Genomic DNA, 72089 nt, shown 5'->3' with positions numbered 1-72089 from the left:
CAATAAACATAATCCATCACATAAACAGAACCAATGACAAAAACCATATGATTATCTGAATAGATGCAGAAAAAGCCTTTGATGAAATTCAACAGCCCTTCTCAATAAACTAGGTATTGATGGAATGTATCTCAAATTCATAAGAGCTATTTATGACAAACCCACAGCCAATATCATACTGAATGGGCAAAAACTGGAAGCATTTCCTTTGAAAACTGGCACAAGATAAGGATTCCCTCTCCCACCACTCCTATTCAACATAGTATTGAAAGTTCTGGCCAGGACAATCAGGCAACAGAGAAATAAAGGGTATTCAAATAGGAAGAGAGAAAGTCAAATTGTCTCTGTTTGCAGATGACATGACTGTGTGTTTAGAAAACCCCATTGTCTCAGCCCTAAATCTCCTTTAGCTGATAAGCAACTTCAGCAAAGTCTCAGGATAAAAAAAATCAATGTGCAAAAATCACAAGCATTCCCATACACCAATAATAGACAGAGTGCCAAATCATGAGTGAATTCCCATTCACAATTGCAACTAAGAAAATAAAATACCTAGGAATACAACTCACAAGAGATATGAAGAACCTCTTTAAGCAGTACTACAAACCACTGCTCAAGGAAATAAGAGAAGACACAAACAAATGGAAAAACACTCCAGGCTCATGGATAGGAAGAATCAATATCATGAAAATGGCCATACTGCCCAAAGTAAGTTATAGATTCAATGCTATCCCCATCAAGCTAACATTGACTTACTTCACAGAATTAGAAAAATCTACTTTAAATTTCATATGAAACCAAGAAAGAGCCCACATAGCAAAGACAATCCTAAGCAAAAAGAACAAAGCTGGAGGCATCACATTAGCTGATTTCAAACTACACTACAAGGCTACAGTAACCAAAACAGCAGGGTACTTGTACCAAAACAAATATATAAACCAATGGAACAGAACAGGGGCCTCAGAAATAACATCACTCATCTACAACCATCTGATCTTTGACAAATCTGGCAAAAACAAGCAATGGGAAAGAATTCCTTATTTAATAAATGGTGTTGGGAAAACTGGCTAGCCATATGCAGAAAACGGAAACTGAACCCCTTCCTTACACCTTATACAAAAATTAACTCACGATGGATTAAAGACTTAAATGTAAGACCGAAAACCATAAAAACCCTAGAAGTAAACCTAGGCAATACCATTCAGAACATAGGCATGGGCAAAGACTTCATGACTACAACATCAAAAGCAATGGCAACAAAAGCCAAAATTGACAAATGGGATCTAATTAAATTAAAGAGCTTCTGCAGCGAAAAAAAGAAACTATTATCAGAGTGAACAGGTAACCTAGAGAATGGGAGAAAATTTTTGCAATCTATCCATCTGACAAACGGCTAATATCCAGAATCTACAAAGAATTTAAACAAATTTACAACAACAACAACAACAACAACAAAAACCCATCAAAAACTGGGAGAAAAATATGAACAGATACTTCTCAAAAAAAGACAGTTTTGCAGCCAACAAGCATATGAAATAAATCATGACCGGTCATTAGAGAAATGCAAATCAAAACCACAATGAGATACCATCTCACATCAGTTAGAATGGCGATTATTAAAAACTCAGGAAACAGCAGATGCTGGAGAGAATGTGAAGAAATAGGAATGCTTTTACACTGCTAGTGGGAATGTAAATTAGTTCAACCATTGTGGAAGACGGTGTGGTGATTCCTCAAGGATCTAGAACCAGAAGTACCATTTGACCCAGCAATTCCATTACTGGCTATATATCCAAAGATTAGAAATCATTCTACTATAAAGACACATGAACAGGTATGTTTATTGTGGCACTGTTCACAATAGCAAAGACTTGGCACCAACCCAAATGCCCATCAATGATAGACTGGATAAAGAAAATGTGGCACATATACACCATGGAATACTATGCAGCCATAAAAAAGGATGAGTTCATGTCCTTTTCAGGGACATGGATGAAGCTGGAAACCATCATTCTCAGGAAACTAATACAAGAGCAGAAAACCAAACACCACATGTTCTCACTCATAAGTGGGAGTTGAACAATAAGAACGCATAGACACATGGAGGGGAACATCACACACTGGGGCCTGTCAGGGGGTGGAGGGCTAGGGAAGGGATAGCATTAGGAGAAATAGTTAATATAGATGACAGGGTGACGGGTGCAGCAAACCACCATGGCACTTGTATACGTATGTAACCAACCTGCACGTTCTGTACATGTAACCCAGAACTTAAAGTATAAAAAAAAAAAAACCCTAATTTTAACACTAAAAAGAAAAAAAAATAGAATCAAGCAAAAATCTTGAAGCTGAGCAATACAATAACTGATTTTTTTTATAATTTCGACTTTTATCTTTGATTCAGTAGTACATGGCAGATTTATTACATGGGTATATTGCATGATGCTGAGGTTTGGGGTATGATTGATCCCATCACCCAGGTAGTAAGCATAAAACCCAAGAGGTAGTTTTTCAACCCTTCCCCCCTCCCTCCTACCTCCCTTTACAAGTCCCCAGTTTCTATTGTTGTCATCTTTGTGTCAATTACCCAATGTTTAACTTCCAATTAGAGAGGACATGTAGTGTTTGGTGTTCTGTTTCTGCATGAACTCACTTAGGATTATGGCTTCCAGGTGCCTCCATGTTGCTGCAAAAGACATGATTTCATCTTTTTATGGCTGCATAGTATTCTGTGGTGAATATGTATCTTTTTTACTCAATATTCCATGTCTTTGCTGTTTTGAATAGTGCTATTAATATCATGAACGTACAAGTGCATGTGTCTTTCTGGTAGAATAATTTATTTTTTGGATATATACCCAGCAATAAGAATACTGGCCTAAATGGAAGTTCTATTTTAAATACTTTGAGAAATATCCAAACTGTTTTCTACAGTGGCTTAACTGATTTTCATTCACTACAAGAGTGTACAAGTGTTCCCTTTTCTTCACAGCCTTGCAAGCATCTGCTATTTTTTGTTTTTGGTGATAGTCATTCTGACCGGTGGGAGATGGTATCTCATTGCTGTTTTAGTTTACATTTCTCTAATGATTCGTGATGCTGAGCATTTTTTCATATGTTTATTGGCCACTTATATGTCTTCTTTTGAAAAGTGTCTGTTCATGTCTTTCGTCCACTTTTTAATGGGGTTGTTTTTTGCTTGTAAATTTAAGTTCCTTATATAGTCTGTATATTAGACCTTTGTCAGATGCATAATTTCCAAATATGCTCTCCCATTACATGAGATTTCATTTTACTCTGTTGATAGTTTCTCTTGCTGTGCAGAAGCTCTTTAGTTTAATTAGCTTCCACTTGTAAATTTTTGTTTTTGTCACAATTACTTTGGAGTCTTCATTATGAAATCTTTTCTAGGGCCCATGTCCAGAATAGTATTTTCTAGGTTTTCTGCTAGAATTCTTACAGTTTCCAGTCTTATATTTAAGTCTTGTATCCATCTTGAGTTAATTTTTGTATACGGTAAAAGGTAGGGGGTTCAGTTTCATTCTTCTAGATATGACTAGCCAGCTATCTCAGCACTGTTAATTGATTAGGTAATCCATTCGCCCTTTCTTTTCTTTGTCAACTTGGTCAAAGATTAAATGGCTATAGGTGTGAGACTTTATTTTGGGGTTCTCTATTCTGTTCCATTGGTGTATGTATCTCTTTTTGTGTCAGTACCATGTTGTTTTGTTTACTGTAGCCTTATAGTATATTTTAAAGATGGGTGAAGTGATTTCATTTATTTCTCTTTCCTGATTGGTCTGGCTAGGACTTCCAGTACTCTGTTGAACAGGAGTTCTTTGACCACAATGGAATCAACCTAGAAATCAACAGAAAGATATCAGGAAAATCTTCATGTATTTAAAAACTAAATAACATTCTTCAAAATGATCTATGAGTAAAAAATGAAGTCTCAAGAAAAAAAATCAAAATATACATTCAGTTGATTTAAACTTAAACATATCAAAATTGGTGGTACACAGCTAAGGCAGTGCTGAAAAGAAAATGTGTACCATTACATTCTTACATCAACCAAAAGGTAAAGTCTCAAATCAAAAATCCACTCTCTCACATTAAGAAGTTATTAAAAGAAGACCAAAATAAATTCTAAGCAAGCAGAAAAATGAAACAATAGAGAAAATAACAGAAACTAAATTGAAACAATGTAATCAACAGAGCAAATTAATGAAACAAAAAGCGATTTCTCACCAAATTTAATACAATTTACAAATGTCAAGAGAGGCCAAAGGGGAAAAGAAAAAGACTAACAAACAAGAACACAGAAATCACCAATATCTGGAATGAAACACTAACTGTAGTTTGAGTACAATTGACATTCAATGACAATAAACTACATGTTTTACTTTTTAAATTTTTATTTTATTCTAGATTCAGTAGATATATGTGCATGTTTGTTATATTGGTATATCATGTATTGGTGGGGATTGGGATTCTAGTGTACCCATTACCCAAATAGTGAATATTTTACCTGATAAATTGTTTTTCAACACTTAGCCCCTCCCATTATTCTTTCATTTTGGAGTCTCTAGTGACTATTATTTTCATCTTAATGTCCATGTGTATCCATTGTTTAGCTCCCATTTATAAGTGAGAACATGCAGTATTTAATTTTCAGTGTCCGGATTAGTCCAGTCAATATTGATGAACAGTTAAATTGATTCCATGTATTTGCTATTGAGAATAGTGCTGTGATTAACATATGAGTGTGGGTGTCTTTTTGGTAGAACAATTTATTTTCCTGTGGGTATAAACCCAGTAATTAGATTGTTGGGTTAAATGGCAATTCTGTCTTTAGTCTTTGAGCAATCAACATACTGTTTTCTATGGACTTTGAACTAATTTACAATCCCACCAACAATGTATAAGTATTCTTTTTTTCTCCGCAGCTTTGCCAGTCTCTGTTGTTTTTTGCTTTTTAACAGTAGTCATTCTAACTAGTGTAAGATATCTCACTGTGTTTTTAATTTCAATTTATCTGATGATTAGCAATGTTAAGCATTTTTTCATGTGTTTCTCAGATGCTTGTATGTCTTCTTTTGAAAAAAAAAGTCGGTTCATGTCCTTTTCCTAGTTTTGAATGGGCTTTCTTTTTTTGTTGTTGTTGAGGTGTTTGCGTTTCTTGTAGATCTTGGATATTAGTCTTTAGCCATGGGCATAATTTGCATACATTTTCTGCTATTCTGTATGTTGTCCTTTTACTCTGTTGACTATTTATTTTGGTATGCAGCTTTTTAGTTTAATTAAGTTCAATTTGTCTATTTTTCTTTGTTGTTGCATTTGCTTTTAGTAGGGTCTTTATCACCAATTATTTGCCTAGATCAATGCCCAGAAGTGTTTTTCCTAGATATTCTCATAAAATTTTATATTTTCAGGTCATACATTTAAGCATTTAGTTGATCTTGAGTTACTTTTTGAATATGGTGAGAGATAGGGGTCTGGTTTAATTCTGCTGCATATGGTTAATTTTCTCAGCACCATTTACTGAATAGGCTGTCTTTTCCCTATTGCTTATTTGTGTGAAATTTGTCAAGGATCACTTGGTTGTAGGCGTATGGCTTTATTTAGGCATTCTTCATTCTGTACCATTCATCTATGTGTCTGTTTTTTTTTTCCAGTACTATGCTGTTTTAGTTACTATAGTATTGTAGTATAATTTGAGGTCAGGCAGTGTCCTGTCTCCATATTTGTTCTTTTTGCTTGGGATTGTTTTGGCTATTAAAGTTTTTTTTTGGTTTTATATGAACTTAAGAACTTTTCCAATCCTGTGAAAAATAAAAATGGTAATTGGTAATTTGATTGAGAATGTGTTGAATATATAGATTTTTTTGGGCAGTGAAGTCATTTCTATTATATTTATTTTTTTCAATCCATGAGGATGAAATGTTTCTTCCCTTAGTTTCTGTCATCTATAATTTCTTTCAGCATTGTTTTGTAGTTGTCCTTGTAGAGATCTTTCACCTCATTGGTTACATGTATTCCTAGCAATTTGATTTTTTGTGTGTGCCAGTTGTAAATAGTATTGAGTTCTTAATTTGGTTTTCAGCTTGAAGATTATCGGTGTACAGAAAAGCACATTGATTTTGTATCCTGAAACTTTACTAAAATATTTTATATGTTCCAGGAGTCTTCTGGAGGAGTCTTCAGAGTTGTCTAAGTATATTATTATGTCATCAATGGACAGAGATAATTTGACTTTCTCTTTTCTAATTTGAATGCCTTTTATTTATTTTCCTTGCCTGACTGCTCTATCTAGGACTTCCAGTATTACGTTGAATAGAATGCATTTTTTTTCAAAATAAGGAGCTAGTTGTATTCCAGAAAACAATATTCTAGAAAACAGTTCCATTTTTATATTTATGGCATTATACCTTGATTTACTTAAGACTAATTTTCTTTCATTTGTTTCAAAGAATAAAAAAGTAATTATTGCTATTTTAATTTTTTAAAGTGCTTTATTTAGGAAAGATTGACATACAAAGAGTTGTATAGATTTAATGCATACCAGTTAATGAGATGGGAGATAAGTATAAACCCATGCAAACATCAATATAATCTATAATATAAACCTATCCATCAACTCCAAAAGTTTTCTCCCATCCCCTTTATTACATTATTATTATTACTATTTTGTGATAAGAATAAATAAGATATATCCTCTTAGCAATTTTTTAAAATATAAAATATATTATTGTAAACTATAGGTACTATGCTGCAGTAGGTCTCTAGGTCTTATTTATCTTGTATAACCAATACTGTGGTACCTTTAGCTTATACCTCTACATTTTCTCATGCCCCCAGCACTTTGCTCTTAAGAGTTTGACTATTTTTGATTTATCATATAAGTGGTATTATTTAGAAGGACATTAGACTAACTTCCTGCAATTTTATCCATGTTGTAACAAATGGCAGGAGTTTCTTATTTTCCAAAACTGAATAATATTCTATTATAGGTATAGGCAGTACCCTATTTTCTTTATATATCACCTCATGAATGGACATTTAGCTTGCTCCTCTGTCTTGGCTATTGTGAATTATGCTGCAATGAACATGGGAATGAAGTTTTCTTTGAGATTTTTATTTAAATTCCTTTAGCTATATACTCAGACTTGGGATTACTGAATCATATTATAGTTCCATTTTAAACTTTTAAAAGGCTCTATTCTGTTTTCTATAGTAGCTGCACAAATTTACTTTTTTTTACCAACAATGTACAAGGGTTCATTTTCTTCACATCATTGCCTACACTTTTTACCTTTTGTATGTTTTTTTTAATACAGCCATCCTAACAGGTGTGAAGTAATAGCTTATTGTGATTTTGATTTGCATTTCCCTGATAATAAGTGATGCTGAGCACCATTTTATATACCCATTGACCATTGATATGTCTTCCTTATATAAATATGTTTTCAAGTCCTTGGCCTATTTCTTTAATCAGTTTTTTTTCTGTTTCTTCTTACTATTAAGATTTAAGAGTCTCTTACACTTTTTTGATATTAATCTCTTGGCAGATAAATGGTTCAAAGTATTTTCTCCCATTCTATGGTTTGTTTTTATATTTTGTTTGTCATCTCATTTGCTGTACAGAAGCTTCTTAGTTTGATGTAATCCTATTTGTATATTTTTTGCTTGTATTGTCTGTGGTTTTAGTTGTACATGCACAAAATCATTGCCAAAGCCAATGTTGAGAAATGTCCCCTATGTTTTTTTTCAAGAGTTTTATAATTTCAGGTCATATGTTTGAGTCTTTAATGTATTTTGAGTTGATTTGTATGCCTGGTGTAATCTAAGAGTACAATTTTATTTCTATTTATTTATTTATTTATTTATTTATTTATTTTACCTCAAGTTCTGGGATACATGTGCAGAATGTTCAGTTTTGTTACATAGGTATACATGTGCCATCATAGTTTGCTGTACCTATCAACCTGTCATCTCAGTTTTAAGCCCCACATGCATTAGCTATTTTTCCTGATGCTCTCCCTCCCATTGAGCCTGCTCCCAACAGGTCTCAGTGTGTGTTGTTTCCCTCCCTGTGTTCATGTGTTCTCATTGTTCAACTCCCTCTTATGAGTGAGAACACGTGGTGTTTGGTTTTCTGTTCTTGTGTTAGTTTGCTGAGGATGATGGTTTCCAGCTTCATCTATGTCCTGGTAGAAGACATAATCCATTTTTTTATGGCTGCATAGTATTCCATGGTGTATATGTACCATGTTTTCTTTATCCAGTCTATCATTGATGGGAATTTGGGTTTATATCATGACTTTGCTATTGTGAATGATGCTGCAATGAACATACTTGTGCATGTCTCTTCATAATATAATTCATATAACTTTGGGTATATACTCAGTAATGGGATTTCTGGGTCAAATGCTGTTTCTGGTCCTAGATCCTTGAAGAATCTCCACACTGTCTTCAGCAAAGGTTGAACTAATGTACATCCTTTCCAACAGTGTAAAAGTGTTCCTCTTTCTCCACAGTCTAGCCAGAATCTGTTGTTTCTTGACTTTTTAATAGTTACCATTCTGCCTGGCATAAGATGGTATCTCATTGTGGTTTTGATTTGCATTTATCTAATGATCAGTGATGCTGAGCTTTATTTCATATATTTGTTGGCTGCATAAATGTCTTTTTTTAGAGAAGTGTCTGTTCATATACCTTGCCCTCTTTTCGATGGAGTTTTTTTGTTGTTGTAAATTTTTTTAAGTTTCTTGTAAATTCTGGATATTAGACCTTTGTCAGATGGGTAGATTGCAAAAATTGTCTCTGATTCTGGAGGTTGCCTGTTTGCTTTGATGATAGTTTCTTTTGTTTTGCAGAAGCTCTTTAGTTTAGTTAGATCCCAATTGTCAATTTTAGCTTTTGTTGTAATTGCTTTTGGCAATTTTATCAAAAAATCTTTGTCCATATCAATATCCTTAATGGTATTGCTTCTGTGATTTTTAGAGTTTTTATAGTTTTGAGTTTTACATTTAAGTATTTAATCCATCTTGAGTTAATTTTTGTATAATGGATGAGGAAGAGGTCCTTTTTCAGTTTTCCGCATATGCCTAGCCAGTTTTCCCAGCATCATTTATCAAATAGGGAATCCTTTCCCCATTGCTTGTTTTTGTCAGGTTTGTCAAAGATCAGGTAGTTGTAAATGTGTGGTCTTATTTTTGAGGTCTCTATTCTGTCTCTTTTGGTACCAGTACCATGCTGTTTTGGTTACTGTAGCCTTGTAGTGTAGTTTGAAGTCAGGAAGCATGATGCCTCCAGCTTTGTTCTTTTTGCTTAGGATTGTCTTGGCTATGCAAGCTTTTTTTTGGTTCCATATAAATTTTAAAGTAGTTTTTTCTAATTTTGTGAAAAATGTCAATGGTGGCTTCATGGGAATAGCATTGAATCTATATATTACTTTGGGCAGTGTAACCATTTTCATAATATTGATTCTTCCTATCCATGAGGATGGAATGCTTTTCCATTTGTTTGTGTCCTCACTGATTTCCTTGAGCAGTGGTTTGTAGTTCTTGTCAAAGAAGTCCTTCACATCCTTTGTTAGCTGTATTCCTAGGTATTTTATTCTCTTTGTAGCAATTGTGAATGGGAGTTCATCCATGATTTGGCTGTCTGTCTATCGTTGGTGTATAAGAATGCTTGTAATTTTTGCACATTGATTTTGTATCCTGAGATTTTGCTGAAGTTGCTTACCAGCTTAAGAAATTTTAGGGATGAGATAATTGGGTTTTCTATATATAGTATCATGTCATCTGCAAACAGTGACAGTTTGACTTCCTCTCTTCCTATTTGAATATAGTTTATTTATTTCTCTTACCTGATCACCCTGGCCAGAACTTCCAATACTATGTTGAATAAAAATGGTGAGAGAGGGCATCCTTGTCTTGTGCCAGTTTTCAGAGAAATGCATCCAGCTTTTGCCCATTCGGTATGATATTGGCTATGGATTTGTCATAAATAGCTTTTATTATTTTGAGATGTGTTTCATCAATGCCTACTTTATTGAGAGTTTTTAACATAAAGCCATATTGAAATTTATCAAAGGCCTTTTCTGCATCTATTGAGATAATCATGTGTTTTTTCTCACTACTTATGTTTATGTGATGGATTACATTTATTTATTTGTGTATGTTGAACCAGGCTTGCATCCCAGGGATAAAGCCGACTTGATCATGGTGGATAAGCTTTTTGATGTGCTGCTGGATTCAGTTTGTCAGTATTTTATTGAGAATATTTACATCAATATTCCTCATGGATATTGGCTTGAATTTTTTGTTGTTGTGTCTCTGTGAGGTTTTGGTATCAAGATGATGCTGGCCTCCAACATCGCACCATTGCACTCCAGCCTGGGTGACAAGAGCAAAACTCCATCTCAAAAAAAGAAAAAAAAAAAGATAATGTTGGCCTCATAAAATGATTTACCTTCTTTGCATTGGGTAATATGCTCCTTTACCTCAGCGAAATTTGTTACTACCCACCTTCCGAAGCCTACTTCTATCAATTTGTCGATCTCATTCTCCATCCTATTCTGCACCCTTGCTGAAGAGCTGTTGCGATTATTGGAGAAGAGACATTTTGGTTTTTTGGGGTTTTCTGCATTTTTTCATTGATTCTTTCTCATCTTGATGAATTTGTCTAGTTTTGATCTTTGAGGTTACTGACCCTTGGATGAGGTTTTTGGGGGGACTGTTTTTGGTCGATGCTCTTGTTGTTTTCTGTTTGTTTTTCTTTTAATAGTCAGGTCCCTCTTCTGTAGGGCTGCTGCAGCATGATGGGTGTTCACTTTAGACCCTCTTCTTCTGGTTCACTCCTGCACCTGGAAATGTCACTCCAGGATGATGGAGAACAGCAAAGATGGGTGCCTGAATCTTCCTGGGATGTCTGACGTTGAGGGGCACCAACATGATGCCAGTAGAGACATTTCTGTATAGGATGTCTGACTACCCCTATTCAGGGGTTCTCATTCAGTTGGGGGCATGGGAAGCAGGACCTGTTTAACAAAGACCTTTGGCTGCCCCTTGGTGGAGGAGGTATGCTGCGCTGGGGGGAAACCCACTCATCTGGGCTGCCCAGATTCCTCAGAGTTAGCAGGTGGAAAGACTAAGTCTGCTGATTCATGGAGACTATGCCACCACCCCCCCCCCCCACCATTAGTGGTTTAGGCCCAGGGAGATTAGAGTTCTGTCCCTGAGCTACTGGCTGCAGTTAAATTTTCTGCAGGAAGGCCCTGCACCTGCAGTGTTGGCTGCCACCCCTCCCCCAAGGAGCTCAGATGGCTTAGATATCAGGCAGCCACAGCAGTGGTGATGGCTGCCCCTCCCCCTGGGAACTCGGCCTGCTTAGGCCAAGTCTAGCTGAGTAAGAATCTGCATGGCTCAGTGTTTGGGACCCAAAGCCCTGGTGACATGGTCACACCTCACAAAAGTAGGATCTTTTGATCCATGGGATACACAGTTCCATGGAAAAAGCATGGATTCCCAGGCTGGGGAGCATGCTCACTTCCACCTCTTTTGGCTGGGGGTGGGGGCTCTCCTGCCCCATGTGACTCTCAGGTGAGCCGCTGCACCACACTGCTCTTCCTTCCTCTCTGTGGGTAACGCCAGCCACCCAGTCAGTCCTAATGACAGAACCTTGATACCTCGGTTGCCAGTGCATGATTCACATGCTGCTTTGGATCTTTTCGGTGGGAGCCTCTGATCACTGTTGTTTGTGGTTGGCCATCTTGGCCCTGACTCTTCTTATTCTTTTTTTTGGCATGTGTATATACAGTTTTCCCAACTGATGTGTATATATCAGTTTTCTGCATCTGATACCATTTATTAAAGATGCAATCCTTTCCCCCATTATATATTTTCAGCATCCTTGTCAAAGCTCAGTTGGCTGTATGCTGTAAATTTATTATTGCCTTTAACAGTTTTTAAATGGGTTATTTATTTCTGTTACTGAGTTGTAAGAATCCTTTATGTGTTCTAGATATAATCCATCATCAGATATTCTTTGCAAATATTTTATCTTATTCTCTGTTATTTTTTGCTTACTCTCTTAATATTGTCCTTTGATGCACAAAATTTTGAAGTTTAATAAAGCCTTATATATATAACTTTAATATATATATTTTCATATGTTAATACACGTGTGTGTGTGTGTATATAAATATATCTTATTTTGTCACTCAGGCTTTTGTAATTATATCTAAGAATTGACTGTGAAATCCAAAATCATGGATATTTCTCCTTATGTTTTCTTCTAAGTGTTTTATAGTTTAAGCTCTTTTATTTAGATATTTATTTTGAGTTAATTTTTGTGAAAAATAAAATTTGTCCCAGCACCCCTTGTTGAAACATCTATTATTTCTATCATTGAATAATCTTAACAGTCTTAACAAAAGTCAGTAGACCATAGACACATGGTTTTATTTTTGCACTCTCAATTCCATTCAGTTGAACTACACATCTATCCTTATGTGGGTACTGCATAGTGGTAATCACTGCAGCTTTGTAATGAGTTTAGAAGTTGGAATGTGTAACTCCTCTAAGTTTGTTCTTCTTTGCCCATCTTTATTTTGGATATTCAGCATCGCTTACAATTACATATGAATTTTAGAATCTGCTTTTTCATTGCTACAAAAGAGGCCATTGAGATTTTGATAGGATGTCCATTGAATCTGCAGATTGCTTTGGGCACATTGCCATATTAACAATATTAGATCTTCGAATCTATGAACATGAGATGCTTTTTATTTGCTTATGTCTTATTGCTGTAATCACTGTTTTACAGCTTTCAATGTACAACTTCCGCACCTCCTTGGTTATGATTATTCCTAAGGATTTTATTCTTTTGTTGTTTTTGTAAATGAAAATTTTAAAATTTCTTTTTTGAATTGTTACTAGTATATAGAAATAAAAGTTACTTTTTGGTTTGATCTTGTATCCTGCAACTTTTCTTAATTCATTTATTAGCTCTAATAGTCGTTTGTAGAATCATCAGAATTTTATATACACAAGATCATGTCATCTGCAAACGGTTATGGTTTCACTTCTTCTTTCCCAATTAATAAGTATTTTATTTACTTTTTTTGCCTAATTGTTCTGGATAGAACTTTTAGTACAATGCTGAATAGAAGTCGGGAGAATAGACATGTTTGTCTTGCTCCTGATCTTGCAGGGGAAACTTTCAGTCTTTCACCATTAAGTATTTGTTAGCTTTGGGTTTATCATAAATGTCCTTTTTCATGTTTTGGAAGTTCCCTCTATTCCTAGTTTCTTGAGTGTTTTTATTATAAAATGATGCTGAATTTTGTGAAATTTGCTTCAACTACTAAGAAATTTATAGTTCTCAAAAATAATATCCAAAATTTTTAAAAAGATTAAAAATATTATTTATTTAAGCAAAATAATTATTTCACCCATAGTTTTTCACTTGGACCAGTACTATAGAAAGCGTACTTGTCTTCATACATGTGACTGTATGTATGTGGAATTAGGACATGATTACTGTGATAGTTAATTTTATGTTTCAACTCCACTAATTTGAATTTTCCAGATAGCTGAGAAAATATTTCTGGGTGTGTCTGTGAGGCTGTATCTAGAGGAGATTAACATTTGAATCAGTATCCTGAGTGAAGAAGATCCCCCCTCACCAATGTGGATGAGCATAATGCAATTCATTGAGAGCCGAATAGAGCAAAAAAAGGTGAAGGGGGCAAATTTCTTGCTCTGTTTTAATGAGCGGAGACATCCATCTTCTGCCCTGGGGCATCACAGGTCCTGTTTCTTAGGCCTTCTGACTCCGAGACTTATGCCAGCACTCCTCCCATAACTCTTTTTTATGTTTCTCAGGGCTTCAGACTCAAATGAAATTACACCACTGATTTTCCTGGTCCTCCAGCTTATATAGGGTATATTGTAGGGCTTGATGGCCTCCATAAATGTGTAAACCAATTCCCATAACAAATCTTCTCTTACATATCAATATATATACTGTTGGTTATGTTTCTCTGAGGAACTTCGATTAATACAGATATTGATACTGAGAAAGGTTCTATCGGAACAGAATTTTAAGGATCAGTTTTTGAAATTTGGTTTTGGGGTTTCTGGAATTGACTGTCTTATCTGATTAGGTTTATGATGCAAATGACTATTTCCAGTGGTAAAGAGAGCATAGCTTCAAATGTTTATAGAAATATGCAAAATATCTGCATCTGATACTCCTAGTCAACCGCTTATAAGAAGCAAGGAGCTAAGTAATTCTGTATATGATAGTTTTGAACATTTTTTGCAAACTAAGAAATGTAATTACATTGGTTGCTTGGTTCTAATTGTTCTAGGACAAAGTGAGGAAAAAATAATGAACTCAGGGGTTCAAATTCCAAACTTAAAAGCCACATAAATGTCCTAACATCTTCCAGGTGTGCCCTGAGGATGAGCCTTATCTCCTATAGCCACAGGGCTGAAATTGCTGAAAATTAAAGTGCAAGACTCCATCCTATAATTGGCTAATTTACAAGGCATGTTGAATTCCCAGACTCACGAAACGTCTACAGTTAAACAGAAGGCATAGAATGGGAATAATAAAATACTGTAAATTGGGATGGGGATGTCTTGAAAGACTCTGATTAAATTAGGCACCTTGAGCCCCTAAATTTTGGTGAGTCTTTTTTGCCAGTGGAAGACTTCTCTTCTTCAAGGAAATAAAAGCTCCACCGCCAGTTGTAGCAGTCTCTACACCTACAGTGTTATTAGCTTTTCCACATTTATCTGAGCATATTTACCCTGCATTGCCTGATAAAATGGTAATGGCTTTTCACTGAGGCAGTTGTCATGAAATACAAAGCTGAATCTCCTTAGAATTCACTCTCATTACCTCTTCTTGCTCCTAGACTTATACACTGGCTTATGTCCAAGCAGATCCTTAAAAATGAGATACAAAGTGTGAGCCCTCCAAAAGTGCACTACAATTCAAAATAAGTACTTCAGTTTTCTAATATATATAAGCCAAAGGTAACGGAACAAGTGTGGGAATTGATATTAAGGGTGTTCATAATGGTAGAAGGACATAAATTTGAATTTGATTGAATTTAGTGATGAGAGCCCACCAAACAAAGATTCTGCATTTAATATTGTAGCTTTTGAAGTTAGATCAGGCTCTATCAGTTTGTTTGGTTGGTTGGCTAAAATATGAATCAAAAGAGGGTCCACAATGAGCAAATTTAAAATACCCAAACTTCCTTGGTTAAATATAAAGAAAGGAATTCAAAGTCTTAGAGAGATTAAAATGTTTGAGTGGATTTATCATTTAAGACCTATTTAACCACTCAAGGGGGCAAAAGTCAGAAGATGTGTCTTTCATCAATGCTTTTAGATATAAATTTATGAGGAAAGCCTTAGCATCTTTGACAAGCTCCATAATCATTGTTTTCTGTAGTCCAAACCTTATAGTGGAAACCACAAACACTCCCAACAAAAACAACAAAAAAACCTATATTCAATAGCAGTAATTGGATCTTTGGGTGGCAGAGGCCAAGTGGTAGCAATCAACTGCCAAAGGCAAGGTCACTGTAGATATTGTAATGAAAAGCAGAGGTAAAATAACAATCAAAATAGTCTGACTCACACAGACTTGTGGCATTGGCTGATTTATCATGGTGTTCTAGAAGCAAAATAGACACAATGGGAGAAAATTTTCACAACCTACTCATCTGACAAAGGGCTAATATCTAGAATCTACAATGAACTCAAACAAATTTACAAGAAAGAAACAAACAACCCCATCAAAAAGTGGGCAAAGGACATGAACAAACACTTCTTAGAAGAAGACATTTATGCAGCCAAAAAACACATGAAAAAATGCTCACCATCACGGGCCATCAGAGAAATGCAAATCCAAACCACAATGAGAAACCATCTCACACCAGTTAGAATGGCAATCATTAAAAAGTCAGGAAACAACAGGTGCTGGAGAGGATGTGGAGAAACAGGAACACTTTTACACTGTTGGTGGGACTGTAAACTAGTTCAACCATTGTGGAAGTCAGTGTGGCAATTCCTCAGGGATCTAGAACTAGAAATACCATTGACCCAGCCATCCCATTACTGGGTATATACCCAAAGGATTATAAATCATGCTGCTATAAAGACACATGCACACGTATGTTTATTGCGGCACTATTCACAATAGCAAAGACTTAGAACCAACCCAAATGTCCAACAATGATAGACTGGATTAAGAAAATGTGGCACATATACACCATGGAATACTATGCAGCCATAAAAAATGATGAGTTCATGTCGTTTGTAGGGACATGGATGAAATTGGAAATCATCATTCTCAGTAAACTATCGCAAGGACAAAAAACCAAACACCGCATGTTCTCACTCATAGGTGGGAATTGAACAATGAGAACACATGGACACAAGAAGGGGAACATCACACTATGCGGACTGTTGTGGGGTGGGGGGACGGGGGAGGGATAGCATTAGGAGATATACCTAATGCTAAATGACGAGTTAATGGATGCAGCACACCAGCATGGCACATGTATGCATATGTAACTAACCTGCACCTTGTGCACATGTACCCTAAAACTTAGAGTATAATAATAATAAAATAAAATAAAAAAAGAAGCAAAATAGAAAGCTTACTAAATTCATACTTAATTTGCATAAACAAAAAAAGTTCCAGACCAAATGAATAAGTATATCATAAATCATGTAAACAGAGTCATGGCCCCTCAATCAATTTCCAGAGTTGAGCCTATTTGCAAACCCACTATCCCTTAAGTGAAAGGGACGCTAGATTTTCTTGAGGAAGGACCTTGGTGCACCACTGAAAATTTATATTATTCATATCTTTCTCAGCGTTCCCCAAAGGGTAACTGTGCATTAGAAAAAAAGAAAAATAATCAGGTTTTATTGAGACTCCAGATCCTTGCTCTGAACTTACATTGATTCTAGGAGACCCTTAAAGGTAACTGTGACCCCCCAGTTAGAGTAACAGCTTACAGAGGCCAGAAAATCAATGGAACCTTTAGTTCAGGTCTATCTTACAGTGGACCCGTTGGGTCCCTTAACCCATTCTGCAGTTATTTCCTAATTCCAGAATGCATAATTGGAATAGACATATTTAGCAAATAGCAGAATTTCCACATTGGTTTCTTGACCTATAAAGTAAGGGATAGTATAGTAGAAAAGGTCAAATGCAAGCCATTATCTAGGAAACTGCCTTTATCCAGGAAAATAGTAAATTAAAAGCAATACTGCATTTCTTGAGGCATTGCAGATACTAGGGCTACCATCAAGGACTTGAAAGATGTAGGGGTGGTGATTCCCACCACATCCCAATTCAACTCTTCTATTTGGACTGTGAAGAAGAGAGATGGATATTGGAGGATGACCATAGATTACTGTAAGCTTAGCCAAGTGATGACTCCAATTGCAGGGGCTGCACCTGATGTGGTTTTGTTGCTTGAGCAAGTAGACCCATCCCTGGTACCTGATATGCAGCTATTTAGCTGGCGAATACCTTTTTCTCCATCCTATTTACAAGGCCCACCAGAAGCAATTTGCTTTTATCTAGCAAGGCCAAGAGTATACCTTCACTGTTCTACCTCAGAGGTATATCAACTCTCCAACTCTATATCATAATGTAGTTAAGAGAAATCTAGACTGTCTCTTTCCACAAAATATCATGCTAGTTATTTAGATTAATGTCATTATGCTGATTAAGACTTGTCAACAAGAATTAGTTTTTAGGCACAATATATTTTGAAGGCATCACTCAAAACTGTAACTACAGAACTTCTATGAGACATCACTGAAGGACACTGGTAAAGGTAAATTTTCCCAATGGGCAAAACGTTGAGTGCTGCACCTGGTTGTGCTTCTTGCTTAGAAGGCAAAATGGCTAGAAATGCAATTATATAACAATTTATCATCTGTAGCCAATCGTTTGAGTGGATGGACAGGAAGCAGAAAGAAACATAATTGGAGAATTGGTGACCAAAAAAAATTTGAGGAGAAGACATAGGGATAAATATCTCTGAATGATAAAAAATTATGAAGATATTTGTGTCCTGTGTGAGTGTTTCCAAAGGATGAACCCAGCAGAGAAGGATTTAACTAATCAAGTGGATAGAATGATGCATTCTATAGATACCAGTAAGCTTGTTTTGCCAGACAACTCTGTCATTGCTGAGTGGACTCATGAAAACGGCAGCCAGAAATGAAGGTTTGGGTTATCCTACCAGATAAAGAACCACAAATAGCATAAGTGCTTGCCAAAGGGAAAGGTAATACAGGATGGACAGCAGAACAAAGTAGTTATAAATACTAGCTACTACCATGTAACCAGTTACAGAAATAAGGACTGTAATTGTCATGAGCATGTTTTTCTCATTTTGTAATGAATGACATTCGTGTGTGGATGTGAATTATTACACACACATACACATTTAACATATGAAAATACATATTTTGAGCAATTTTTTTCTTTCCCTTATCAAATAACTTTAAATGTATTGACTATATCAATATTTAAGTATTGTTAATTTTACATTGTAATATTTAAGTTACAGAAAATCAGGAAAAAATACACATCACTGAAAGACTTTACCTCCACTCTGAGGGTAGGAATTAATGTATTTTTGTTTGTACACAGAACAGTTGTATTACGTTAAGCAGAGTTATTTCTTTATTATTGTCTTTATTTGGAGATTAAGTATAGTTGAAGGAGCTGTGTATGCATGTCAAGTTGACAAGTGGTGGAATTTTGATGGTTAATTTTCTTTGTCAACATCACTGGGTTAAGAGAATGCCCAGAGTGCTGGTAATAGATTATTTCTGGGTGTGTATGTGAGGGTGTGTATTAGTCCATTTTCATGCTGTTGATAAAGGCATACCCGAGACTGGGCAATATATAAAATAAAGAGGTTTAATGGACACAGTTCCACATGGCTGGGGAGGCCTCACAATCATGTCAGAAGGTGAAAGGCATATCACAGATGGTGGCAGATGAGAAGAGAGTATCTGCAGAGAAACTCCCCTTTTAAAACCATCAGAATTAATGAGACTTATTCACTATTACAAGAACAGCACAGGAAAGACCTGCTGCCATAATTCAATTACCTCCCACTGGGTCTCTCCCACAACATGTGGAAATTCAAGACGATATTTGATTGAGGACACAGCCAAACCATGTCATTCCATCCCTGGCCCTTCCCAAATCTCATGTCCTCACATTTTGAAACCAATCATGCCTTCCCAAGAGTCCCCCAAAGTCTTAACTCATTTTAACTTTAACTCAAAAGTCTACAGCCCAAAGTCTTATCTGAGACAAAGAAAGTCACTTCAGTCTATGAGCCTGTAAAATCAAAAGCAAGTTAGTAGCTTTCTAGATACAATGGGGGTACAGGCACTGGGTAAATACAGCCATTCCAAATGGGAGCAATGGGCCAGAAAAAAAGAGGCCACACGCCCCATGCAAGTGCAAAATCCAGTGGGGCAGTCAAATCTTAAAGCTGCAAAATTATCTCTTTTGACTCCATGTCTTACATCCAGGTCATGGTGATGCAAGAGGTGGGTTCCTGTGACCTTGGACAGGACAGCCTCTGTGGCTTTGCAAGGTTCAGCCTCCCTCCTGGCTGATTTTACAAACTGGCATTGAGTATCTGCAGCTTTTCCATGTTCACAGTACAAGCTGTCAGTAGATCTACCATTCTTGGGAGTGGAGGATGGTGATCTTCTTTTTACAGCTCCACTAGGTGGTGCCCCAGTAGGAACTCTGTGTGGGAGCTCTGATCCCATGTTTTCCTTCCATACTGTCCAACCAGACGTTATCCATGACGGCCCTGCCCTTGATGCTAACTTCTGCCTGGACATCCATGTGTTTCCATACATCCTCTGAAATTCAGGTGGAGGTTCCCAAAACCCAATTCTCGACTTCTCTGCACTCACAGGCTCATTGTCACATTGAAGGTGCTAAGGCTTGGGGCTTGCACCCTCTGAAGCCATGGCCCAAGTTCTACATTGGCCCCTCTTAGGCATGACTGGAGCTGGGATGCAGGTCACTAAGTCCCTAGGCTACACACAGCACATGGACCCTGGGCCTGGACCTCAAAACCATTTTTTCCTTCTAGGCCTCTGGGCCTGTGATGGGAGGGACTGCAGTTAAGACCTCTGAAATGCCCTGGAGATATTTTCCCCATTGTCTTGGTGATTAATATTTGGCTCCTTGTTAGTTATGCAAATTTCTGCAGTGGGTTTGCATTTGTCCTCAGAAAATGAGATTTCCTTTTTTGTCACATTGTCAGGCTCTAAATTTTCCAAAGTTTTATGCTGTTTCCCTTTTAAAACTGAATGCCTTTAACAGCATCCAAGCCACTTCTTGAATGCTTTGCTGCTTAGAAATTTCTTCCAAGAGATACACTAAATCATCTCTCTCAAGTTCAAAGTTCCACAAATCTCTAGGGCAGGGGTAAAATGCCACCAGTCTCTTTGCTAAAACATAACAAGAGTCACCTTTGCTCCAGTTCCCAACAAGTTCCTCATCTCCATCTGAGACCACCTCAGCCTGGATTTCACTGTACGTGTAATTATCAGCATTTTTGTCAAAGCCATTCAACAAGTCTTTAGGGAGTTCCAAATTTTTCTACATTTTGCTGACTTTTTCTGAGCCCTCCAAACTGTTCCAACCTGTTACCCAGTTCCAAAGTAACTTCCACATTTTCAGGTATCTTTTCAGGAGCACCCCACTCTACTGGTACCAACTTACCGTATTAATCCTTTTTCACACTGCTGATAAAGACATACCTGAGACTGGGCAATTCACAAAAGAAAAAGGTTTAATCGACTTACATTTCCACATGACTGGGGAGGACTCACAATTATGGCAGAAGGTAAAAGGCATGTCTCACATGGCAGCAGGCAAGAGAAGAGAGCTTGTGCAGGGAAACTCCCCTTTTTAAAACCAACAGATCTCATGAGATGTATTCAATATCACAAGAATCACAACACGTGGGAATTCAAGTTGAGATTTTGATGTAAACACAGCCGAACTATATTAGGGTCTTTCTGTAAGAGATTAACATTTGAATAAGTAGGTTGAATGAAGAAGATCTGCTCTCATCAATGTGGGTGGGCATCATCCAATCTGTTGAGGAACTGAGTAAAACAAAAAGGAGAAAGGGTGAATTCTTTCCTTTCTTTAGCTGAGACATTGTCTACTCCAGCCCTCAGACATGACATCTGATTTTTGCGCCTTGGGATCTGGAACTTACACCAACACTCTGTCCTCCCATCTCCCTATCCCCACCCTGTTTTCAGGCCTACAGCCTTTGAACTGAATTATACCACTGGCTTTTCTGGTTCTCCAACTTGGAGACAGTATTTGGTGGAGCTTTCTCAACTTTGATAATTATGTGAATTATGAATCATGAATCTCCTCAGATCTATCTATCTATCTATCCTACTGTTTCTGTTTCTCGGGAGAACTAACACAGTTGCATTACTTACGATGCATGTTTCTCTGATTATTAACATATTTCACCTCTGTAGACAAGGCATCATCCTTCTAAAATGTTCTACCAAAAATACTTCGCTGCTCTTAGCCAGGACAGTTTAAAGCAGTAGAACCATCAAATGCCTTTAGCCTTCACAAAATCCTTCACTAAATATAACCCTGTTTTTTATTTCTCTAATTACTTCCTAACAACTGAAAGTTTATTACATGTTATAGGAACATAGGGGAATAGAAGGACTATATATACTAGGTTTCTATGCCAGTGTTTGGGAATGTTGTCTCTTGTGTATTTAGTATGGAGACCCTTACAGAGTGTTGAGAGCTTCCACTGAGCCTTGTTAAAAAAAAAAAAAACTGTGTATTTGCTGTTTTTAGATTGAGGCAGACTTGGTAGTACAGAAGGCATAAGGGGAGTTGAGCATGTGAAAACGCGGCATCGTTCAAGATTCACCTCATACCTGAAAGTGAATGCAAGTTTTCATTTTGATGGAGATGGAAGGAGGAGAGACTTCATACAAAATGTTTTCATGCCAAAACCTTCACTGATGCCTAGTTCCTAGTTGTCTTCACAGCTTTCAGATGAGCTATTAATTAAAGTGCTCATGTGTGGAGTTTACAAAGGATTATATTGAAATATTTTTTGACCATTGTCTCTGATTTAGTGAGCAAAACACTCTTAATGAACAATTTTTAAGCTTTGGAGATAGAGAAGTGATTATAAATTTTTCAAGTGTCTTCCTCAATATAATCTTTTATTATAATTTCTTTTTGTTTTTCTTTAATGTACTTTCTCTAATAAAGTGATTTTCTTTTCTTTTTTCTTAAAAAAGAATTTTTAATAACAAAGGTTATTCCTTTACTGAAAAAACATTTTCCACACAAAAATGAGTAGAAAAAAACACAGAAAAAAGACAGAAGAAAAGCAAGAATGAAGGAAGAAAGGAAGGAAGGAGAGAGGGAGGGAGGGAAGGAAGGAAGGAAGGAAGTAAGGAAGGAAGGAAGGAAGGAAGGAAGGAAGGAAGGAAGGAAGGAAGGAAGGAAAAGAAAGGGAAAGGAAGAAAGGGGAAAAGGAAGGAGAAAGAGAAGCAGGAAAGAAAGAAAGAAAGAAAGAAAGAAAGAAAGAAAGAAAGAAAGAAAGAAAGAAAGAAAAAGAAAGGAAGGAATAAAAGAAAGAAAGAATAGAAGAAAGAAAAGTATAAGTCAACCATAATTTCATTATCCTTACTGATATGTTTCAGCTCTGTGTCCCCACCTAAATCTCACACCGAATTGTAATTCTCCAATGTAGGAGGTGGGTACTGGTGATAGGCAATTGAATCATGAGGGTGGTTTCTAATGGTTTAACACTTTCCCTCTAGTGCTATCTCATGTAGAGTTCTCACGAGTTTTGGTTGTTTAAAAGTGTGTAGCACCACCTTCTTCACTCTTCCTTCTGCTCAAGCCATCCATGACATGCCTGCTTCCCTTTTGCCTTCCACAATTATTGTAAGTTTCCTGAGGCCTCCCCAGCCATGCTTTCTCTACAGCCTGTGAAATTGTGAGCCCATTAAACCCTTTTTCTTTTTCAATTACCCATTTCTCAGGTAGTTCTTTATAGCAATGCAAGAATAGAATAATACAGAAAATCAATATGAGGGAAGTGGGACATTGCTATAAAGATACCTAAAAATATAGAAGCAGCTTTAGAACTGGGTAATGGGGAGAGGTTGGAACAGTTTGGAGGGCTCAGAAGAAGATAGGATGATGAGAGAAAGTTTGGGACTTCCTAGAGATTTATTAAATTGTTGTGACCAAAATGCTGATAATGATACGGACAATGAAGTACAGGCTGAGGTGATCTCAGATGAAGATGAGAACTGGAGTAAAGGTCACTCTTGCTATGCTTTAGCAAAGATATTGGTAGCATTGTGCCCTGTCTTAGAGATCTGTGGAAATTTGAGCTTTAGAGAGATGATTCAGGATATCTGGCAAAAGAAATATTTAAGCAGCAAAGTATTCAAGATATGGCCTAGCTGCTTGTAACAGCATAAAATCATATGTGTGAGCAAACAGATGATTTGAAACTGGAACTTATATTTAAAAAGGAAGTGGAGCATGAAAGTTTAGAAAATTTGCAGCCTGACCATGTGGTAGAAAATTCCAACCTATTTGCTGAGGAGGAATTCAAGCTGGCTGCAGAAATTTGCATAAGTAAAGAAGAGCCAAATGTTAATAGGTAAGACACTGGGGAATATGCCTCGAAAGCATTTCAGAGATCTTTGTGACAACCCTCCCATCTCAGGCCTGGAGTCTAAGAGGAAATAATGGTTTTGCAGGCTTGGCCGAGGGCTCTGCTTCCCTGTGCAACCTCAGGACACTGCTCCCTGTGTGCTGGCCACTTCAGCTCTAGCCATGGCTAAAAGGGCTTCAGAAATGACTCAAGCCACTGCTCCACTGTTCCAGAAGGTGCCAGCCATAAGTCTTGGCAACTTCCATATGGTGTTAAGCCTGCGGGTGTGAAGAGGACAAGAGTTGAGGCTTGGAAGCCTCAACATTCAGGTGGAAACACCTGAATGTCCAGGCAGAAAAATGCTGTAGGGATGAAGTGCTCATGGAAAACCTCTACTAAGACAGTGAGGAGGGAAAATATGAGGTTGGAGGAGGCCCTACACATAGTTGTTACTGAGGCACTGCCTAGAGGAGCTCTCAGGGGAGGGCCACTATCCTCCAGACTCCAGGATAGTCAATCCACTGACAGCTTGCACCATGACCCTGGAAAAGCCACAGGCACTCAAGACCAGCCCATGAAAGCAGCCGTGGGGGCTGTACCCCACATAGCCACAGGGGTGGGGCTTCCCAAGGCCATAGGAGCCCACCTTTTGCATCATTGTGGCCTGGATGTGAGTCATGGAGTCAAAGGAGATTATTCTGGAGCTTTGAGATTTAATGACTGCCCTGTTGGTTTTTGGACATGCATGGGGTCTGTAGCCCCTTTGTTTTGGCCAATTTCTCCCTTTTGGAATGGGAGCATTTACCCAGTGCCTGTACCCCTATTGTATCTTGGAAGAAACTAACTTATTTTTGACTTTACATGCTCACAGGTGGAAGGGACTTGCCTTGTCTCAGATGAAACTTTGGACTTGGACTTTTGAGGTAACGCTGGAATGAGTTAAGACTATGAAGCACTGTTGAGAAGGCATGATTGTTTTTGTAATGTGAAAAGGACATAAGATTTGGGAAGGCCCAGGGGCAAAATGATGTGGTTTAACTTTGTGTCCACACCCAAAACTCATGTTGAATTGTAATCCCCAGTGTTGGAGGTGGGGCCTGGTGGAAGGTGATTGGATCATGAGGATGGTTTATAATGGTTTAGCACCATCACCCTAATGCTGTCTTGGAATTCTTATAAGATCTGGTTGTTTACATGTTTGTAGCACCTCCCACTTCACTGTCTTCCTCCTCCATGTAGGACTTACCTGCTTCCCCTTCATCTTCCATCATAATTGTAAATTTCCTCCACAGGAAGCTTCCCTAGCCTTGCTTCTTGTGCAGCCTGTGAAAAATGCGATCCAATAAAACCTCTCTTCTTTATAAATTACCCAGTTTCAGATAATTCTTTACAGCAATGTGAGAATGGACTAATACACATGATTTAATGGAAACCATTAACATTTGAAATATAATGCTAATAAGGTTTTGCAATCTACTTCTCTTACTAACAGTATACCGTGAACATCTCTCCTTTGTGAATAATCATTTATATCCCCATTTTATTTGGCTGCAAAGTATTCATTTTTTTGATTGTGTAGGTCACAAGTTATGTTACAATTTAAGTTGTCACCAATATTTTGTTATTATAAACTATACTGTGATGAGCATCCTTGTAGATAATATGTTTGTATCCTTGATTATTTCTTTAGGTTAAATTCCTAAAAGTTGAAATGTAGGGCCAAAGTCAAAATAATGCTCCTTTTCTCAGAGATTTGAAATGCAAAATTACTCTCCAAAGACTAGTATTTTTATAGTCCTTTACCTTTTATAAATTTCTGTCGCATGAACTCATGTAATCTTTACTAATATTATTAGAGATGGGTATTGTTACTATCCCCATTTTGCTGAATAAGAAACAGATTCAGGGAAGCTAAGTCAAATAAAACCAAGGTTAGAGAGCCACTAATGACTCAGACTCAGTTTATCTGACTCCAAATAGTATGTTCTTTCCATGACACCACAGTTGGTTGTTACTAGTTTTCACATTTTGGGTTGCTTCAAAATGAAGCACATGATACCTAATCATGTACATGTCTTACTGACAGAGTCTAGCAGATACTTTCTTGCTCTCAAATTGACATTAATCTTTGGTCATTAAAGCCTTTAAAAGAACAACTTCTTTAATGTGGTTATGGCATTTATGATAGTATATTAATTTAGACTACCAGCAGTTTCATCACTGTTTCATATTTTCCTTTTTAAAAATCTTGGCCAATTCTAGATGTCCCCATATAAGTATCTCATTGTTTTTATGTACCTTTTTTTATTTCTAGAAGTTTACTTTTATACTCTATTTTCTTCCTAGTCTTTTTTCATGGCGCTTCTGTGTGTATATCTGTTTTATTCTCTTTCTCTGATTTGCTTTCTGACTCTTTCTATCTCACTATGTATATCTGTCTCTGTCTCTCTTTTACTCTCTCTTTCACACACCTATGCATGCACACACAAACACATTCCCACACAACTCTCTCCCTACAAAAGAGATGTTCCTTTTAAAGCTTTAATAACCAAAGTTTAATAAGTTGAAAGCAAGAAAGCATCGGATGGACTATATTAGTAAGACATGGACATGATTAAGTATTATGTGCTGCATTTTGAGACAATCCAAAATGTGAAAGCCTATAACGACTGACTGTTGTGTCATGGAAAAATAGTACTTAGAGTCAGATAACCTAAGTATGTTCCCTTAGTGGCTCTCTAACCTTGGGTTTACTTCACTTAGTTTCTCTGAGCTTATTCTCTAATTAGTGAAATGGACACAGAAACAATACCTATCTCTAAAAATTTTAGTAGGGATTATATGAGTTTGTGTGACATCTCTTTATATACAGTAAAGTGCTATAAAATAACTGTTTTTATGTTCATCGTTCCTTAGTACAAAGAAGGTGTTCAGATTCTCTGAAATGAAACCTGACTCTATCATCTGCCAGCTGTATGACCTTAGACAAATTATTTAAACGTTCTGAATCTCAGTTTTATCACGTAAAAAATGGAGATAATATCATCTATTTCATATGATTTTTTTTCAAAGTTAAATGCATACTTCTTTGCTAAATGTCTGGCATATAATCAGTGTTCAGTAAATATTTGATTTTTGCTACTGTCATCCAGGATTGTGCCAGGTTATCATTTTACATTTGTCAGAACGCTTGTTGGAACCTGATTGCACTTTGCTCTTGTAATTTTCCAGCACACAGGTAACTTCTGGTGGAATAGTATCAGTAACTCACAGAAACTCAGAATAACACATAATTACATAAATTTTTTCTCTTTTAAGATCTAGGGCTTGTCTCTTTTTATTTCATTAAATTTTCTCTGTTTGTATCTTCCATCTTTCTTACTGCATCCTCAGTGTCTACTAAATAATACCACTCAGTTAATGTTTGCTGTTGACAGTTGTATGATTTGAGGGATAACAGAAAGTGCATACATTGCTCAAGTATTTTAAATTACATATTTTAGACTTTTAATAAAGTATTGACATCTCCCTCATCATCTTTTAAACTATAAATATTCAATGCATTCATGTCAAGTTGTCAGAGACTTCATCATAGACTCATGTGTCTGAAAAGAATATCAAACTTGTTTCCTTGAGGATAAGCTTTGCAAAACTCCAAGAAGAATAATTAATAATTAATAAGCATTTCTAGACATGTCATTGTTAAAAAAGTGCCTTTCTTAAAGGGACCAATGTACAGTTCAACAGTACCTGTTTCCCTGAACAGCCACTGCAATCACATATTACCATTTCCTTTATTTTTTGCTATTTTTATAGAAGAAATATATCTAATATTTCCATTAATTTGTATTTAATTGATATCGAGATTGGATTTTTTTGTGTTTATGAATACCTTTATTGTTTTTTAGTGAAATATGAGGTTATGTATTTTGTCCATTTTTTTCATGGGGATATTCATCTTTTGTCGTATTCATTTATAATAACTCTTTGTTTTCTAAAGGTAACTTTTTTTCTGTTGTATAGATTGCAAACACCTTCCCCCAGTTTGGTACTTGCCTTTTGATTTTATTTATTGTGCATTTTGACATAGATTTTAACTATTTTTATGTAATGAAAATTTTAGCCATTCAATGGCCTACTATTCCTCTTAAAACAAAACCCAAACTTTTTAATCATAGCTGCAAGACAATCCATAATCTAGCTCATACTTACCTCTCCAAATTTATCACATACCACTTTTCCATACCTCACTATTATCTGTGATCGTGGTCTTTTCGTGTTACATGGACATGCTAGCTCAATTATCTCCTCAGAGTCTTTGCACATGCCATCTCTTCTGCCAAGCAGCTCTTGCCCAAGTCTTTGTGACTGACATCTTCACATTATTCAAGTCTCAACATAAATGTCACTTCATCAACTCTTTCATTGACCACCTACTCTTGTTAGTTTCCTGTATTTTGTTTCACATAATTCAATTTATTTCCTTTATCACACTCTATATAGTTAATAACTAGCTTTTTCTCTGCTATTTTCATTCTATGAGGGCAGAAACTGTTTTGCCTTGTTCACCTGTATATACCTAGTATTGAGAAAGCACCCAGCAAATAGTAAATGTTCAATAGAGATCCATTAAATGGATAATTAAATATCTCACTTTATATTTTATATTATGAATCAATTTTATATAGTTGGCTTATATTAAATATATATAACTTTGTATACTCATACCAAATCCAACTTGCATTTTATATTAATCAACCTTGTAACGTAAGTGTTTTCTTACTGCATTAAAATATTCATAAAGTAATTTTAATGGGTCTACAACATTATATCAGATAGATATAGTATAGTTTATGTAATCATTCTTTTGACGTTTGTCATTTACACTGCTTGCAATTGTTTGCACTAGAATAAACCTTTATGTGAAAACCAGTTTTTTCAAATGTAACTTACTAAGATATTCCTCAAAGTGCAATTACTAAGTTAATGCGAGTGAACGTCTTTAAAGTTCTTGACACATTATGCCAAATTGCTTTCCTGAAAAAGAGTTATCTTTTTTCCTTATACTAAAATATTAGCAAGACTAGTCTCCCATGCATTGTGAGTACACAAAACCACTTCTAAACATTATTTATAGAAAGATGAACTTTGGGAAGGGGACATTGGAAATTCCCACTGCTAGATATTCCTTCGTCCCATAGTCTCCAAAAACTCTATTTTAAATGTCTATATATCCTGAAGGGTAATCTATGATGCCCTAAGGAGGCATGAACACATTATCATAAATTATGTTATTAAATTGAAGACTTTGGATCAAAACCCTGAGGTAATGAGGCATAAACCAGTTAAGTTTTGATAAGCACATGTATAGGGTATAATGTAGGATAGAAAATATATAGATCTTAATGAATTGCTTCAATGGCAGAGATTGTCCTATTTCACTTTATGCTCTCAGTGATCTAGAAAAGTGCCTTTCATTCATTGCAAGTATAGAGTGAATAGTAAAACAAATTAGAGCCCTTTCATACTCATTATTTAACCTTCACAACAGTCTTGAAAGAAAAATACTGGTAGCTTCTCTTAATATATGAGAAAACTGAGGCTCAGAAAGTCCCAGGGAAATAACACAAAATAACTTGCTTGAGATCAAACCACAAGTAAGTAGAAAAACCGGGACTTGAAGTCTGTCCGTTTGACTTGAAAGCCAAGCTTCTACTTCACTATGCAGATTATCTGAGTGAGTGAAGAAAAGAATGACAGGACAGAGACTGTCATGACAGCAGGTGAAAGAAACAAAGCCTCTGTCCACCCACACTGGGGAAGTGAAACAATCTCTAAAGCCGGTAGAAGTCAAGAAAAAGTGAGGGAAAACTAAGACTGACTTCTTCCCATAGTATCCCGTTCCCTCTCTCTTTTTTTCACATCATTTACAAGCATATTATTATTCTGATGTGCCTTCCTTATGGTTTGTGTGTGTTTTCCATCATAGGGAGAACTTGGCTACCCTCATTTGGTCTGTGGCTGGAAGCAATGTGTGTCCAAGACATCTTTAGATATATGTCAAAAATCCAAGTATAGCCACACTGTGTTTCAGGAACTAGTGACTCATTGCTGTGGCTTGTAGATGACATAGAAAGCAACTCAGTATTACTTGTTTAAGTAAGTTTGATTTTCCAAAGAAAAACATAGGCTAAATTCCTCTCCCTAAAACACTTAATGTGTTTTGAACAGCAAGAAGAAATATTTTTTTCATGCAGTGAAATGAGGATTTATATTTCTTGGTGGTCTGCTAATTATATGATGAAAGCCTTTAAAGTTACCCCTCTAAAGACACAGTTCTTAGTTTTAAAAATATGCTAGACTTCCCCCAAATACAGCATTCACCCATGTTTTAAACTTTGTTTTAATTTTGTCTGTCTGTCGGTCTGTCTCTCTCTCTCTCTCTCTCTCTATATATATATATATATATACACACATACATACATATATGTATAAAACACATACATATGCACATACACACCACACACATGCATATATATGTATAAAACACACACATATATATGCACATAGGCACTATATATCTATATAGATACAGTTATGGATATATATACAGTCTTTTGACCTGGACAGAGACTGTCTATAGAGACTGTTAGCAAATATTTCTTCTTTCTCAAATTTGGATGAGACCGATCATGTACATTGAAAACTAAAAATTACCTTCTATGGGTCAAGTGTATATACGTTGCCAAGTGTCTGAAGGAATTCTAAAGGTCATTTGTTCTGGAACGTGATGGTAGAATCCATCATTGGATTCCATTCCTGATAAAATGATGAAAATGTATGATGCATATGTGCTTTCTGTCCTCTTTGACCGCTTAATAATAACTAGGAAGGGACGGCCAGATAATTCTTGTTGCTTTATTAATTCACCCCTCACAGATTGACACATGTTTGAATTTTCCTCTTAAAGTTAGTTTTATTTTCAGTTTGGGAAGAAGGGAAAAGAAGGATTGATAAGGCAGGTTAATTTATAAATGAGAAAACATTATGTAGAGCAGTTCTTATATTCCTGAATTTACACTAAAATTATGTTTAAATAGATTATGTGATAAATTTACTACTTACATATGGTAATGTTAAGAACTTAATGCATTGCTGAATTTTATTTGCCAGTATTTTATTTTGCATTTTTGACTCTATATTTATACATTCAAAAATTTCCTTATGCAACTTAAAGAAAAGAAATACCAGCCATGAATTTTATATTCTGTCAAACTACTCTTCTTAAACACAGTGGATGATTTCATTATGTGAAAAGACCAAATCCAAGTTTGACTGGTGTACCTGAAAGTGACAGGGAGAATGGAACCAAGTTGGAAAACACTCTTCAGGATATTATCCAGGAGAACTTCCTCAACCTACCAAGGCAGGCCAACATTCAAATTCAGGAAATACAGAGAACACCACAAAGATACTCCTCAAGGAGAGCAACCCAAAGACACATAACTGCCAGATTCACCAAGGTTGAAATGAAGGAAAAAATGTTAAGGGCAGCCAGAGAGAAAGGTCAGGTTATCCACAAAGGGAAGTGCATCAGACTAAAAGTGGATCTTTAGGTAGAAACACAACAAGCCAGAAGAGAGTGGGGGCTGATATTCAACATTCTTAAAGAAAAAAAATTTCAACCCAGAATTTCATATCCAGCCAAACTAAACTTCATAAGTGAAGGAGAGATAAAATCCTCTACAGACAAGCAAATGCTGAGAGATTTTGTCACCACCAGGCCTGCCTTACAAGAGCTACTGAAGGAAGCACTAAACATGGAAAGGAACAATCAGTACCAGTCACTGCAAAATCATCCCAAATTGTAAAGACCATCAATGCTAGGAAAAGACTGCATCAACTAATGGGAAAAATAACCAGCAAACATCATAATGACAGGATCAAATTCACACATAACAATATTAACCTTAAATGTAAATGGGCTAAATGCACCAATTAAAAGACACACACAGGAAAATTGCATAAAGAGTCAAGACCCATCAGTGTGCTGTATTCAGGAAACCCATCTCATGTGCAGAGAAACACATAGGCTCAAAATAAAGGAATGGAGGAAGATCTACCAAGCAAATGGAAAGCAAAAAGAAGCAGGGGTTGCAATCCTAGTCTCTGATAAAACAGACCTTAAACCAACAAAGATCAAAAGAGACAAAGAAGGCCATTACATAATGGCAAAGGGATCAATTCAACAAGAAGAGCTAACTATCCTAATATATGTGCACCCAATACAGGAGCACCCAGATTCATCAAGCAAGTCTTAAGAGACCTACAAAGAGACTTAGACTCCCACACAATAATAATGGGAGACTTTAACACCCCACTGTCAATATTAGTCACATCAATGAGACAGAAGGTTAACAAGGATGTCCAGGACTTGAACTCAGCTCTGCACCAAGCAGACCTAAAATAGACATCTACAGAACTCTCCACCCCAAATGAGCAGAGTCTACATTCTTCTCAGCACCACATCACACTTATTCCAAAATTGACCACATAGTTGGAAGTAAAGCACTCCTCAGAAAATGTGAAATAACAGAAATCACAACAAACTGTCTCTCAGACCACAGTGCAATCAAATTAGAACGCAGGATTAAGAAACTCACTCAAAACCGCAAAAATACATGGAAACTGAACAGCCTGCTCCTGAATGACTACTGGGCAAATAGCAAAATGAAGGCAGAATAAAGATGTTCTTTGAAACCAATGAGAACAAAGATACAATGTACGAGAATCTATGGAATACATTTAAAGCAGTGTGTGAGGGAAATTTACAGCACTAAATGCCCACAAGAGAAAGCAGGAAAGATCTAAAATTCACACCCTAACATCACAATGAAAAGAACTAGAGAAGCAAGAGCAAATTCAAAAGCTAGCAGAACACAAGAAATAACTAAGATCAGAGCAGAACTGAAGGAGATGGAGACACAGAAAACCCTTCAAAAAATCAATGAATCCAGGAGCTGGTTTTTTGAAAAGATCAACAAAATTGATAGACCACTAGCAAGACTAATAAAGAAGAAAAGAGAGAAGAATAAAATAGACACAATACAAAATGATAAAGGGAATATCACCACCAATCCCACAGAAACACAAACTACCATCAGAGAATACTATAAACACCTCTACACAAATAAACTAGAAAATCTAGAAGAAATGGATAAATTCCTGGACACACACACCCTTCCAAGATAAAACCAGGAAGAAGTTGAATCTCTGAATAGACCGATAACAGGCTATGAAATTGAGGCAATAATTAATAGCCTACCAACCAAAAAAAGTCCAGGACCACATGGATTCATGGCTAAATTCTACCAGAGGTGCAAAGAGGAGGTGCTACCATCCCTCCTGAAACTATTGCAATCAATAGAAAAAGAGGGAATCCTCCCTATCTAATTTTATGAGACCACCATCACCCTAATACCAAGCCTGAGAGAGACACAACAACAAAAAAAAGAATTTTAGACCAATATCCCTGATGAAAACCAATGAGAAAATCCTCAATAAAATACTGGCAAACCGAACCCAGCAGCACATCAAAAAGCTTATCCACCACAATCAAGTCGGCTGCATCCCTGGGATTCAAGGCTGGTTTAAAATACGCAAATCAATAAACATAATCCATCACATAAACAGAACCAATGACCAAAACTCATGATGATCTGAACAGATGCAGAAAAGGCCTTGAACAAAATTCGACAACACTTCATGCTAAAAACTCTCAATAAACTAGGTATTGATGGAACGTATCTCAAATTAATAAGAGCTATTTATGACAAACCCACAGCCAATATTATACTGAATGGGCAAAAACTGAAAGCATTGCCTTTGAAACTGGCACAAGACAGAGATGTCCTCTCTCACCACTCCTATTCAACATAGTATTGGGAGTTCTGGCCATGGCAATCAGGAAAGAGAAAGAAAAAAATGGTATTCAATTAGGAAAAGAGGAAGTCACATTGTCCCTGTTTGCAAATGACATGATTGTATATTTAGAAAACCCCATCATCTCAGCCCAAAATCTTCTTAAGCTGATAAGCAACTTCAGCAAAGTCTCAGGATACAAAATCAATCTGCAAAAATCACAAGCATTCTTATATACCCATAAAAGACAAACAGAGACCCAAATCATGAGTGAACTCCCATTCACAATTGCTACAAAGAGAATAAAATATCTAGGAATCCAACTTACAAGGGATGTGAAGGACCTCTTCAAGGAGAACTACAAACCACTGCTCAAGGAAATAAAAGAGGACACAGACAAATGGAAGAACATTCCATGCTCATGGATAGGAAGAATAAATATGAAAATGGCCATACTGCCCAAGGTAATTTATAGATTCAATGCCATCCCCATCAAGCTACCAATAACTTTCTTCACAGAATTGGAAAAAACTACTTTAAAGTTCATATGGAACCAAAAAAGAGCCTGCATGGCCAAGACAATCCTAAGCAAAAAAAAAAAAAAAAAAAAAAAAAGTTGGAGGCATCACGCTACCTGACTTCAAGCTCTACTACAAGGCTACAGTAACCAAAACAGCATGGTACTGGTACCAAAAGAGATATATAGACCAATGGAACAGAACAGAGGCCTCAGAAATAACACCACACATCTACTACCATCTGATCTTTGGCAAACCTGACAAAAACAAGAAATGTCAAAAGGATTCCCTATTTAATAAATGAAGTTGGGAAAACTGGCTAGCCATATGTAGAAAGCTGAAACTGGATCCCTTCCTTACACCTTATACAAAAGTTAATTCAAGATAGATTAAAGACTTAAATATTAGACCTAAAACCATAAAAACCCTAGAAGAAAATCTAGGCAATACCATTCAGGACATAGGCATGCGCAAGCATTTCATAGCTAAAACACCAAAAACAATGACAACAAAAGTCAAAGTTGACAAATGAGATCTAATTAAACTAAAGAGCTCCTGCACAGCAAAAGAAACTACCATCAGAGTGAACAGGCAACTTACAGAATGGGAGAAAATTTTTGCAATCTCCCCATCTGACAAACGGCTAATATCCAGAATCTACAAAGAACTTAAACAAATTTACAAGAAAAAAACAAACAACCACATCAAAAAGTGGGCAAAGGATGTGAACAGACACTTCTTAATAGAAGACATTTATGCAGCCAACAGACACATGAAAAGATGCTCATCATCACTGGCCGTCAGAGAAATGCAAATCAAACCACAATGAGATACCATCTCACACCAGTTAGAATGGTGATCATTTAAAAAGTCAGGAAACAACAAATGCTGGAGAGAATGTGGAGAAATAGGAATGCTTTTACACTGTTGGTGGGAGTGAAAACTAGTTCAACCATTGTGGAATACAGTGTGGCAATTCCTCAAGGATCTAGAACTAGATATACTGTTTGACCCAGTGATCCCATTATTGGGTATATACCCTAAGGATTATAAATCATGCTGCTATAAAGGCACATGCACACGTAGGTTTACTGTGGCACTATTTACAATAGCAAAGACTTAGAACCAAGCCAAATGTTCATCAATGATAGACTGGATTAAGAAAATGTGGCACATATACACCATGGAATACTATGCAGCCATAAAAAGGATGAGTTCATGTCCTTTGCTGGGACATGGATGCAGCTGAAAACCATCATTCTGAGCAAACTATCCCAAAGACAGAAAACCAAACACCACATGTTCTCACTCATAGGTGGGAATTGAACAATGAGAATACTTGGACACAGTGTGGGGAACATCACACCCAGGGGCCTGTCATGGGGTTGGAGAAAGGGGGAGGGATAGCATTAGGAGAAATACCTAATGCAAATGACGAGTTAATAGGTGCAGCAAACCAGCATGGCACATGTATACCTATGTAACAAACCTGCATGTTGTGCACATGTACCCTAGAACTTAATGTATAACAATAAAAAAAAAAAAGAAAAGAGATAACCAAAATCAGAGCAGAACTAAATAAAATGAGACCAGAAAAAACACACAAAGAATCAATAAAGTGAAAAGTTTGCTCTTTGAAAAAATAAACAAAATCGACCACTACCTATATTAACAAAGAACAAATGTGAAGATCCAAATAAGCACAATTAAAAATGATAAATATAATATTACAGGTGATCCCACAGAGATGAAAGAGATCCCTAGAGACTACTATGAACACCTCTGCACAAACTAGAAAATCTAGAGAACATAAAAAAAAAATCTGTAAACACACAATTTCCTGTTATTGAACCAGGAAGAAATTAAAACCCTAAAGAGACAAATAAAAACTTGCAAAATGGAATCAATCATAATAATAATAAAAAAAAAAACCTGACAACCAAAGTAAGCCCTGGACCAGACATATTCAAGCTGAAATCTACCTGATGTACAATGAAGACCTGGTACCAATCTTACTGGAACTATTCCAAAAATAAAGGAGGAGGAATTCTTCTCCAACTCATTCTGTGAAACCAGTATCATCCTGGTACCAAAACCGTCAAGAACACACACATAAAAATAAAACTACAAACCAATATTTCTGATAAACACAGACACAAAAATCCTCAAAAAATATTAGCAAGCCAAATCCAGTAGTGCAATAAATAGCTAATTGATATGGTTTGAATCTGTATCCCCATCCAAATCTCACATTGAATTGTAATCTACAAAGTTGAAAGTGGGGCTTGGTGGGAGCAGCTTAGATCATGGGGGCAGATTTTCATAAATGGTTTCTCATCATCACTTTGTTGCTGTCCTCGCATTAGTGAGTAAATTCTCACTAGATCTGATTGTTAAAAAGTATGTGGCACTCTCTCTGTGTCTTACTCCTATTTTTGCCATGTGATGTGCCTGCTCCCACTTCACTTTCCAACATAAGTAAAAGCTCCCTGAGGCATCCCCAGAAACCAAGTGATGTTGGTGCCATGCTTGTACGTCATGAAGAACCATCAGCCAATTAAACTTCTTTTAATTATAAATTACCCAGTCTCAGGTATTTCTTTATAACAACGAAAGAATGGCCTATTACAGAAAATTGGTACCAGGAATGAAATATTGCTGTATTGCTGTAAATATATCTGAAAATGTGGAAGCAGCTTTGGAATTTGATAACAGGCAGAGCTTGGAAGAGTGGACAGCTCAGAAGAAGAGAGGAGGATGAGGGAAAGCTTAGAACATCTGCAAGACTGGTAAGTGGTTGTGACCAAAATGCTAAGGGTGATATGGACAATGAAGTCCAGTCTGCGGAAGTCTCAAATGAAAGTGAAAAACTTAATGGAAACTGGAGCAAAGATCACTTTTGTTATTCCTTAGTAAAGAATTTGGCTGCATTGTGCCTCTACCCTAGGGATCTATGAAACTTTGAACTTGAGAGTGATGATTTATTGTATCTGGTGAGAGAAATTTCTAAGTAGCAAAGCATTCAAGAGTTAGCCTGGCTGCTTCTAACAGTCTATGCTCACATGCAGGAACAAATAAATGACATAAATTTGGTCTTATATTAAAAAGGGAAAAAGAGCATAAGAGTTTGAATAATTTGTACTGTGGCCATGTGGTAGAAAAAGAAAATGCTTCCTTGGGAGACAAATTCAAGCAGGCTGTGGAGCTAGCACTCCACAGTTATTTTAGTTATTAAATAGAGAAATTTGCATAACAAAATGAAGCCAAGTGTTAATATCCAAGACAGTGAGGAAAAGGACTTGAAGGCATTTCAGATACCTTTGCAGCAGCCCTTCCCATCACAGGCCCTGAGGCCCAAGAGGAAAAATTGTCTTCATCGGCAACATTCAGGGCCTGGCTGCCCTACACAGTATCAGGACACTGTTCCCCACATCCCAGCCATTCCAGCTCCAGCGTCAGCTCGATCAGGCCCAGATACAGTTTGGGCTGTAGCTCCGGGGGTCAAAGGCTGCCATAATCCTTGGAGGCTATCATGTGGTGTTAAGCCTATCATCAATGAACAGTGTGCAAGTGTGGGTGAGTCTTGGGAATCTAAGTCTTGGCAATCTACTGGAGCTTGCACCCTCAGCATGGAAAAGTTGCAGTGATTCAACAACTGTGTGAGCAGCCTCCAGGTCTGAACTCTGTAAAGCCACAGGTGCAGAGATGCCCAAGGCCTTATAAGCCCACTGCTTGTACCAGCACGCCCTGAAGGTGGGACATGAAGTCAAAGGAGGTTATTTTGGAGCTTTAATATTTATTGAGTGCTCTTCTGGATTTAGGACTTGCATTGGGCCTTTAGCCCCTTTCTTTTGACTTTTTCCCTTTTGGAATGGGAGTATTTACTCAATGCCTGTACCTAATCTTGCCTTGGAAGTAACTGACTTGTTTTGGTATTACAGGTTCATAGGTGGAAGAGACTACTCTCATCTCAGATGAGACATTGGGTTTTGGGCTTTTGAGTTAATGCTAGAATGACTTAAGACTTTGGGAGACTATTGAAAATACATGATTATATTTTACAACATGAGAAGAACTTGAGATTTAGAGGGGCAGTGATGGAATTATATGGTTTGGATTTGTGTCTCCACTCAATTTTATTTTGAATTGCAGTCCTCAGTGTTGGAAGTGAGGCCTGATGGGAGGTGACTGGATCATGAGGATGATTTCTCATGGTTTGACACTATTGCCTTTGGTGTTGTTCTCACAATAGTGAGTGTGTTGTAGTGAGACGCAGTCATTTAAAAGTGTGCAGCACCTGCCCCCTCCCTCTCTCTTGTCCCTGCTCTGGCCATGTGACATGCCTGCTACCTATTTGCCTTCTTCCATGATTATAAGTTTTCTGAGGCTTTCCCAGAAGTTAAGCAGATACCAGCATCATGATTCTTCAATGGCCTGCGGATCTGTGGAGCCAATTAAACCTCTTTTCTTTATAAATTACCTGGTCTTGGGTATTCCTTTATATTAACAGCAATACAAGAATGTTCTAATAGAGTAATTTACCATGAACAAGTAGGCTTTATTCCTGGATGCAAGGATGGTTTCACATAGGCAGGTCAATAACTGTGAATCATCACATAAACAGAATTAAAAACAAAAGCCATAAGATCTCCTCAATAGATTCAGAAAAATATTTAATAAAATCCATCATCCTTTATGTTAAAAACACTAAAAAAACTAAATGTCGAATGAAGATACCTCAAAAGAATAAGAGCCATCTATGACAAACCCACAACCAACATCATACTGAATGGGCAAAGTTGGAAGCATTCTACCAAGGAAATGAAATAAGACAAGGCTGTCCACTCTCATCACTCCTATTGAATATAATACTGGAATTCCTACTGAAAAAAATCAGCCAAGAGGAAAAAATAAAAGACATCCAAATTGGAAAAGAGGAAGTCAAATTACTTCTTTTCACTAATGATATGATTCTATGCCTAGAAAATCCTAGTAATTTTGCCAAAAGTCTCTTAGACCTGATAAACGAATTCAGTAAAGTTTTGAGGTTGAAAAATCAATGTAGAAATATCATTAGCATTTCTATTCACCAATACCTTTGAAGCTGAGAAGCAAACCAAGAATGCAATCTCGTTTGCAATAGCCAATAATGCTCATTAATTGGAAGAATTGATATCATTAAAATATCCTAAAGGAATTAATACATTCAATAGCATTCCTAGAAAATTATAGGCATCACTTTTACATAGTTAGAAAAAAGTTCTAAAATTAATATGGAATCAATAAAGAACTCACATAGTCAAAGAGTCCTAGGCAAAAGGAACAAAACCAGAGGCATCACATTACCCAATTTTAAACTACTGTAAGAGGTGACAGAAATCAAAACAGCATGGTGCTGGTATAAAAATGACATGTACACCAATGGAACAGAATAGAGAATCCAGAAGTTAATACACACAGCCACACCAACTGATCTTTGACAAAGTTGACAAAAATAAACACTGGGGAAAGGACATCCTATTTAATAAATAGCACAGAAGAATGAAACTGGACCTCTACCTCTTACCATATATAAAGAATAACTCAAGATAGATTAAAGAATTGAATTTAAGGCCTCAAGCTATAAAAATGCTAGAAGAAAAAGTAGCAAATACTCTTTTGAACATTGTCCCAGGCAAAGAATTTATGACTAATCCTCAAAAAGCAAATGTAGGAAAAACAAAAAATTGACGGTTGAGACCTAATCAAACTAAAAAGCTCTACACAGCAAAACAAACAAACAAAAACTATAAGCAGAGTAAACATATAATCTACAGAGTGGGAGAAGATATTTGCAAAGTATGCATTCAACAAAGGACTAATGTTGTGGGCAGTCAGGGACCCCAAACGGAAGGACTGGCTGGAGCTGCGGCAGAGGAACATAAATTGTGAAGATTTCATGGATATTTATCACTTCCCTAATAATACTTTTATAATTCCTTGCACCTGTCTTACTTTAATCTCTTAATCCTGCTATCTTCATAAGCTGAGGATGTACGTCACCTCAGGATCACTGTGATGATTGTGTTAACTGTAAAAATTGATTGTAAAACATGTGTGTTTGAACAATATGAAATCAGTGCACCTTGAAAAAGAACAAAATAACAGTGATTTTTAGGGAACAAGGAAAGACACCCATAAGGTCTGACTGCCTGCGGGGTCAGGCAAAAAGAGCCATATTTTTCTTCTTGCAGAGAGCCTATAAACAGACGTGCAAGTAGGAGAGACATCGCTAAATTCTTTTCCTAGCAAGGAATATTAAGACCCTAGGAAAAGAATTGCATTCCTTGGGGGAGGGGGGTCTATAAAAGGCCGTTCTGGGAGTGTCTGTCTTATGCAGTTGAGATAAGGACTGAAATACGCCCTGGTCTCCTGCAGTACCCTCAGGCTTACTAGGATTGGGAAACCCCGCCCTGGTAAATTTGAAGTCAGACCGGTTCTCTGCTCTTGAACCCTGTTTTCTGTTGTTTAAGATGTTTATTAAGACCATATGTGCACAGCTGAACATAGACCCTTATCAGGAGTTTTTTATTTTGCCCTTTGCCTTGTGATCTTTGCTTTGCCCTTTGCCTTGTGATCTTTATTGGCCTCAGAAGCATGTGATCTTTGTTCTCCTTTTTGCCCTTTGAAGCATGTGATCTTTGTGACCTACACCCTGTTCATACACCCTCTCCCCTTTTGAAGTCCTTAATAAAAACCTGCTGGTTTTGCAGCTCAGGTGGACATCACAGACCTACAGATATGTGATGTCACCCCTGGTGGCCCAGCTGTAAAATTCCTCTCTTTGTACTCTTTCTCTTTATTTCTCAGATCGGCTGACATTTAGGGAAAATAGAAAGAACCTATGTTGAAATATTGGGGGTGGTTCCCCTGATAGACTAATATCCAGGATCTACAAGGAACTTAAACAAATCAATAAGAAAACTATAAATAACCCCATTAAAAAGTAGGCAGAAGATTTAAACAGACACTTCTCAAAAGAAGGCATAAGAGCAACCAATACACATATGAAAAAATGCTCAATAGCGCTAATCATCAGAGAATTGTAAGTCAAAATTACAATAAGGTTTCATCTCACACCAGTCAGAATGGCTATAATTAAAAGTTCAAAAACAGTATATGCTAGCATGGATGTTGTGGATAGGGAACACATATACTGTGGGTGGAAATGTAAATTATTACAACCACTATAGAAAACAATATCTAGATTTCTCAAATTGCTAAACATAGAATTACCATTCCACCCAGTAATCCCACTACCGGGTATATACCTACAGGAAAATAAATTATTCTAATGAAAAGACACCTGCACTCACATGTTTATTGCAGCACTATTAACAATAGCAAAGACATATAATTAAGCTAAGTGCTCATCAATAGTGGATTGGATAAAGAAACTGTATATGGAATACTACACAGCCACAAAAAAGAACAAAAGCATATCATCCTCAGCAACATGGATGCAGCTGGAGGCCATTAATTTAAGTGAATTTAATCAGAAACAGAAAACCAAATACTGCATATTCTCACTTATAAATGGGAGCTAATCATTGATTCACACGGACATAAAGATTAGGTCAGTTGACACTGGAGAATTGAAAAGGGAAGAGAGAGAGATAAAGTAGGGCAATGGTTGAAAAATTAACTCCCGAATACCATGTTCACTGTTTGGGTGATAAGATGAACAGAAGCCCAAACTTAAGCATCATGCAATATACCAATGTAACAAACCAGCACATGTACTTCCTGAATCCCCTGAATCTAAAATTTAAAATGAAAATAAAATTAAAAAAATAAATTCTAGACTAGACTGTAACTCAAAAGAAAAATTCTTATGTAGTCAATTATTCAAGTTTTCTATTCTTGCTTTATTTTTATAATTCTTTGAAACAGAAAACCATCCATTTCAATTAGATTTTCAAATTCATTGGCATTAGATCTGTCATAGCATTTTACAAGTTTTATCTCATGTTGGTTATTCTGTGTCCTTTTTTATTTTCTAATATTTACATTTTTGGCCTAATTCTAATTTTGATTATGTAATGTCATATGCGTAATTCCTGCTTTTTGCATCTGAGCCTTTATTACCTAGTATATAATCAACTTTTATAAACATTTCATGGATGTTGCAAAACATACACTCCCATTTTGTGTAATTTAATGTGCACGAACAATCTCTTCTGCCTTGTTGGATTTTTAAATGTATCCAAAAACCTTTATTTGTTCTGAAGCAATTGTAGTTTTTCTCTATTTACCTTATTGACTACTCACGCTTTATAATATTTACCATTTTCTGATTAAAAATAGTATGCTTACGTTTTGAAAAAAACAGAAAATTTTAAAGTAGAAAATAATAATTATCTATAATCAGGTCTCTCAAAAGTTACAAATTTTAACATTTCAATGTATTTTTCTAGTTTTTATAAATACAAATGTGTGTACTTATGGCTGAGGGCATCCATACTATAATATATTTATTCACATTTATCCTCAACTTTGCAGTGATGCAAGAGATTAAAATAAGCATTTATAAAGAGGAGTGTAATAAAATGAGAGTTCAGAATTTTTAGTTTATTTTAAAAAATTATTGTAAATTGACAAGTTATAGTTGTGTATATTTTTAAAAGATTCAGAATGTTGGAAAATATAAAAAAATACAAGTATCACAACATTTTAATTGTATAGTTATTTTCGATACAAGGGAAGAGCATCTTAAAAGTATGAACATTTCCCATGAAATTCATTGTATTATAGTAATACATAGGCCAGTAATACAATGTTAAACATATGAGTTCTGAATTCCAATTTTTAGAGTTAAAAATCCTGACCTTGGCCAGGCACGGGGGCTCACACCTGTAATTCCAGCACTTTGGGAGGCCAAGGCAGGTGGATCACCTGAGGTCAGGAGTTCGAGACCAGCTTGGCCAACATGGTGAAACCCTGTCTTTATTAAAAATACAAAAATTAGTCAGGAGTTGTGGCAGGCGCCTATAATCCCAGCTGCTTGGGAGGCTGAGGCACAAGAATAGCTTGACCCCGGGAGGCGGAGGTTGCAGTGAGCCAAATCATGCCACTGCACTTCAGCCTGGGCAACAGAGTGAGACTGCGAAAAAAAAAAAAAATCCTGACCTTGTCATTTATTAGCTGTATATTCTCGAACAAGTTACTTAAACTATCTGTACTTGTTTTTCATCTGGAAAGTGGGGTTAATTATTGTATCCACCTCATGGGGTTGTTTTTAAAAAATCAGTATGATGATCTGGCCGGGTGTGGTGGCCCTTGCCTGTAATTCCAGTACTTTGGGAGGCCGAGGTGGGCAGATCACCTGAGTTCAGGAGTTCGAGACCAGCCTGGTCAACATAGTGAAACCCGGTCTCTACTGAAAATTTCAAAATGTAGCCAGGTGTGGTGGCACTTGCCTGTATTTCCAGCTGCTTGGGAGTCTGAGGCAGGAGAATTGCTTGAGCCTGGGTGGCAGAAGTTGTAGTGAGACGAGATCGTGCTACTGCACTCCAGCCTCCAGCATGGGTGACAGAGCAAGACTCTGACAAGAAAGAAAGAAAAGAAAGAAAGAAAGAAAGAAAGAAAGAAAGAAAGAAAGAAAGAAAGAAAGAAAGAAAGAAAGAAAGGAAAAGAAAGAAAAGAAAGAAAAAAGAAAGAGAAAGAAAGAAAGAAAGAAAGAAAGAAAGAAAGAAAGAAAGAAAGAAAGAAAGGAAAGAAAGGAAGGAAAGAAGGAAAGAAGGAAGGAAGGAAGGAAAGAAAGGAAGGAAAGAAGGAAAGAAGGAAAGAAGGAAGGAAGGAGAAAAGAAAAAAGAAAGAGAGAGAGAGGAAGGGAGGGAGGAAGGGAAGGAAGGAAGGGAGAAAGAAAGAAAGACAGAAAGACAGAAAGAAAGAAAGAAAGAAAGAAAGAAAGAAAGAAAGAAAGAAAGAAAGAAAGAAAAGAGAGAGGGAGGGAGGAAGGGAAGGAAGGAAGGGAGAAAGAAAGAAAGGCAGAAAGAAAGAAGGAAAGAAAGAAAGAAAGAAAGAAGAAAGAAGAAGAAGAAGAAAGAAAGAAAGAAATGAAATATGAAGACCCATATAAAGTTCTCCTCACATGGTTGGATTGAATAAATCATAGCTATTCCTGTTGTATGTTTCTTATTATTCATGTGTCTGTCTGTGAAATTAATCTAGATAGTCCAAATCTCAGAATGAATGAGTAAACAATAGTGTTTACTTGCCAACAGGCTTTTGCCCCTGTTATTATGTCATATTGTTTCTCAAGATCTGTATAAGCTTTTTTTATCTCCACAAACTTTATGATCCATCTTGGCTCACTTCACCACAGAAAAGTACAAATTATATACCTGACATTCAAGGTCCTCTATATTCTTAATTTCTAACTTTTACAGCCTTGTTAATTACTGCTCCTTTCTGTATTTCTAGCCAAGCTATCATATTCAGTACTAGGCACTCCTTAGCTTTTTTTCTCTTTCCACCCTTAACACAGAAGGGTTTCCAATAAGAAGGCTTACTCTTCCTCTATATTTATTGCTGATATGGTTTAAATGTTTTATCCTCCTTAAAACTCAGGCTGAAATGTGACCCCTAATGGTGTAGGTGGGCCTACGGGTAGGTGTTTTGTTCATGGGAGCAGATCCCTCATGAATGACTTGGTTCTGTCTTCAAGGTAATGAGTGAGTTCTCACTCATTTCATGCAAGATGTTTGTTTAAAAGAGTGTGGCACTTTTTCTTCACTCTCTCTTGCTCCCTCTCTCACCATGTGACATGCCTGCTCTCCATTCGCCTTCCATTATAGTTATAAGCTTCCTGAGGGCCTCGCAGGAAGCAGAAGCTGGTACTACTTGTACAGTCTTCAGAACACATATTTTATAAGGGTAATTCATTTGATCAGTGGCAAATGTTATACCTATACTCTGTGGTAGTATTTAAAGCTTTTGTATTTTTATTTTTGTGGGTACATAGTAGGTGTATATATTTATGGGGTTTATGAGGTGTTTTGATACAGACATGCAATGTGAAATAAGCACAGCATTGAGAATAGGGAATCCATACCCTCAAGCATTTATCCTTTGAGTTACAAACAATCCAATAACACTCCTTTTTTTTTTTCTGCTCTGTCACCCAGGCTGAAGTGCAGTCAGTGACACAATCTCAGCTCACTGCAACCTCCATCTCCCGAGTTCAAGTGATTCTCCTGCCTCGACCTCCCAAGTAGCTGGGATTACAGGTGCGCACCACCACGTCCAGCTAACCGATAACACTCTTTAAGTTATTTTAAAATGTAAGGAGAAACAGCATATCCAGTCATGCATAAATGGCATTTAAGGTCATATAAATTGTTGCAAAGGTTATATTTCTCCCATTTTTGCTAAATTCCTTCCCATTTTTGCCAAAACTCTCAGAAGTTTAAACAGTCTTTCATCAGTGTTATGAGATACTGAATGGGTTCTATGTGGATTTTGGTAAGTGCCTTGCAGAGATTCGGGGGGAATGTTTAGCTTTAGTGTTGACTTTTTGAAAAACTAATTCAAGGATGTATGTTTTGATGTCTTGTTTGTCTCAAATTGTGTGCCTGTGACAAGCATAGGAATAACTGTTAAAATTGTTGTTTATTGTAATACCTTAAAGCAATTTCACGATTTCTTGCACTGCTCTGCCATCAGCTGAAGCACTGTCACATTTTCCTTTGACATTATGTAAGATATCCCCTTTAAAATGAAAGAACCAATAGTCGATTGCTTGAATGTTTTTATATTTTTATGTTTTTCTCTCTCACCACATTAGAGATTCACATGTCAAAAAAAAAGTTCAAAGATTCCACTTAAATGGTAGTCAAAATAAAAAGCATGTTGTTTAATTTGCCAACTATTCCATAAATCCTGTGCTTGAAGCACTACCTTTTATCAACCACTTGAAAGGAAGGAATATGAAGTGTGACTCTTGAGGATTGCAGTTCCATTTCTCCACAGACATAGCAGGGTGTGTAGTTCCAAATGGGTTTCTTCCAAAGTCATCTCCTCAGAGTAGGACTGTCTGTGTAGTCATTCTGATAATGTTGCCATTAACTACAAGCACATCTGAAAACCCTCGTAAGGAAGTGCCATTAGATTCAGATTAATAAAGTACAAGGAAAACCAGTTTAATTACTTTATAAATGCATAACTTTTTCTTTTCCCAGTGAGAGATCTTTTTAAAAAAATTCTCCTTTTTTTGCTATTCATTCTTCCATAGTCACTCTGTTCAAATGAATATTCTCAGAACTACTACTTCCTTTCTCCTCCCTTCACACCAAATGTCTATGCTATTTATACTGCAGACATAAAAGATAAAGAGTGATGAGGTCAGCTTCATAAATGTCAACCTGATAAGCTGAGGGATTGTTTGTATTCAAATTCTTTAAAATGGTGCTGAAACAACAACCACAACGTTTGAAAAAAATAAGATAAAAAGATTGTCAGAAAGAGGACACACACTTTTCTCATATTTATGATGGATAATACTTTCTGTTTCTAATGCAGATATTGTCAATTACGCTCACAGAAATCTTCTTAAAAGTTTCTAAAAAACAAATTTGTTTACAATATTATATAGCTATATTTAGGAAAAGTGAGCTTAGGCGAACTCCACACAAATTTCCAGGTTTTATAGAATGTTTATCACTCCACAGGGTTTTTTTTTTCACCTACTTATGAGGTTTGTAGGACTTGTATCATGCCTTAAAATATACATTTTTTAGAAATAATGAACTATTTGAGTTTCCTATACTCCTTATCATCAGGATTCTCTACCTTGGAACAGTATTAGGACAACGCATCTATTTACCACTTAAGACCTTGTGGTCTGAAGCTTGACATGCCAAACCCACAACCCACAGGTTTTTTGGAGAATTCCAGGCAAACCATGTTGAAATGGCCTTGATCTCATGTGGCTTAGCTTTAGTCTGTCTTCATCATTGAAGGCTAATTTAGTATAGACCTAATAAATGTAACAACAAAAGCAAGGGAATAACATAAGCATATATGGTGTATTATACTGGACCAATTTTGGCTAACCACTGTTGATCCTGAGGCAAATTGCTTAACCTCTCTGAAGTTCCATTTATTCATTTGTATCGGCAACTTCCACAGGTTTATTAGGAGGGCAAGATGAGATGTTATGTGTGGAAGAGTGGGAAGGGGGCGAGGGATAGAAGACTACAAATGTGGTGCAGTGTATACTGCTCGGGTGATGGCTGCACCAAAATCTCACAAATCACCACTAAAGAACTTACTCATGTAACCAAATACCACCTGTACCCCAATAACTTATGAAAAAAAAAGAAAGTACCTAACAAAGTGACAACCAAGAACACAATAGGCACTCAACACATTTTCAAGGAATGAATGAATTTCCATGCCTTTTCTTTAATAACAGGCTTGTGGTCCTGAAATTTATGCACATATTGCTTCAATTCTTCACACTGTCTTGCCTGTTAGAAAAATTTACCTGTTAGAAAGATTAGACATTTTTACTCTCACTCAGAATTTAAGGTCTTTATATGAAAGATTTTTTTTTTTACATCTAGGAAAAATTCACATATTTACTGTGCATTATTAACAATAACTTACTTATTGAAAAAAATTTAAGGTAAACTATTCAACTTTTATTTACATCTGTAAAAACTTGATCTAGGTTTCTTAAATAAGAAAGTGGCTTGAATTTTAAAGAGGAATCAGGTAAATCTATTTTCTCTTCCTCTCTCACGTTTTTCACACTCTGCCTTCACCATCACACCCCTGTTGACTGTGAATATTACACAAAAGTACTTATTCCTGTTTTTTACAATGTTCAATTAAAGAAATTGGTTGACAATTCTGGCCTTTGGAAAAAGACAAGGAACGTAGGTAAACAAAGGCGTAATTAAAGAGATATCTTAATTTTAGCCAATCATTGATGAACCACTCTCCTTGCTCATGAGGCGGGAGCGGGTCACAGAACTGCCATGGCGGGATAGTTGGTCACGAAACTCTGAAGCCATAAAGTAATAAAGAATTGGATCCAAAAGGCAGCAGAGACTTGCAAGGCACAGGCAAAAAGGGTGGAAATACAGTGCGATTCGGACAACGGGACAACTGCTAATGATGGTTTCCTTTACCATGGTGTAAAAAATAAAGTTAATATGATAGGGAGTGAAGCAGATGAAGAAGACTGCAGCACACATGAACACCATCCGCAGTGCTTTCTGCCTCTCACTGATCCCTTGGAAAGCCATTGGTGGCTGTCTCAAGGATATAGTAGTTTTCCAGGTACACCATGCGATGATGATCACTGGGATCACAAATCCTGCAAGCTCAGCAACTGTAATCATCCCGACCAACGCAACTGCATTCATTTGCTTGTATCCAAGATCAGCAAAGCAGGACTTGTTGTTGTTTAAGTCTGTGCTTCTCAGGATGGGAAATGGCAAACAGGCAGTCCCCACAACGATCCAGATGGCAGCACTGATGCCCACATCGTACCTACGCTTCCAGTCTCTGGCCCTGAAGGGCTTGAGGAGAAAAAAGCACCTTTGAAGACTGATGCACGTCAGGAAACAAATGCTGGCATACATGTTGAGATACTTCAGGTAGAAGCAGAGCAGGCAAAGGGCTCTCTGGAAAGGCCAGTGGTGGCTGATGTAATAGTAAATCCGGAGGGGTAAAGATAATACATGAGCAAGGTCAGCCACAGAGAGGTTGATCATGAAAATGATGGCTTTATTTTTCTTGCTGATGAAGCGGCACAGAACCCACAAGGCTGCACTGTTAGCCAGAAGACCAGGAATGAATATGAGGATATAGGTGGTTGCATAGAGGGAGTATTGAAATTTCACATTAGTGACATTACAGTAAATCTCAGCAGTGCTGGTACTGTTGCTACCCATCTTGAATGTTTCAGTGTATTTGTCAAGGTTAGCCATGGATTTATGGTTCCTGCCCAAAGTAAAACAAAATAAAGAGTAAAATGGTTAATTAGTTCTTTAGTTAACACCTAGATCTCTCTTTTATACTTACAGAGGCACAGACTATTAGAATTAGAAGAGACATGTTTACATATAAAGAATTAGAGGCTCAAGGAAAATATAGTACTGATCCAAAGTCACCCAATGTAACAGTTAAGGAACCATAAAATTGTCCCACAACTGCACCCTCCACCCCAGATTCTCTAAGTTGTATTTTGCAGGCTAAGATGTCTTGAAATGTTAAATCTTTTATTCTGACCACAGCAAAAACAGCATAGAATTCGATTATATTTATTTTGACTCCAAATTTGTCTTGTCCAAAGCCCTGGTTAGAATAAATACTGCTCACTCCTAATTGCAGTAGTAGAAATTTAGCCTCACTTTTTAGGTTCCCATCCCTGTCCTTTGTCTGCCATTTTGCTCTTTGGGTCCTGGCTTCTTATCTTGGAACCCCATCACTTGAAAAATTGTCCTGCCTCCTTAAGCCTGCATTGTCAGTGTCCCGGCTGATCTTCAAGACCTGAGAATGTGGCCTCATTATTCTATCATAATAACTTGTGACTCTAGGTTATCCTGCAGTTTGTCTCTCTCCCTAGGCTTGGGTATCCAAATTTACATAAAAAGCTTTAATAATACATGAATTTAGAAGCTAAAATAGAGTATTTTCCTTCATATAATCTTGGAGGGGAAAAGACCAATTCTACCTCTAAGTAGAATCCTGTATTGGTGTGGCAACATTCACATGGCATATTATCCAACAGTCACAATACTTTGGGCACTAGCAATGCTTGTGGGCACTAGCAATGCTTTGGGCACTAGCAAAACAGGGCCACTGAAACCATTTTTGAAGACAGTTTAAAATGTAATGCTTTCTTTATTCATTAAAGTAATCATTATGAAGAGATTCCTTCTTTTTTGGACTTCCTTAATCATATTTTATGATTTAGTATGGTTTTTATTATGTGTTATATTAAGGTATAGAGAGAGTAGAGTAATCTTTAGAGATTATCAGAGGCTAGGCATGGAATTATGCTGATTGCCTGCAGATAAGAATGGTAGGAGAGCAACAGATTCCTCATTTTGCTTTAACTATCTTGTAGAATTTCAGACTGGGAAGGACCTTTGGAAATCATCAAATTCACTCTCCACATAATATAGATAGAAGCAAGGCCCAGAGAGAGGAGTTTATTATGGCCACACAGCTATTAATGGAAGATCTGAGACTCGAAATGGGAGGACAAGGGACCTTGCTTCCATGCACACCCTTCTCCTCATCTTTGTTTTTCTCCCCATGACAAAGTTCACAAGCATACCTTCTGTGCATATTGCAGGAATGTTTACTGTATTTCGAGCTAGAAGTGGAAAAAAAACAATGTACTGAGGTTGTTTCTCAGATGGGGAAGGGTTTCTGTTGTTTATTGTTTTTTTTTTTGTTTTGTTTAAAGTAAGTTTACAAAAAGCAAAGAAGTAACCTGGTTTTAGATTCTCCTCATGAGTAGCAGAATGGCTTCCTGTCATATTAAGTCCTGCTCCAGGAAATAGAGCTGTGCTAACAAAAACAGAGCCTCAAGTGATGAATTCACAGATAAAAGAGTGTGGCTGTTATGAGCTGCTGTTACTGTAAATAAAACTTTTGCTTTCCCCCATTCTATTCCATCTCCCTATTTGCCCTCTTATTTGTGATACATCTTAAACAGTCATGCAGTCATCTTGCTTATGTATGTGTTACTTAGAATGGAGGGTGGAAGGGACTCTCACAAATGGAAAGGCAGGAAATAATTATCATGTGGTGACGATCAAGGATGTATCCCAAAATCTGTAATGGAAGTTTTCAGGTGTATTTATTTAATTTAATTTTCACAACTGTCCTAAGATGTAAGAACTATTATCACCCTATGATCTAGATGAAAAAACTGAGCTTCAGAGGCATTCAGTAAATTGCCTTAAGTAGCAAAGCTAGAAAATGGTAAAGATAGGATTTACTATCATTCCTGGCTTGCTCTGAAGCGTGTGGTATTTCCACTATGCCACTTTCCTCTCCCTGACTAGGAGAGACTACTTAGTAGAATTTGGCTGTCTTAACTATCACTCCACATGCCTTTGCATGCTCATAGCTTAGCTCCCACTTATAAGTGAGAATACCTGGTTTTTGGTTTTCTACTCCTGTGTTACTTCACTTAGAATAATGGCCTCCAGCTCCATCCACGTTGCTACAAAAGACATTATTTCGATTTCACTGTGACATGTGAAGAGCACATTGTGGCAGAACCATTCTAATCCCATAGTAGGAACTTATATAACACTAGAATTCGTCTAGTTGGACAATCAGAATAGAAGTAAACACCTGTCCCTACTTATGCCACACTGTTCCCACCCTACCACCTACTTTGATTTTAGTGTTGGCACTGCTTCTACTATCAACTATTGTCCACACACAGGCAGTGAGAGAGCAAAGAAAGATCCATCAGTGCATTACAATTTCAATAACTAAGAATTGTTCATAACCTTACTCTCCTGCAGTCACACTTCCACTTTTGCACTTAAAAGAAATGGCTATTTGTTTTAGCTTCACTGGTGCAGAAAGTTTCACTTACAAAATGGGCATGTTCTGTTCACACCTCCCTGTTAAATAACAGAGCCCAATTATGCCAGAACAGCAAGCTAGAGGTCAAGTTTACACCTTTTTTATTTTTTAAATGTGGGTTCTTATGCTTCTGCAATTCACAGTTCATTGTGAGCGTAGAGATTTGCATGGCTTGTTTCCAAAAACCTCTTTTTTGCTTCAGACTGAAGGGAAGGTAAGAAGGGCTTTTTTTCCCCCAAATCTTCTTAGTGACCATTAGATGTAAAATCCCCGTGATGAGGAGAGGCAGAAGGTATTTATTTGGGGTTGAGCAGAAACATAGACTCTCTTAGAGGGAACACTTAGCTTGCTATGGACAATTGTGTCATTTCTGAAATATAAGAAAGGAGAAGCTAAGAAGCCACTAACAAGAAAATCCTGGATGGAAGGACTAAAATCAGAGTATATTCCTTCTCTCTGTTCCCTCACCCCATCCCTCTCTCTCTCTCTCTCTCTCTCTCTCTCTCTGTGTGTGTGTGTGTGTGTGTGTGTGTGTGTCTTTCTCTTCCTCTATCTATGAGTCTGGCTCTATTGTTGCCTACTTGTGGGCAGTTTGCTCCCTTTGTGTTGCCAATTTCTCTCCCCTCCAATCTGGACATATTCTTGGTTCCTGTCTCATAGGGATGTGGGATTGGTGATTCATTCCTGAATCTGTGCTTCCCTTTTCAGTCAGTGACCTGACTCCCCTCCCAGACACTCAAGCTAGAAATTAGGGAGTAATTCTGACCTTTGCCACTATATTTCCTCCCATAGACAATAAAAACCCAGAAAACCCAGGTAATTCTTCCTTCCATGTAAAATCCTCTCTAACCTATCTCCACCTCTACTGTCACCATCCTAATCCAGGCTGCTGTCATCAACCCTATTGGCTATTGCAACAGCTCCCTTACTAAACTGTTTACATTCCAGTCCTTCCCCTAAAGTTCATTCTCCATACCATGTCTAACATTAACATTAAGTATGGCTACCACTTATTTAGGGCTGCCTTTTATTTACAGGCTAAACACTTTATTCATTATGTCATCCATCCTCACAGGAGTCCTGTGATTATTTCCACATTGCAGATGAGAAAATTGAGGCTCAAAGAGGTTAAATAAGTGGTGCTGAGGTCACAAAATTCACATCTCTGGTTCCTTTTAATCTCAATCTGTGGGTCTAAGAGACCTTAACCACTCACTCGATCTAGGTAATCCTATACATCATTACACACTCTCACACTCTCTGTTCTTTCTCTTTTTAGCATCAACATTTGTAATTTAGGGTTTTTTTTTTTAATTTGTTTGTTGGTTATTACCCTCACTGTGCTCTTAAGTCCATCAGTGCCACAAAAAGATCTCCTTTTTTCATCACCATATAGCCAGGACCTAGCCTAGTAAGCATTCAAAGAACATATAAAAAGTATAATTGAACTGAACTGCTTAAACAATAGTTCAAAGTTTCTGTTTAGAAGTATTAAGCATAAATTAAAAACCTTGATATATCAACTAGTACATTTCTGATGCCGACTATTTCCCTAAAATGTTGTCTTCTGACTTGGGCTTCTCCTATCAATATTCCCTGCACCTATCCTTTTCACCTCAGAAAAGCAATACCTGTAGAGACCTGAGAAAAGAGAAAAGAAATCAATTTAGAAATCACAGGTGGTCAGACATATCCTATGGGTAGAAACTAGCACAGTCCAAGGTCTCAGGGTACCATCAATACTATTATCTGGACCTCAAGAAAAGGACAGCTTCATGATTTGCTTTCAAAGTTATCTCAACCTTTTATTTTTCTTGGTTGTCATTCTGTGAAGGAAATCAGAAAATGACTTGTTATCCACCTACACATGGGAGTGAGGAGGCTGCGTCTGTAATCACTAAAGCTCTCTGCATTTGAAAAGAAAACATAAAGGGAAATAACTCTATTTCCTTTTCCATGGCTTTTTGAGGACTTTGGCTGCTTTAAAGCCCACACTCAATCAGTATATATTCAATAAGCCCCATCCTATGAGCTATTTGCTAGGTTCTATGGAGAATATAGAATCATCCACAACGATCTGTGTCCCTGAGAAACTTCCTATCTTTTAAAGGTGAAGGAAATAAAAATATTTTACCCTAAAATATATTTCTTTAAAATATTTTGAGATCATTGCCTCAGGGCTCACAGACTGAGGTGGGGAAAATTTGCATTTGCAAAGAATCTCCATGAATGTAGCCATGCCTCCCCATTCTATGCTTTTCTCAGATCCAGGAGAGATTGAGCCTGACATCTTTAAAAGTTGGAAAAGAAACATTTACCATCTGTTCTCTCTGACATAGGTTTCATCTATAACAAGGCCAACTCTGTTACCAAGCCTCTTACTTCCTTTCTCCAATAACTTGTCTTGCCACCAAAAACTGTTTTTGAACATACTCTGAGTTCACATTTATTCTGTAATTTCAAGATGGTATATAAGCTTTTCTTACCTATTGGGAAATTGAGTCTTCATTCTGAAGGCTCATGTGTATATACTTTAAATAAATTGTAATTCCTTATCTCATGTTAATCAATCTGCCTCATGCCAGTGATTTTGTAGCAACCTTGAGAGGGCCAAGAGCCTATGGTCCCCATAGGGGTAACATTTAAAAATCTCTAACATCACAATCAGTGAATAGCAACAATTGAAGTGAATGGCACAGGTGATGAGAATCCCTCAGTGTTGGCACAGCATCATTCCTGTGAATTAATTAGGAGAGATACCAGTACTATTTTAGCTGCTAAAGATAACATATAGGATTTAAATAGAACAATGGATACTTTAGGAAATGTGAGGTAAACTTTAACTTTATCTCTTACCTCATCACCATCTTTATTTTTCTCTCCACCCCGTCCCCGTTTTCTGCCGCTGATGGAGAGAAAAATAAAGAGGGTGGCTGGGGAAGAGATAAACTTAAAGTTAACCTCACTTTGTCTGAATTATCGATTGTTCTCTTTAAATCCTAGTGACCTTTCAAAGGTGAGGTCAAGTTGATCTCTTCAAAAATTCTCCATAAGCATGACCGTTTTTACTGGTTATTATTAGTATAATTCATCTGAATCTTAACAGTTTGTGATTTCATCCAAGTAGACATTCTGCTATGTGGGTGTCCTATATGCTAATTGCAAAGGATGATGGAGTGGAATGGGAAATTCCAGAGAAAAATAATCCATGGTTGTTGCCTTCAATAAGTTTACAGTCACATGTGATAGCCATAAGTAACTAACCATAACGGATTTCAGAAACATTTCATGAAAGAGGTAACAAAGACATTTCTGTGGAAGCAGAAATAAAGCCTGCATAGAATGGAAAGATTGGAAGTCAATTTTTTAATAAGCAGTTTTGGGAATGGGCAGGATTTTGGAGAAGAAAAGATCGGAAAGGTTTCCAGGGATGGATAAATAACATCCAAGGTTTCCAAAGTATAAAAATGAATGATATATCTAAAGGAAAAATAATAATTCTATCCCACCTGGTGAATAGGATAACATGGTGGGGAGGGTGAAATGGGAGGTATGATTGAAGGAAGGTAGTGAAAGGGAAAAGAGACTATAAAGGTAGAAGTTACCGGGTCATGAAAGATTTTTAATGAAATATTTTTAATGCACTTCATGATGAATCATCAAAGGATTCTGTGAAGAGATGCGATATCATCATACTTGTGTTTTAGAAAGATCAGGCTGCTGGCCAGGTGTGGTGGCTCACACCTGTAAACCCAGCACATTGGGATGCCCAGGTGGGTGGATCGCTTGAGCTCAAGAGTTTAAGACCAGCCTCGGTAACATGGTGAAACCTCATCTCTACAAAAAAATATAAAACAAAAAAATTAGCTGGGTGCGGTGGCACGCCTATGTGGTCCCAGCCACTCAGGAGGCTGAGGTGGGAGGATCGCTTGAGCCGGGGAGACAGATGTTGCAGTGAGTTGAGATTGCACCACTACACTCCAGCCTGGGTGATAGAGCAAGACCCCATCTCAAAAATAAATAATACTTTAAAAATGAATACATAAAAAATAGAAAGGTCACGCTGGCAACCATGTGGAAGATGAATTGAAGAAATGGGACACAGGGAATCCAAATCACTTTGGGAGTATGTAGGAAGACCAACAGTTGAGGTTTGCCTGTGACTGAGGGTTTTTTGGGACATAGTATTTTCAGTGCTAAACCTGTGACAGTCCAAAGCAAAGGGAATAGTTGGTCACCCTATTAGATTAGAATTTAAAGTAAAAGTCAGATATGGAATTGAGCAATTTTGAAGACTGCTTGAGGAGTCAAAGATGATTTCATTTATAAAACATGAAATGATATAAAAAAGGTATCGCAGTTTTGCACTTTTCCAAAGCAACTTCATATGCAGCAACTAACAGCATTCACTTCTGCTGATAATCTGAATCCATTAACCTATTTCTTATTCCAGTATTTTTCAATTTTGTACTATCTGCCAACCCTCATCAATTCCTAACTCTTCAAATGGTTTTCTTTCTCTAACATAATGACTGAGCTTCACTACAAATTGCACTATACTAACTTGCACCATACATTTCCAGAAACCTTCAATATCTAAATGCTTCCATTTCTCCTAGTCTCACATAGCATCCTCCCTCATCTTATTTCCTCCTGTGTCTAACCCAGATTAAATAGTTGGCCAAATTATCCACTCTTACACAAGAATACACAACTTCTTTGTTCTCCATTCTCCTGCTACACCAGCCTGGCAAGGCCCTAATCGCAGGTTAAGTCCACAACAGGTTTTCTTTCTTACTATCCAAATGGCTCAATTATCCTGTTGAAATACTAGTGTGTATTTGAAATGGCACAAATGGAAATTAATGATCTCCAGTCTAAAATTATTTTCCTCTACCCTCTTTTTGCATGAACCTGATTAGTATCTTCTCCTATTCCCATGGTGGCTAATCAGCCCCTTTTCTATTCTGCTAAAGCTTCTTCCTCTCTCTCCTGCTCCCCATCCACCACTTTTCTCGGAAGACTATTTGTTTTAGCCCTCAGCTCAAAGAGTAAATTGAGATTATTAGGTGAGAAGAAATCAACTTCATCTATTGTCCTTTTCTAACACGCATAATTTTATTTATAGCAGCACTCTTCTTACTTCCCAACACAGCTGTCCTTCCTGCTGCTCAAGATGAATTATCACACTCTTCTAACCTCCCTCAGGATTCTCTTTCATTGATTGTTCCCTTTCACTCCTAGAAAATCATGGTTTTCTACACTCTCAGCTAGAGCTTTTTCATCAAGTCTCTCCAACTCCCAAAGTAATTTTCTTGTCTACGCACCTTATTCTAGCTCTTTGTTGCCTTCCTGCCCTTCTCTCCATAGTTGTTTACACCAGTTTTTTTCTTTTCCTCACTTTATATCCATTCTTTAATGCACTTCAAGGTGGCATACATGTCCCCACAACCTCACTTCAGTCAGTACTTCTGTGGCTTTGAATTACCCAGAAAGAGGTGAGAATAGAATTCCCAGTGCCTCCAATGCCAGCCTTACAGAAGTAATTACTCTTGGTACCTCTAGTTTGAAGTGCTCTGTCCAGGGTACATGCTTCCTATTCCAAAGGTCAGGACCATTAAAAGAGATGCCTTTTCACTTGAAAGAAGGGTATGTTGGTGAGTGCCAAATCCTGAAGGGAATGACCAGCATAGAGTTTTAACCTAATAAGAAAAGCAGAAAAATCAGCCACCATCTCTGAAATAACAGGATTCACTTACAAAGTGTGTCTCTAAATACTATACAGCCATAAAAAGAATGAGATCATTTCCTTTGCAGGGACATGGATGGAGTTGGAAGCCATTATCCTTAGCAATCTAATGCAGGAATGGAAAACCAAACACCACATGTTCTCACTTATAAGTGGGAGCTGAATGATGGGAACACATGGACACATGGTGAGAAACAAGAAACATTGGAGTCTGTTGGGAGCTGTTGGGTGAGAGAGAGCATCAGGAAGAATAGCTAATGGATGCTGGGCTTAATAACTAGGTGATGGGATGATCTTTGCAGCAAACGACCATGACACACATTTACCTATGTCACAACCCTGCACATCCTGCACATGTACCCCTAAACTTAAAATAAAAGTTGAAGAAAATATGGGCAAAAAAACAAAAATCAAAGTATGGCTCTAAAGATGTTCCTGATAATAAAAATGGCACGCACAAAGTTATGACTAAAACTCCATCATATTCCTTTTTTACCTGGAGCCCAACTCAGAGGTCAATATTTTACTTCTGTCTCAATATCGCATCTCAACTCCCATTTTTTCCTTACATCGGGCAACCCTACTCTCACTCCCCTCTTCTTCGAACACCTACTGAATTTATAGGCTGCACTGTGAGAAGGTAAGACTACAGAGCATAGGCACATATTAGCAGAGCATTAGGCATTTTTACTTGTAAAGTCTCTCCCATGAAACACTCTCCTAAACAACAGCCATAATCTTTCTCCTTTCTGCTACTGAAGAAAATGTGGTCAAAGCAAGAATAATAAGGTTTTAGTCTAAGAAATCTGAACACCTAAGAGCTTTAAAGAAGGCAATCCAGCTTTCGTTTTGAAATCCAACAGGAATCCCTTAAACTTAATTAGGAATTTGATCACTGAAAACTTTATTTTGTGGAAACAACTAAATGTTTTCTCAGAATACAAAGGTATGGAAGGTCTTTAAATATGATTCATTGGAGCTGAGCCCAAAATCTTACTAGATACTAATACCATCTACCCAAAAGCAGCTGCTCTTCCCAACCAACTAGCTCAACGTTGTGGTTTTCACAAAGTTACAGCCAAACTGAGCTTATATTATTATGGCATCAGAATTTATATTAGTTTCCTAAGTCCCAGTGAGGAAATTTCCACATCCTGTCAGTAACTAGCTAAGTGCTATTCACGTTACCTCTAATCTTTGTAAGAATTCTGAGTTAATTACTATTATACTCCTTTACAGATTAGAAAATGGAGTCTCAGCAGGAGTAAGTGACTTTCTGCAGTCAGAGTTATGATTTCAGCTTTAATAAGGCTTTTCATAAGCCCAGAAAGCTAAAGTTATTTTTAGCTGAATAACTTATTATATGGACAGAAACATATTTTAAAGTGGTATTTCTGTGGATAAGACTGTTCCTCAGAGATAAAAAAGCTATTGTTTTCGGTTCTAGTTCTAGCAGTTTTATGCATATGCACTATGCATATATGGCAAATTGCTGCCCACCAGGTGTCAGGATAGGATTATATCAAAACCAACGTTCTTTATGGAATTGTGCTTATGAATTCAAATTATAACAAATCTGTAGATAGAAGTAATGGAACAATTTCTTTACAACAGGAGTGATCTGAATAGGACAAGACTTGCTGTAGGATACAGAAGACTCAAAAGCAGTATAATATATAGAAAGGTGTACTGGATTTGTAGCTAAGATACTTGGATTTCAGTAATTTTATATACTCTTTGTGCTGCTCTGATACGCTCTTTCCCTTCTGTGAGTTTCATTTCCTCATTATTAAAATAATATGATTTGAACTAGATGACCTTTAACTCCCTTCTAGCTCTCATTTGGTATGATTTCATGAGAATTCCCCCTCTGAACCCTGCTCCTAACTAATATCATCACCATTGACACTGCCACCATTTATGCAGCTGGTACCAACTCCATAAATCTTCACTCTCAATCTTCCCTGTCTTTTCACCACTCATCAGTAAGTCACTGGCACCACTAAGTAAACATGTTTATCAAATTTACTTCTCCATTTTATTTGATGCTGAAGCCTGTCTGTGGGCTTGTCATCCTGGGAGGGGAAGAAAAAATTAAACAGAGAAAACAAGTTGCTGATGGGGGCCCCTCCCACTCTCTAGAGGATAACTTTTACATGTCATCTGGGAACTTAACTTGCTTTGCCTCATCTTACCTTTTTCTTTTATTTTTTAACCACTAAATTTCACATGAATTATCCAAGCCAATCTGATCTCCATGACCCCGGTGTTCTTCATTCAGCCGCTTACAACCAGAACCAAAGAGTAGCAGCTAGAATTGGAAACTCTGCTGTTTCCTGAATAAATCTACATCAACTCCAAATAAGCCTGGTTGACATGAGATACACACAAATTTGGACACATTCTGCAAGTACAGACATTTTCTTCTGTTAGAGGAAGTGAAAATTATTTTTATCCTTAAAATGAATTAAAGCAATTAGACCATTAACAAAACAACAACTTAAAGTTTGAATTTGAACTTTCATGCAGGAATATGTATTGGACTTTCAATCATTTAGGAAGGCGGCCTAATTAGATATCATTTTTGCAGCTGTGGCAGCATTTTATGGGTGGAAATAATCATGTTCTTTGGAAGACCTGGTATCATATCATGTCTCAATTGTCGGTTCTCTGGCCTGAAACAATTCACTTCATATCACCAGGCTTCAGTTTCCTCTTTTGTAAAATTAGAATGGTTCCTGCCACATAATTTGTTTTGAGCATTAAAGAAAAATGTGTCTGAAAATAATAATCCGAGTAAACAGACAACCCACAGAATGAGAGAAAATATTTGCAGACTATGCATCTGACAAAGGACTAGAAACTAGAATCTACAAGGAACTCAAACAAGTCAGCAATAGAAAGAGAAATAATCCCATTATAGAGTGGGCAAAGGACATAAATAGAGATTCCTCAAAAGAAGATATACAAATGGCCAACAAACACGAAAAAATGCTCCACATCACTAATCGTCAGAGAAATGCAAATTAAAACCAGAATAAAATAGCACGTTACTGCAAGAATGGCTATTATTAAAAAGTGAAAAAAAAATAGATGCTGGTAGATATGTGGATAAAAGAGAAAGCTTCTACACTGCTGGTAGAAATGTAAATTAGTACAACTTCTATAGAAAACAGTATGGAGATTCCTTAAAGAGCTACAAGTAAATCTACCATTTGATACAGCAATCCTACTAATCACAATTGCAAAGATGTGGAATGAATCTATGTGCCAATTGACTAACGAGTGGATAAAGTAAATGTGGTGTATATACACTATGTAATACTCCTCAGCCATAAAAAGGATCGCAATAATGTATTTTTGCAGTAACTTGGATGGAGGTGGAGTCCACTATTCTAAGTAAAGTAACACAGGAGTGAAAAATAAAAAAAATAGATGTTCTCACTTATAAGTGACAGATAAGCTATGATTATGCAAAGGTATACAGAGTGATATAATGGAATCTAGAGACTCAGAAGAGGGTGGGTGAGACAGGCTAGGCATAAAAATATTACACATTAGGTACAACGTGCACTACTGAGGTGGTGGGTGCACTAAAAATCTCAGAATTTACTGCTATATAATTTACCCATGCAACAGAAAAAAACACTTGTAGTTCAAAAAATATTGAAATAGAAATGAAAAAAAGAAAATGTGTGTAAAAGTACCTATTTTCATGTCTGATACCCAATAAGTATTAAATAAATGTGAGTTCATTTCCTCTTTATTTGTACACAGAGTCATCTCCAAGGGCCTTTGGTTGGATCCTGTACATTTCTGGATTTAGAAAATCCCCTAAGAAGTGTAGTTGTAGCAGAGGACTAGAATATCTAGAGCAGTAATTTTTAAAGTTAAAGGGTAGAAAATAAGTGTTACTTGATAAAACATATTCCTTATTATAACAAATATATTTGGAAAACAAAATAAAAAATGTCATTATTGTTTCTACAATACAAACTGTGAAAGTACAGATCTACAAAATCCTCTTAACTGTTGGGCACTTAGTACTTGGAAAATGTCAATGTGATGGAGCAGATTTTTCTACAAGTCCAGGGTCTGGTCCCTAGGAAGGCAAGTTCACAGTAACCTTGTAGTGAAATGTTTACGTTTCTCAAAGGGAACCTTGGGTTTAAAAGATTGAGAAATGCCAACTGAGTGTCATTGTCACTGTGGAAATTAGATTTCAGAAAGTTTTATCTTTTGTCTTGCATTTTCTCATTTTTAAAAAAGGGAAATTACTTACAAAGCATTTGCCTGTGGTCTAAAAGTTGAAGCTGTCATGATAACATTACCTGAAAGAAATATAATGGCAATTGGGAAAGGATACTCAGTTCTCTTGGAGATCTGAACTACATTTCCAGAATGTCCTCTCTAGATAGATTTCCCTATTATGGCCCCATTATTCACCACTCCATAACATTTAACTATTCTTAGGTATCTAACAGTCTAACTCAAATCATTGGATTGCTAGGAAGGAAATTAGGAACCATCTATTCCAAGCCCTCTCCCATTATAATAGATGAGATTATTGAGATGCACAGAAATGAAATAACTCACCGAAGGCCACACCAGTCATTGGCAGAACTTGAACTATAACACAGACTTCTGACTCCTTATGTATTGATCTATCTATTTGATCACTCTACCTGTGATGTATATGAACTGATACTAGGAGAAAACTTCTCCACAAAATATACTGATCTGAAGAATAAATAAACCTTTTTGCCAAAAGCTTTTAAAATAAATCATAGACCACCGGGGAACCATTGCCCTGATTGTTAGTGCTTTTAGAAAGTCTCATTTTACTATAAACAGCTTTGTTCTCTTTGCTTGAGCCATGACAGAGAGCTATAGTATAGATAGGCAGCCTATCTTTTTTTTATTTTTTTTTTGAGCCAGAGTCTTGGTCTGTCTCCCAGGCTGGAGTGCAATGGCACAGTCTCAGCTCACTGCAACCTCCATCTCTCGGTTTCGAGCGATTCTCCAGCCTCAGCTTGCCCAGTAGCTGGGATTACAGGCGCCTGCCACTGCAACCAGCTAATTTCTGTATTTTTTAGTAGAAACGGGGTTTCGCCATGTTGACCAGGCTGGTCTCGAACTCCTGACCTCAGGTGATCCACCTGTCTCGGCCTCCCAAAATGCTGGAATTACAGCGTGAGCCACCAAGCCCAGCAGGCTGGCCTGTCTTTTAAAACCCCAACTCACTTATTTCAAACCAAAACAACCCATAAATGTGTTTATTCATTTGATGTCTTCAGATTTGAGTAGTCTGTACAACTTGAACTCTACAACTTTCCCAGTTGAGCCCCAAAATAAACTGCATTTGGCCAAAGAATCTGTGTTCAACAGGAACCATTGCAAAAACAATTGCCCCAAATGTGTGATCTGATTCTGACTGTAGTTTACACCATTTTCCACCTCAGTATATCTGCATATCACCTACTTTCATAAGTGGTTAATTTTACTGTGCTGCAATTGCTAAGAGATAGATTCTCCAATTAATATACATCATAATGACTCCACACATCCATTTGAACAACTGAAATAAAAATATTCTCACTTGCAGGATTCTTGGAACTGAGCCTACTCCCCTGGAAAGCACAGCCAAATCTGGTATCATTCTATCCAGCCTTATCCTGGTTCCAAATGATTTGGCACAGTCTCCCTTCAGGGACTCCTTAGCTGAAAGTCTCCTTTTGATTTAGTCATCTTAGCTCAGAAGGAGAGAGGTGCTAGTATTCAGAGTAATAGCAATAATAACTGAAAAAATGAGTGCCTCACTCATGGGCTTTGCTATCCAGTAAGGCTGAACTTCGGTCAAAATTAGCTTTCAAAGGATCAAGGAACCACTCTGACCAGACTCTGAAGTCATCTGGGATACTTTCTCCTTTCCTATCCTAAAAAATGGCAGGGTCACAAATAAATTTACAGTATTCTCTGGGAGATGCAAACTGCTGTAGGAAAAGGCAAACATGAGTTTAAAGACACAGGTCCTAGATCCACCTATACCACTAACAAGCTGAGTGAACCTAAGTGTCTTCACTTCACTGGCTCTCAGTTTTCCTGACTGTATTGTGAGGGATTTGGATCTCTATGGGCCCTTTCAGCCCCCAGAATCTATTACCCTGCTTTCTACTATTTGTCTCAGTATCTCTGAAAGCTAAATTTTCCAAAGCAAGGATTTTATACCCAAAAATCTTCCTTCACGATGCAGCTAGATAAATTATACACCATAAAAAATTAAATTGACTTTTATTGGCCGAATATGTCAAGTTGTCCCAATGAGTCTCACTGAATATACTCTTCTTACCACTTTGTGCCATCTTCTCTGGTCCCACTCTCTAAAGAGCCCTCATCAAAGAGTGAGCTGCATCACAGACTCCATGCTCCTGGCATAATGAAGAGGACTGATGGCATTAACGTTAACTTTGGACTCTGGTCAAACTCAACAGTAATTATCTTTGCTCCTGTTGTAAGATGTCTGAGATGAGAAACCAGTGACAATTTTAATACAGACACTGGCCCCACATCCACCTCTGTTCTGATTTTTATGATCACACCAATCTTCCCACATGAAACCACCAATCCCCAGGTGCTAGGCATTAACTTACCCTGGAGCTTAGCTGGGATAAGCACTCTTGTTTCTTTGCAGGGAGTAAAGGGTAGAAAGCTTTACTCTGGCGGCATGGATCCTGCTGATAACTGACACATTTGTTGTTGAAAGAGGAAGTTGAGTTTATCTGGTGTCTCACCACAGAAACCTTATTTGCACAAATGAAAGGTAAGTCCCTTGAGCAAATGACGTTACTCAAATTTTATTTCTTTTTATTTCATTGGTGCAGAGAAATTCAAATAGCAGGGAGTCAGAGGCTATGCATACTCACACAATGGCTATATAACAGCCTTCCTCACCCTATCTCCTTCCTTGACAACCGACATATCTAGATTTTCACTGATTCCAGTAGGTTCCATGGTAAGATGAAATTTTCAGGAAAATCTAAAGAGTGTTTACCTAGTAACAAGAAAGCTACAGCTTGTGCAAGCCTGAGGGGCAAAGGCTGAGGAAACCTAAAAAATACAAGTCAAAATTAGAAACAGTAGAAGTACCTTTGCTTAAGTTGTTCCCTCCATCTGGAGTGCCCCTCTCCCAACCCCTTCATCTTGAGGCTCACAATTTAACACATAGTTTCATTATTTTTGTATATTTATTATCCCTTTACTAGACTGCACACTGCTTGAGGGTAAAGATCATGTCTGATTCATATCTGTATTCCCAATTTGTCCAGCACAAGGCATTTTCATGAATTGTTATTGAATGAATACATATGGGAATTAATAAATAAACAAATGCTCAAAGAATGCATGAATAAGTAAATGAACATTATTGATTACGGGGTCTCCCTCCAGTGTACTAAAATTCTGGTTTTTATGTACAGTGTATATGGGGCCTTCAAAACTATGTGAATACAGGAAGATCATACACTTGAGGACTACAGTGTCAACTAAGTCTGAGAGTAGTTTTGAGAAACGAGGTTTAAAATGCAGCACAAACCCCTGTTGGCGTGTAAGGGAAAGAGAAGCTGACAGTATTGGAAACTAAGAGCTTGGGATGATTGATGGAAATGTCATAACTTGTGAAGACTGGCATCATCCTGGCTGATGTATGTCAAATGAAACAAGTTTAGCCTTTCAATCCCCTTCTTAATTTTGATTTCAAATGTTTATTCAGCTCCTATCTTTTGTTAATTTAGGTTTCTGAATTGGCATCCCTACTGAAAAGAGAATACACTGACAGACCAACACACATCTCAGTCCATTTGGCAGTTGTGTTCCTCCCTATGGTTAGTGTGAGCCAGTTTTCCTAGGGTAAGATTCTTCTCTGAACAAACAAAAAAATTCCAGACCTGTTGAGCTTTGAAGGCAAACCCTGGGATCCAGAAATACAAGAAATCCTTTTCTTACAACTGGCTATGATCACCACATCCCAACTTTATTTCACAGACAAAACCTTCACATTGCGAGAAGGAAACCTACCAGTTTACTTCATTTCTGTCTTGCACGCAAGCAGCTTCTTCTGTCACTGACCCTAAAAAGGGAAGAAAAATAAAACCAGAAGTCAGTGTCCCAATTCAAATGAAAAATTTTAACTCAGGTAAATTTTGAGTGTTAATTATTGATATGGTTTGGCTCTGTATCCCTTCCCAAATCTCATCTTGAATTGTACTCCCATAATTCCCACGTGTTGTGGGAGGGACTTGAAGGCAGTTCATTAGAATCATGGGGGCAGTTTCCTCCAGTTTCCTCCATACTATTCTCCTGGTAGTTAATAAGTCTCATGAAATCTGATGGTTTTATAAGGGGTTTCTGCTTTTGCATCTTTCTCATTTTCTCTTGCCACTGCCATGTAACAAGTGCCTTTTTCCTCCCACCATGATTCTGAGGCCTCCCCAGCCATATGGGACTGTTAAGTCCAATTAAACCTCTTTTTCTTCCCAGTCTCAGGTATGTCTTTATCAGCAGCATGAAAACAAACTAATACAATTATAATGAACAAATCTGTGGAGAAACAAAGCAAGCTGATAACCTAACAGTCATCTCCAATTAACTTTTAAAAGAAAGTCTTTTTGTTACTAGGTACGACTTATGGTTTACAAATCATTATAAACTAAAACAAAGTAATAAGTACCCTAATTATAAGATTCTTAAAAGTAGTGCAGTTGTACTATTTTACCAATAGTTCTAAATTCTTTCCTTATTCTTATGTATGTCATCAAAGTTTACTTTAAATGATGAATTATGTCTTCCATAGGCTGGGGAAAGTTTATGATTTGGTGCTTCAAAGGCTTTAAATTCTCTCTAACAGTATCAATAAATGAGGAGTGATAGCTATTGTTGAGAATGTTATTCATTACCATATATTGTGTTTCCTAGGTAACCCTAGAGCTCTATATGATTTAGTATGAGGAGAAGCTAGGTTTTTCCTAAGCAAATGGTTAAATTTTATTTTTATGAATACTGACTTTGTAATTGGTCATGTGTCTCTTTTTACAAAGTCTGATTAAAAATCATGAACCAACATAGAATCTACTGGTAGCAAGTGTGGAGATTTTTTATGGTGTGCTTTGTGGGATTCATTTTTATCATATCTCAATTTTTATGTCTTTGCCAATTTTGTCATTATTATTTTTTATCCACTTTAACTTATATTATCTTCTTATAACATTCTTCCTTTGAAACAACTTTCAGTCCTTTCTGGAACATAGTGGAATCCAAAAATGAAAAATAAAGGACAGAGTGAACTGTGAACCTCAATTCTTTTTAAATTAGAACTAGTGAAGCTAAATTGCTTTAGGTAAAATACCTTCAAGAGTTTTCCATGTCTGATTATATATCTGCAGAGTATTCCTATGCATTTTTGAAAACTAATCATTTAACAAATACTTAATGAACTACAACAATGAGAAATCTCTCCAAAGCTGTGGAGGAAGGCTGAGTTTGGGAAACAAAAAATATGTTTCCTATCCTCCAAGAGTCTACAGTTTATGTGACAAGTTAATTATTCATAAAATAGTTAGAAAATGAAGCACAGTACATACTTGACTGTTAAATTGTATGGAAATTAAGAAGATAAATTAACCATGGGCTGAACCTGTTGGAGAAGGTTTTCTGGTCCTTTCTTGATGGGCAAGTTTTGCTTTAAGCAGTGTTTCCCAGAGAATAAAATGTCCTAGTGGAGACATACCAAGATTTTTTTATTTTAGGTGGTACAAAGAAAAGCTTAAAAATTTAAAGCTATATATTTATTTTAAACCTTTAAAATATAATAAAATTATCCATACAAATTTATGATTTCTTAGATAATATTTCTTAAGAGGAGGCTAAAGTAGGTAACTAAATTTTAAATACTGTGATTATTCACAAAAAACTACACAAAAACCCCACAAAACTATAGAGGGTATGCAAATAACAAAATCTGTGGAGAAACATTTGAGTGTCTGCAGTTTAGAAAATTTAAAGAGAGTAGAGAAGGCAAGAGATTCCAAGAGAGAGAAAGAATATTGCTGAGGACATGAATGGAGAATAAACATGTAGAATAAACATGTACTGTTTGTGTGAGAATGAGGGCAAGATTTTGTCTGACCCATAAGGCATGCTGGAAACAGAGGGAAAGAAGCTTGGAGGATGGAGTTCTACAAAAATGCCTTAGAGTATAGAAGCCATGGAATACAGGAAGTAATTGAAAGGATATAAACAGAGTCGGAGGAGGGAAAATAAAATTATTAGTTACTGAGTACTTTCCATGTCCTATCACCATTCTAGGCAATTCGCCCACATCATCTAATTTAATTCATCAAACAATCCTATGGAGTAGGGACTAATATTATCTCCCATTTTCTGCATTAATGAATTCAAGCACAGAGAAATTAATTAACTTCCCAAAGATTGTAAACAAGGAAGTGGGAGAGGCAAGATTCAAATTCATATGTGCCTTGCTCAACAGCCTGCTTCCTTTCTACAATTCTTTGAATGATCACGGAGATAATAGTATACAGAATGGATTGCAGGAGGGGGCAAAACAGGAGGTGAAGATCTCTTTTAGAGAATAGACCATTACATTTGAGGTAATTAGAGCCTAGATTGGGACAATGACTGTAAGAATGAAGATAGAGAGTAGTTTCCAAAAAATATTTTTCTCAAAGAGCTCTTAAAACTGTAATCAGTAAAATGAAAGAGGAAATGAATTTTCACGAATAGGAATAAATAAATCTTTCAAGGGGTTCATTTTTTGCATATTTTCCATTAAGACTTTTTTTGAGTCATATGATGAAGTATATCTTCTTTCAGTGAGAAAAACATACTTTGTAGCTGGAAGAGAGGTTCTTTTTTCTGAACCCAGAGGCTCGTTTTGGAGACAAGTTTACCACTTGGCCAGTTCTTGAGGGTCCCTGTGCAGAATCTATAGTCTTGACAAGGAAAATGATTCACATAATATAAATTTTTAATGAATTCTGTTTCAGAAAATTTTCATAAGAAAAGATTTTATTCAGTCAAATAACTGGCCATTTGGGTCAATGTGCTGTGTATTAACCAGAAAAATGAGATTTCAATAAATTCTAGGTGATCTCTTTGATGCCCATTTAGTCAAAGCCATAAACAATGAGCAAGACGCCAAGGAATGAGGCAAAGAATGGGATCTCTTGTCTCAGTTTCACACTTCAGGCATTGTGCTATGAGACTTATTAACTTTCATATGTGTCACCAGGATTGATCATTGGGAAAACAGTGGAATAGGTGAAGACTGTATTTGCACCCTATCTTCCCTGACTAGCCTTTTTGTTCAGCATTCTTCTCAAGGATATGGTATGCTTCCAGACCCTCTGGGTTCCCGTTCTTACAAAATAAAGTGATCAGAGTAGGCTCTTCATACTAAAATAGAAAAAAGTATTTAGGAAGAGGACACTACAAACACAGAAGATTAGATTCTAACTGTCTGCAATTTTAGGCACTGACAAGCAATGAAAGATTGTCCAAATCAGCATTCCTCAAATAAGTAAACTTTTTGGTCTCAGAGCAATTTACACTCTTAAAAATTATTTAGGATCTCAGAGAGCTTTTGTTTATGTGGGTTATATCTATTGATATTTACTATATTAGGCATAGATGTCAATTTTTAAAAAAATTCATGTATTTATTAAAATAATAAATTTGTTACATATTAATAAAATAACTTATTTTATAAAATATAACAAATTTACCAAAATAAAAGAAGAGTGACATTGTTTTACATTTTTGCTAACTTCTTTAATCTCTGGCTGAACAGAAAATAGTTGTATTCTCATATCTTGTTTTGCATTCATTCTGTTGTAATACGTTGTTTTAGTTGTAATGTTGGGAATAATCTGGCCTCACATGGGTGTGTAGATAAAAAAAGGGAGGAGTGTTTGAATAGCCTTTTCAGAAAAACGTACAAATTTTTCTTTCATACCAAACCAAAATTAGATAAGTAGTAGCTTTTTACAGGATAATAACAATGTGGATTCTGAAAACATACTGATGAACATTTTCTACTCTATTTCAATATAATTCATTTGTCTATATTGTACTTTGAATGATCCCTTAAGTGTGTATTATTGAAAACAACATGCTTTGGTCTTTTGGAGAATATTGGTTCACTGAGTTATGCAAATGTTGACAAAGTTTACCACACAGTATCACAAATACATCATATTTGTTACTATCACTACTAATCTCAACAGAAAACTGTTCATTTTATGAGATGAGCATCATTCTGATACCAAAATCTGGCAGAGACACTGTATTTTTTTGTTGTTGTTACAACAAAAAAATTTCAGGCCAATATCCCTGTTGAACATTGATGCAAAAAACCTCAATAAAATACTGGCAAAACAATTCCAGCAGCACATCAAAAAGCTTATCCACCATGATCAAGTAGGCTTCATCACTGGAATGCAAGGCTGTTTCAACATACCCAAATCAATAAACGTAATCCATCACATAAACAGAACCAATGACAAAAACCACATGATTATCTCAATAGATGCAGAAAAGGCCTTCGATAAAATTCAACACTCCTTCATGCTAAAAATTCTCAAATTAGGTATTGATGGAACATATCTAAAAATAATAAGAGCTATTTATGACAAACCCACAGCAAATATCATACTAAATGGGCAAAAACTGGAAGCATTTTTTTCTTGAAAACTGGCACAAGACAAGGATGCCCTCTCTTGTCACTCCTATTCAACATAGTATTGGAAGTTCTGGCCACGGTAGTCACGCAAGAGAAAGAAATAAAGGTTATCCAAATAGGAAGAGAGGATGTCAAATTGTCTGTTTGCAGATGACATGATTGTGTATTTAGAAAATCCCATCATCTCAGCCAAAATCTCCTTAAGCTGCTAAGCAACTTCAGCAAACTTTCAGGATACAAAATTAACGTGCAAACACAACAAGCATTCCTATACACCAATAATAGACAAATAGCCCAATCATGAGTAAACTCCCATTCACAATTGCTGCAAAAAGAATAAAATACCTAGGAATACAACTTACAAGGAATGTGAACGACCTCTTCAAGGAGAACTACAAACCACTGCTCAAAGAAATGAGAGGACACAAACAAATGGAAAAACATTACATATTCATGGATAGGAAGAATCAATATCGTGAAAATGGCCATACCGCTCAAACTAATTTATAGATTCAATGACATCCCCATCAAGCTACCATTGACTTTCATCTCAGAATTAGAAAAAACGACTTTAAATTTCATAAGGAACCAAAAAAGAGCCCATTTAGCCAAGACAATTCTAAGCAAAAAGAACAAAGCTAGAGGCATCATGCTACCTGACTTCAAACTATACTACAAGGCTACAGTAACCAAAACAGCATGTTACTGATGCCAAAACAGATATATAGACCAATGGAATAGAACAGAGGCCTCAGAAGTAATGCCACACATCTACAATCATCTGATCTTCAACAAACCTGACAAAAACAAACCATGGGGACAGAATTCCCTATTTAATAAATGATGTTGGGAAAACTGGCTAGTCACATGCAGAAAACTGAAAATGGACCCTTCCTTATACCTTATACAAAAAATTAACTCAAGATGGATTAAAGACTTCAATGTAAAACCCAAAACCATAACGCCCCTATAAGAAAACCTAGGCAATACCTTTCAGGACATAGGCATGGGCAAAAACTTCATGACTAAAACACCAAAAGCAATGACAACAAAAGCCAAAATTGACAAATGGGATCTAATTAAATTAAAGAGCTTCTGCACAGCAAAAGAAACTCTCTTCAGAGTGAACAAGCAACCTACAGAATGGGAGAAAATTTTTGCAATCTATCCATCTGACAAAGTGGTAATAACCATAATCTACAGGGAACTTAAACAAATTTACAAGAAAAAAACAACCCCACCAAAAATTGGGTGAAAGATATGAACAGACACTTCTCAAAAGAAGACATTTATTTGGCCAACAAACACATGAAAAAAAGCTCATCATCACTGGTCATTAGAGAAATGCAAATGAAAACCACAATGAGATACCTTCTCACGCCAGTTAGAATGGTGATCATTAAAAAGTCAGGAAACAATAGATGCTGGAGAGGATGTGGAGAAATAGGAATGCTTTTACACTGTTGGTGGGAGTGCAAATTACTTCAACCATTGTGGAACTAATTTGTGTGGAGATTCCTCAAGGATCTAGAACCAGAAATACCATTTGAACCAGTAATCCCATTTCTGAGTATATACCCAAAGGATTATAAATCATTCTACAATAAAGATACATGCACACGTATGTTTATTGCAGCACTATTCACAATAGCAAAGACTTGGAACCAACCCAAATGCCCATCAATGATAGATGAGATAAAGAAAATGTGGCACATATACACCATGGAATACTATGCAACTATAAAAAAGGATGAGTTCATGTCCTTT

At 36.8% G+C, this 72089-nt stretch overlaps 1 protein-coding gene across 6 annotated transcripts; it reads right to left on the bottom strand.

The window, feature by feature from the left end:
• Positions 45990–64326, bottom strand: P2RY10 (P2Y receptor family member 10). 6 transcript variants are annotated; one of them, NM_001324225.2, is made up of 4 exons: positions 64222–64326; positions 63921–63999; positions 61854–61902; positions 45990–49209 (listed from the first exon to the last, which is right to left on the bottom strand). In NM_001324225.2, exons 2-4 carry the CDS (start codon positions 63931–63933, stop codon positions 48177–48179), a joined length of 1095 nt encoding a protein of 364 aa, NP_001311154.1. In that variant the 5' UTR covers positions 63934–63999; positions 64222–64326; the 3' UTR covers positions 45990–48176. The 6 variants fall into 6 exon arrangements, with proteins under 6 accessions (NP_001311154.1, NP_055314.1, NP_001311150.1 ...); NM_014499.4 differs by lacking the exon at positions 63921–63999 and adding an exon at positions 57382–57524; NM_001324221.2 differs by lacking the exon at positions 63921–63999.

The sequence above is a fragment of the Homo sapiens genome, chromosome X, assembly GCF_000001405.40.
Source record: "Homo sapiens chromosome X, GRCh38.p14 Primary Assembly".
NCBI lineage: Eukaryota > Metazoa > Chordata > Mammalia > Primates > Hominidae > Homo > Homo sapiens.
Note: the sequence above shows the minus strand (reverse complement) of the source record. Positions and strands in the feature narration are given on the sequence as shown.

Excerpts from the sequence above, each read along its gene's own strand:
- P2RY10 (NM_001324225.2), bottom strand. Across the intron at positions 49,210-61,853 it reads AGACCACAGGCAAATGCTTT|GAACCATAAATCCATGGCTA; the intron begins GTAAGTAATTTC and ends TACTTTGGGCAG.